Source organism: Numida meleagris, chromosome 1, assembly GCF_002078875.1.
Source record: "Numida meleagris isolate 19003 breed g44 Domestic line chromosome 1, NumMel1.0, whole genome shotgun sequence".
Classification (NCBI taxonomy): Eukaryota; Metazoa; Chordata; class Aves; order Galliformes; family Numididae; genus Numida; species Numida meleagris.
In genome coordinates this window covers 4,877,284-4,949,372 of record NC_034409.1, presented here as the reverse complement: position 1 = coordinate 4,949,372, position 72,089 = coordinate 4,877,284, and the positions used below count along the sequence as shown (strand labels likewise).

The 72,089-nt window shown below is 37.4% G+C and overlaps 1 long non-coding RNA gene across 2 annotated transcripts; it reads left to right on the top strand.

Annotated features, from left to right (window-relative positions):
• Positions 33,031 to 45,094, top strand: LOC110392423. Of its 2 annotated transcripts, XR_002434351.1 has the most exons (4): positions 33,031 to 33,228; positions 35,982 to 36,091; positions 40,558 to 40,806; positions 44,746 to 45,094. It is a non-coding gene; the product is annotated as an uncharacterized LOC110392423 (long non-coding RNA). The 2 variants fall into 2 exon arrangements; XR_002434350.1 differs by lacking the exon at positions 35,982 to 36,091 and having other exon boundaries at positions 33,035 to 33,305.

Below are 72,089 nucleotides of genomic sequence, written 5' to 3'. Positions count from 1 at the left end.
ATGCTGATGCAGCCTTACTGTGTAAGTTAGGAAGGGAAAAGAATAAAATACAGAGAAAAATCCAAGCAGCATAGGAAGCTGTTTTCTTTCTTAAATATTTTCTGCATGATCCAATCCAACCTCAACTTATGGGATGCGATGTAGGCATTATCATGTGCTTTTCTAGGTCCTGTGTTTGCAGAAGATTTGGCTGTATCTCAAATGTCCCCTGTGACCTTACAGCTTATGAATCAATGAGGGGAAGAGTGGTGAGCACTAAAGAAAGAAATGGGTAGCTTGCAAATGTGAGGCTAAGGAGATTCTGCTGTGTGAGAGATTTTTATAGACATACATAATGTGTACGTGTGGGTCTGTACGTGTCAGAGTATATCTAGCTATAAAATAAAAGTTGGTTACAATAGATGTTCTTATCTGACCTACTTAAAATTTTACATGAAAGCACAGTTAATTTCATCTCCTATCTGTCAGATTGATATAAATCTCCTGTTCAGTATTAATTATTGTAAGCATGAATATTCTTCATTTTAGGGGGAGACCTGATGATTAAAGCTACTGCAGACAGAAACCCTGAACTCATTAAAATTCCCTCCCACACCACCTCACTGAATGTGTGTGCAACTTTTCAGACAAGACTCACCACTGTTCAAGCTGTCATGCAGGGTTTTCTCCTTTGGATAAGGAATGTAACATGCTCCCTCTGAGATAGGTTCACAATTTTAAATTCACTGTATGTTCATTTTGTTGGGCAATAAGTAGGAGCAAAGTGGCCTCACTTTTCATCTGAGCCTTGCCTAAATGCTTGCAGCTCATTTGTCTTCTGTTTCTTTCTGCTTTTATATCCCGTAAAGTAGCTTGACCACATTAGTTCATGAAGAGATGTTGAATGTTAGTGACATTTTTCTTTCTCTTTTAATGAAATAAAATGTTCCCATAGGACAAGGGGAAAGGTTTCAAACTAAATGAGGGGAGATTTAGATCGGATAGAAGGAAAAAGTTTTTTACAATAAGAGTGGTGAGGCACTGGAACAGGTTGCCCTGAGAGGTGGTGGATGCCTCATCCCTGGAGACATTCAAGGTCATGCTGGATGGGGCTCTGAGCAACCTGATGTAGCTGTATTTGTCCCTGTTCATTGCAGGGGAGTTGGACCAGATGACCCCTAAGGATTGTTTCCAACTCAAACAGTTCTGATTCCATGAATTCTATCCAAAATGATGACAGTGAGAAGTGTAGAAAGCAAAAACTGAAAACTAAGATCGATTTGTCCACGTACTGTCTGAAAAACAAGTTTGGTACAAAAACTTGCTTTACAGCTGCATCTGTTTATGGGTTTAAACACCGAAGGATGGAGTTTCCTTCTACCTGGAGGTCAGTGCTTTCTATCATGATGGCCTTGATCCTGAAAGTTGGTATTACCAAGCATCTATGGGAGCCTTGTGGACTTCTGTCCCCTACTGAACAATGGTCAGAACAGCTCAGTAGAGCTCTTCTTTGAAGCAGCTCGTCAGTTAATCTCAGTGACTGGCGTAGTTAGAGGAATTAGATTTTGTTTCTTACCAGGAAGCTCCATTATGTACACCAAACATGCAAATGAATTGATTTGACTTTCAAGCAGCACCACTGACACTGAGATCAGGTTACTGAGACTACTGTCCTTTTTTTTGGTGTAACTCTGTGTCAGGAACATGCTTCCCGATGAGGATATTTAGAGAAAGGACTAATGAATTGTGGTTTAAAGGTCAGAAATGCTGAGATTTTAGTTATCTACCTTGTACCCAGTATTTTCATATGAATTATATCAGGGAGAAGAGTTTCAAAGGATCAGAGGAACTCCAGAAGAAAAAGTTTCTAACATAACCCAGAAATGCCTAGCTTTTAGTGAGTTGTTTTCACTAGATGCTTGAAATTGGTGTCATAAAAAAAAGCAAAAAACCAAAACAAACAAACAAAAAAACACTAATCAGACACAATTGCCCCCTAAACGAAGACAGATCCATTCCAGAATAGTCAATAGACTCATAATTACGTGTTCAGCCAAGATTCTTGAAAATCAGGTTCTGCACTCTGCTCTGTCAGAGGTAAATCCAGAACAGTCTCTAATGTGGGAGTGTTATAATTGCTGGACTGCTCTGGTTATGAGAGGTGCTCAGAAAATGGTTAAAGCGCTGATAATTTTTTGATGAAATCACAGCGATTATGGTTTGATAGAACAAAAGAAAACAAAAAAAAATAGAAAGTGTGTTGGGCAGTTCTTCGAATTGTTGGGGCTTGATTTCTTAGTATTGCTTCAAAATTATCTTCCCTCCTTCCTGTAGAACAGATAGGAAGGAGTTTCATTCCTGAGCCCTTAAGAAGATGCTGTCCAAAGGGGTTAATGTCACTTCTAACAAGAAGAACTCATCGTGAGAAGAAGGGCTCCAGAACACCATCAAACAGAAATATTTGCATCTGCAAATTTTGTTTATGGCACACTTAAAAAAAAAAAAAAAAGAGTAGGAAGAATGCATTTGTGCTTTTTGCTGAAAAGGACAAAAAACAAAATTTTGATCAATTTGTTCAGTCATCCCTGAGTGTATCCCTGTTCTCACAGCAAGGTCTTTCTGAGAAACACTTAGTAAATGGACTCTCATGCTGTAGTCAACAACCCTTATGCCACCATTTCCAGTGGGAAAAGTACCTTTGCAGTGCCAGCTCATAATAGTTTGTTTAAAAAGTACTTGCTCAGCACAAAACATCTTTGTGGAACTAGGCATGTCTGTCAGGGTCAGATTTTAAGTTGAGATTTTGAAGCAAAAAACAGAATGGCAGATGAAGGACACCATAACCGGGTTTAATCTAGATATTAATTCCCTAATCTCTCAAACATCTATGGTTTCCTTTAACTCTGCATGAATCTTTGTACAGTCTGTTTAGCTGCATTGTGCACTGTGTTTCCAAAGTTCTTTGGTTTGAGAAGAAAGAAAAGAAAAAAAAAAAAACACACACACAAAAACCCTCATCTCACAGACATTCTACAAGCCATTTATTCATCAGAAATAATTGTGGTCAGACATTTAACTGAGAATGCTGGTATTTGTCCTAATGTTCTGTAAATGTTTATACCAAGCCCAAATGAATGTAAACACCCCATCTCTGAGCTCTGTGGTAAATCGTTTGTTCTGCACAGAGAGTGTTTGGCGGGGAAGTTATGCTCTAGCCCATTCCTACTAAAATCGTTGAGACTGATGGCAACTGGCCATCTAATCCCTGAGCTCTAATGTAAATACTTTGCTCCACAAGCAAAGCTGAAAAACCCTGAGCCACTCTTGTTCCACAGAGAAAATAATCTGTACCAACCCTTTTTCCTGATACAACTTATTTATCTCTGCATGCTGCTGAGCTCTGCAACCTGACACATTAAAGGCCCAGTCTAGGCTCTTCCTCTTCTCCCTACAACTAAGAGCTCCAAGACTTCTTTGAATTCCCATACTTTAACTCATGAGTCAAAGGGATGAGTAGAGAGCAAAAGTTTCAGCTTGCTATGGGTGAAACCTTGAGCGTTTGTTTTCACTGCAGGGAAAACTGCCATTGATTTCAGTGGGAAGCAAGAGTGGAGTCATGTGCTTCCCACTTCTGAAAATCAGAGCTCCCAGATGCCCATTTCAGACTAGCAATAGGCAGGTATCCGTTCTGCTAATTAAGTCTCATTTATCTTAACCATTTCACTTCTTTATCAGATAGCACAATGATAAGATACTATAAAAATATATGACAGATAGTCAAGGTCTAGACTTCTCTAATGTGGCAATTTTTTATATTATGATCTTCTTTTGTATATGCAGATGAACTGCTCTTTTATTAACTTCCCTTTGTAAGCATTTCACTTGCAAAATAATCAGATATGAATGTGAAAAAAAAAGAAAGCTTTCTAAAGTGATGAGAATGAATTAGTCCGTAATTGGACTGATTGGTAAAAGTTCAGTACAAAGCAAAAAAAGTGCACCACTATCAGGATTTGAACTTAACATGTGGATGTTTTTATTGCTGCTCATTCAATATAATACATATATATGTATATTGGTATAGGAACTTACCTGTGTTGAAGTAGGTAAAAAAATCTGTGGAAGAAAAGGTGTCCACATACAGATAGAAGTAGGAAAGACATTTAATTGTTCGTATTTGTTACTTGATTTACACTATTTTTGTTAATCATTCTGAAGTTGGGGATTTGTTTTCTGGGTGTTTTCCATACATCTATACCGTATTTAGTGGACAGAATTTTTACAGAAGAGTGGCCATCTATCCCCACAGAGCATCTCTGCTACGAACAGAAACATTGTACAGCTTCTTCTTTTCAGGAAATCAGATTCTTCACAGTTTTTGTGATTTTCTGATTTTCATATTTCTGAAAATCTATGAATGGAAAAGCATCCTGCAGAGAAGGCTCTTCTGACAAGATACTTGCTCAGGAAGCTTAGTTAAATCTGTGGGCTCCCAAAAACTCCTTGAGATCTCAGTATATGTTAAGCATCTTTCAGGCTTTCACAATACATTCAAGAAACTTTGGTGTTTCTCAATACCCTAATTCCTTCTCAAATTCTTGGAAAGAGATACGTAGTGTGACTTGAAAGTTATCTCAATGGGAATATTTCAGGGAAAAGTGTATTGAAAGGGTACATAGAAAACATTAAGTTGTTCTTATGAATTCTAACAGAACTTCACTTAGCACATTGTTGTATTGCAGGAAAAGAGGCAATATTTCAGGTAAACAAGTAGAACATAAGGGAGTTACCAAGATGAAAATCATTGTCTCTGTCTTAACCTGTAGCTCTCATGGAAAAGGCTGGTAACAAGTTAAGCAAAAACAAAAACAAAAACGTGGGCCTAACCAAAAAAAAGCAAAACAACCCAACCACCAATGGTAATACGATTAGTGGGAGAGAAAATACACAGAATAGCAAAAAATTTAAAGGTCTCTTTCGGTGAACAGGAATTCCCACAAACAGTCGAATGCTGACGAAACTTCCGAGCTACACGATATCCCTATCAGGACCACATCTTTTGTTCAGGGCAAATTGTCACCGCTTCCTTATCTGTGTCTCTGAGACAGCTTTATGGGGCTCCCAGAGGGCAAAATAGAGGGTGCTGAAGCTTTCAAATAGTTTTGCAATAGAAAAGTACATGTGACCTACACAGCCCTTATTCTTCAAGGTCAAGCTTTCTCCATTTATGCAGGACTATCACTGACAGCATGAATAGGTTTTAGTTTGGCATTTTTTTAACTTTTGCTTTTCTACAAAGTAGAGGAAGGGGAGTTGCAAAAAATATGGGATTCAAAGGAGAGACTTACAGTTACTGTTTAGGAATTACTAGGATAGATAACAACAGCCTCAGTACCCTAAACAAAATGCTGTCACGTATAGGAAGAATGAATAGCAGAGTGAAATATCACATCTATTTGCAAAATTAAGTTGTTAGGTAGGACAACTTGAAACTTGTGATCTGATCTTTAAAACAACAATCTAAATGGTTAAATTAATGTTATAATTTGTCCCACAGCGTTTTAATCTTTAATGATTCACTTGGCTTACTTGGTGAGTAAACTATTAAAGTATTAGTGTAATAATTATTATTAATGTTGATCAATTATATAAAAGTTTAAAATTCACTTTCTAATGGCAATCATCTTATAATTTCCTTTTGTGATTTGGAATGCCTGACATGTCTCAGAAACTTTCACTTACTGAAGTCATATAGTTCCATAAGGATTTCAGTTTTTATGATAACAGGGCTCTTATACCTTAGGACTGCAAAAAGAGAAGCATATACTGCAAATACTCAAGTTCAACAAAATACAAAAATACTATTTAAGCACAAGAAAGGACCCTGAAATTTACTATCTTTCATATTTGTTAATCTTTTGATTATATGGATCACCTCAATATTTAGAGAATGAGGTGACTTATGAATATTAAAAGAATCAGTAATTAAAATTTCAACAGCAGAGAAAGACCCTCTTAGATCTTGATGAACTTAGTCATGCTCTTTAGCTGTGCTTTGTAGACTATTTTTATTAAAATTATGATGAATTATGATTAAGTGACCCAAAGAAAAAAAATTAATATACAAAAATCAGAATTTCCCAGATTTTTCCTTCCTCTTCTTTTTTCTTGACATTTATGTCTTTAATTGTAAAGCTAATTTTTTGCTTTTTCTGACAATCTCCAACTTGTATTGGAAACATTTGAATAGGCTGTGCCTGTTTCTTTGAGATTGCATTAAGCTATTGATGACAGTTAAATCAGAACGTATTTTTTAAATGAAATTCAGAGTATGCCAGAACAGAAACTGAACTCTCTTAGGTGTTTGAATAGATTATCAAGATGATATTTTATCAGTATTAAGGATATTTTAAATGTATTTATATTTCAGGAAAATAAATTACAGGGCATTTAACACAAAAGATACGTTATATTGATTTCTACCAATCCCTCAGAAATTCCATTCAATAAAATTTTTTTGTCCTGTAGTGCTAAAACAATATAACTTGTGAGGAGATAAGATAACTTGCCATTTTAATTGTCCTTTCTGAAAGGGAAATTACTGTGCAAAGCCTTTCAGCAAGCTGTTGTCTGAATGCTTCCAAAGCAAAACCTATATAGAAATATTAAAACATCCTGAATTTCTTTTAACTTCATCTTATTAGGGAAGAGCTGGGCAGAAGTGGTGCAGGTACCCCTTTACCACGCCTCATTCTTATGCACTGACTGGATTATATCACCCATTTCAGTCTGACCATAGAGAAACAAAGAATAGAGCTACAGCAAGACACTGCAAGAGCTTTAGCTTGATTATTTTTCTCTCTACCTTGTTCTTCCTTTGTCAACAGTTGCTATCCCAGAAACCAGAACTGGTCTCTGTGTTTCCAAAAGAGCTAGAAGCTGATGGGTCATGGGAGATAGAGTCCATTGGGTACTTTTCCACCACTGTATAACACAGATCCCAAAATCGGTTTGCATTACATTATTCCAGTATCTTTATACCCTCACAGATCTCACTCATCATCTTAGCCATCTGGGTAACACATACTCTCAGGTTATGCTATAAAAATAGCTTTAGTGGACTTCAGCATAGCCCTTGCATAATTTCATAAACTTTAAAAATAAACCATGAAATAATAACAGCACAACAGTATTTCATGATTGCAGGACAGCTCTTGGGAACCATGTCTCTACAGAAGAAAATGTAGCATGACACCATGATAGTCAATAGGAGTAGAGGTAATGGCTTTCAGTTGCACCAGGGGAGGTTCAGGATGGATATTAAGAAACATTTCTTCTCAGGAAGAGTGGTGAAGTATTAGAACGGGCTACCCAGGGAAGTGGTGGAGTCATCGTCCCTGGAGGTTTTCAAGAAACATGTAGATGCTGCATTGGAGAAACATGGTTTAGCGGGCATGGTGGTGATGGGTTGACGGTTAGACTATCTGGTCTTAGTGGTCTTCCCAACCTTAATAATTCTATGATTCTAACCCGTGTGTTATGGATGCTGCCTGTCTTCTTTAGACAGACTATTCCAAGGTTTGTTTATGTGGCACTCTGCACCTCAGGTGAACATATTTTCATGCATTCACTCTTGCCACTCTATCCTTCATACCCTATCTCTGTTATGGCTTTATTCTGGAAAGGAAAAGAGGAGATTCGAAGAAGATTTTGTAACAAGAGTGACCCTGGGTATGCCCTGTATGTTCAGTTCAGCATGACAGGGTCCATGGATGGAGGTAATTACTGCAGTCATTTTACCATAGCAGCAAGCCTCTGCGTAGGCTATTAAAGAATTTCACTCCCTTCTCTTGGAGGACAGCACGCTCATGAGAGCATTGCTATTGCTCAGCCTGAGATCATGGAGTGGGAAGGGAAGAGCCCTCACAAATACTGAGTTTACAAATAACAATGAATTGCTGATTCCAATACTTGTCACCATGAACTCAGAGAATGTTACTTTTTCTCTGTGTATAGCTCAGTTCCTACATCTGGAAATCCCTTAAGGGACAATGCAAGCTCTCCAGACAATGGAAGCTCTCTGGACAACAGCATCCTCTTTATTTAGGTGCTGTTAATCCTTCCCATGTTGCTTGCTTCTTCCTTAATCACCTAACGTTAATCAAATGCCTGATTTTAAACTGTATGAATAGTCTGTCCCCTGTTTCCGTAAATCATGCAAAAGAAAGATGCTGTCAAAGCGAAAGAGTTTATCATTTTTACAAGAAAAAAGATATTCTAAGGAATTTCAGAATAACATTACATCTGTTTTACAGGTGAGTAAACAGAAACCTAGAAAGATTTAAATGAACCAGGCTCAGTAGCAGGCTGACACAGGAAAAGAAACCATTTTTTTCTGATGTTAGCCTGCTGTCTCTCACTGTCACGCCACTCTCGCTATAAAGCTATCAGAGAACCACTCTTCCTTCCTCTCTCTTGCTTTGCGTGTCCTTTGAAATGACAAAGCATCTTCTTGATATAGACATCAGTGAAATAGCTCTGTCTAAACATTTCTGTAGGCATCTTTTTGAAATAAGGTGGACCATTTAGCTCTGCATGTTCTGGTCTTGATGCTTTTTGCACACCTATAAATATTCCAGGCCTTGAAGGGACCAATTAAAAAGGAATTTCCCAAATGTGGGTTTTAACACAAAATTGGATAAGCAGCAGCCAAGCTTCACATTTCCTTTCATTGGTTCTTTGCTATATCTGCAAGTAAAGTTATTTCTTGAGCTGAGAGGAGACGAAGATCATAGTCAAGAACTAATCTGCCCATTTTAAAAGCGTTTGTTAATTAGACTTTGTTACGGCAATAAGGATGATTCTGACCTGAAATTAGGCAAGAAATCCTACACCTTACCCCTATGCTGTGGGAAAAGCACCAGCAGCATCCTTCCAGTACTTGAAGGAAGCTTATAAGCAGGAACGGGAGAGACTTTTTATATGATCTGAAAGTGATAGAACAAGGAGGAATGGCTTTAAACTAAAAGAGGGGAGATTTAGGTTAGTTGCTATCAGAGAGTGGTAAGGCACTGGCACAGGCTGCCTAGAGAAATTGTGCATGTTACATCCCTGGAGGCACTCCAGGCCAGGCTGCATGGGGCCCTGGGCAGCCTGATCTGGTGGAGGACAACCAGCCCACAGCTAGGGGTTGGAGCTCGATGATCTTTGAGGCCCCTTCCAACCGAAGCCACTCTGTGATACTGTGATTCTATGATTCTATGACTCTATGATCATGCTGCTCTGTCAAGGATGCACTGGGACAGCACGCACAAACCTTGTCCAAATTTCACTGAACACTCCCAGGTGTCCTATGGACACACAGGACAGAAGGCCGTCTTCTCTCTTGATGAACTTTGCAAAGTAATTTGTAGGAACCAACAGTGAGTGGTCTTCCTTGCAAGGAACAAGACATAAATATTTTCTCCTTTAGTGACCAAACAGCTGAGTCTTTGGAAGTGCTGGCATTTGTGTAAAGCCTGCGAGCCTTGCAAGATATGCTTGGGTGAACTGACCTCTGGCCTCAGTTTCCTTTTCAATATGGGAGAGAAGAAATGCTGACTTCCTTGTCTGCCACCATAGAGATAGAACAGCTTTACAACAAAAGACTACAGAAACTATTACAAACTATGAAGATGAAGCTGGCCAATGCAGTGCATCAAGTGAAAGGTCCCAGGCTTCACTAAGCTGCTGAGCACCATCTGGACTAAGAATTTGAGCCCCTGGGCTATTGCAGGGCAGCAGACACTGCTGTGTTTTCTAGTTCTTCTCTCCATCCTGCTACAAATGCCGCAGAGAGATAAAGAGCAAAGGAAATAAAGATGAGCTGATGGGCTTCTTCTGTCACAAAACACTAAAGTTAAATTACGAAGGAGGAACTGCCACAGTTTTCATGACATATGCAAAGCTTTAATCCCGTATAATCACCACTGCCAAATTAGTCTATGCAATGGGATAAAATGACTTCTCCATGCCCACTCAGTGGGAAATCAGTTGAACAGAGGCATTTGCAGAACCCAAAAGCTTTTTTTTCATGCTGCTTCCAGGTGATCTTTTATAAAACCCACCAAATCCTAGCTTGCTTCCCATCACGTTGCTAACAGTTTGATCAGTGGCCTCCTAATGAGGTGCATATTATTTCACCTCTCCTAAAGGTATTAGGGTGTCTACTCTATTCTGTAGCGCCATGGAGATTACAGTTGTTTGTGCCAGGAGGAAAAGGAATTTCCAGGGCATAAGTCATCATTAAGAGTTATTAACAAAAGGATTTATTATGTTTCTCTGTTTCAAACGACAGTATACAGTATGTGTAGAGTGTGCCAGAGTACAGCTACCTACCACATAATGTCCTAATGAATCACAATTTGCTGGAGGAGCTGCAGAAAGAACCTCAACATTCAATCACACATTTCTCTCCCCCACACACCAAACTGACAAATAAGACCATAATGGCTTTGCAGATTTATCAGGTAAAACTGATCTCAGGAAGATGAGTACATTGAAACCACGTCAAGAACTTTGTGTGGTGGGGGGAAAATCCACATTTTGAAAAAAAAAGAAAGAAAGAAAAGAAAATGTACTGATGCAGCAAATCAGCTCTAATACAAAGTAATTGCTCATCCCTAATGCTGCAGGCATGAGGGGGTCTGTCTGTGCCCAAGAAGTCAGCCTTCAACCATGTTGGATCCAATGATTCTTATGGGCCCCTTTCAACTCAGGATATTCTATGATTCTATGACTTCAGGGCTTGCAGAGTCAAGTCCTACTGTTTTGTGTGCTTCTCAAGAACCTGTAAAAAGAAACTAACTTTCCAGAATCATGAAGATGAGACTGACTAAAGGCTATTGAATCGTACTTGTCCATGCTTGTTCTCAATTTAATTTACAGTAATCGAAGACCAAAGACTCTCTCCTCCAAAACATACAGTTAGAAAATAATTCCTTATTTACTGAACAAGGGTATGGTGGGGTGTAATTAAGCAATATTTAGAGTACATATCGAGCTCTCCAGATGACAGGAGAGACAAATTATTATTTATATGATTTTACTCATTTTATTTGTATTTTCGGGCTTAGAGGTTAAAATGTTGTGTTATGACTTTCAGTAAAGATGATTCAAATTTTCTTATTAATATATCAATTAGTATTTATTTGTTCATTTGTTCATAGTTAAAATAATCTCTGAAGCACCAAGGTCCTGTTTGGTTATGTTATGGGAAAGGTGAAAAAAATTCTTAACACCTCATTTAGGATTGTGGTTGAAACAAGTCCTGTAGTCAGCTCCCTTGGTAGCTTGCACCATTTCTCCTGCCTCCATTTACTTACCCTTCCAACTGATAAAACTTAGGAATGTGAGCTTTTCCCTGTTTGGTAAATTATTGATTCCATTTTATTTCTTACAGGGCAGAAGGCTGATGGCATTGAAGTCAATGTGTTTTTAGGATCGTCTTGGCATCTAAAGTGAAAGAACTCCTAAGAGCGGAGAGCAGCAATACATGTAACTCACAATGATCTATTTTTAAATGAAGCATGGACCAGATTCTGCTTCCATCGAACTCTGTGGCACAGCTTCCAAAGCTTGAGCTAAGAGGAAGCTTGGACCCAAGGGATGACGAAGCCAGTGATTATAGAGCACATTTTTTTAAAGAAAAATTAAATCAAATGCAGATGCTTTTATATAATTCAAAGACAGAACTCAGTGTTTTCTTAAATTATTTTTGGTTCCTTTTCCCTTCTCCCCTCTCCACATTCTGATCCCTTGCCTACAAAGAAAAGCTTCAAAGAACATAAGCAAATGTAAACGTTTTATTTAAGTTTTGCTTCCCCCCACTTTTCTTCATTAAAAAAGGAAAAAAAATGAGAAAGAAAAAAGCTTCTTCTACTTGACTCTGTAGCAAAGAAATACTGCTTTTTAACTCCTTCTTTGATGCATTTGTGCAATGAAAAATGTGTTAATGTGGACAAGGTTATGGAAAAGAACCACTGTCCATTCCAGTCAGATGAAGCTTACATTAAGTCACGTCTATTTGGTAAGACTTGTTTTCAAACAGGAATCAACATGCTACTGGTTACTAGAGCCCAATGTGGCTATGTGGTAGATGAGAAACTCAAAGTACATTTGATAAAATGGACACTGAAACTCAAAATTCAGATGTTGTTAATGAGTGGGAAAAAGTCATCAAATGAGGAAGAAAAGAGTTTTAATGCAAAGGATGCATTGCTAAGTGCAGATTATCGTATCTCCTCAGACAGGAAAAAATTTCGCTGAAAAAAAATTGTCTTTTTATTGGGTCATTAATGTGATTTCACAGCGAAGGTCATTTTTTTCTTGCTGCTGAGGTGCTGATTCAGAAAATTTCTTAAGCCTGCATGAAACCTGAGCATGTTTGTGGTTCTACTGAGTTCATCTGGGGCACAATAAAAAAGTGAGATACATGAGTCCCTTTCTGAATCAGAGCCCTATGCCAATGACAAAACTTACAATTGCAGTATGAGTTTCTAGTAGAAGCTGACTTTTTTTTTCTTGTTTAATAAAGTAGCATGATATTACTTTGTTCTTGAATAGATTAAATGGATGCTAATTTTAGTAGATTATTCATGTCCAGTGGAAATTACATCGATACTAAAATTCTGCTAACTTTTAAGGTTTTTACACCTCTTTGCTTTACTTTATAATTCTCAAAAAAAGCAATAGCAATCACGTAAGAAAATTCACCCAGATCTGGAAGAAAAATGTCTCTGAATAAATTCTACTATTTTTAATTACATGTGAGATATTTAGAGATGAGATGAGAGAAAACTACCAAGGAGAGAAAGAAAAAAGAGACAGAAAGAATGTGAAACAACTTTTCTGTGGAATTGTTGGGCAAACAGCACGCTATCAGCTTGCGTACATTTATTTTCCACATATAAAATAGTTTGTCCTAGAAGAGACGTTCAGAAAAGCTTCTCAATTCAGTCATTTGACAGATGAGATCTGTTCTTGATGTCACTCACTGAGTTACAGGCTTCTTCCCCTATTCTGCTACTGTGATTCTTATTCTGTTTATCTTTGTGCACAGTGTATCAGTATAAAATTATACACCTGCATGTATATTCTATACATAAAGCCAATCTTTATTATGCAGATGACAGCAGTGTTAAGCTTGCTGCAGAGGGCATCTCTTTCATATTTCAGAGGAATGTTAGGCAAGGAGATCTGTTCTTGAAACCCACAATATTAGAATAAGAATGAAACAATTTTCATAGCAACACAGCAGGGAAAACAGTAAAACTGAGAGAAAAAATATATGCAGAGCCCTTTTTTATGAGATGCAGCAAAACAAAATCTGCCTTTGAAAATATTTAGAGCAACCTGAGTGCTCAGGAATTGCTGGGGCACTTGGGCTGATTCACCAATGCTCCGTGCTCTGCACAGTCAGAGGGCAAAGTGGGTGGAAATCATTACCATCCTCCATCCCAGCATGGGCTTGCTCTACTCTTACCTTGCTTGATGTAAATGAGTATAAAAAAACAACGCAGTGGAAATATATAGCCTTGGTTATGTGCAAAACAGCACGTTGTGCTTTTTCTTACATGTTTCTATGGTTCCTTTTTTTTTTTTTTTTTTTTGAGCTGTTGCTAGTGCTGTGTTTGTTATAGAAGTAAAGCAGACATTCATACTATGAGTTCATGTTTTTGTTTTCTTCTGCTTACATAAATGTCAAACTTATTAAGCAAGTTCTATGTCTTCTGAAACTACTGAAGTCGGTTTTCCAGGGGACTAACTGACGTTCAATCAGACAAGACTTTTAGTGAAGGTTTTCCATAGGTTGTACATTCACTAACACCTATGTCTGCCAAGAATTCCTTGACATCAAGTCAAACTGAGACCTCAGTCCAGACTAATTATTGGCATTCTCATTACTCAGCTGCCTATTTTGAAATAAATTCTCAGGATTCAATATCTTTGGAACTTGTACACACTTGACAAACTTCCATTAAATTGATTACTAACATCGAAGAAAACAAAGGAAGGAGTTGGACAGCAGACAGACAAGCAATCAAAAAGACAGTGTTTCTTTAATGCAAGCCAATTTTTGAACCTTTTATTGTCACCCCAAAGGTGACGATGCATCTCATTTGACTTTATCTGTCTCACAGTTAAGCATGTATTTGGAAGTGTCATGTAGGATGCATAAGAAGTTTGTCCTGAAAATAGATACCTCAAGCAAATAGAAAGTCTTGACACCCTGGAACAGCTCTTTCTCTCTCCATCTCTAACTGAGGAAAATCTTAAATACAGTTTGCAGTAAATGTTTAACACCTAGATCAAGAGTGTCCAACCTTTTGACTTGCTTGAGCAGCAGCACGGAGTGACAAAGCTTCTTTTATTATTTTTTTTTACTTTTTAAATTAAAACATAAAAAAAAAAGAGGGCAAAAAACCCATAAAACTAGAGGGTTGGACACATATGACCCAGATGCTTAAGGCTAGGTATGATTTATCTGGTTGCTAGAGCATACTGTGGGAAACCACTGTGAACTACAGCAAAGATATGCTGTATCTCCTCAAACAGAGATCTGAACAAAGATCACGACTCTTCAGGGCTCATTTTTCATGAATTCAATGGCGCCTTGCTCTGCCTTTGATATGAACAGTGATACTTGTTTCCCACAAGATTAAATCCATGAGGATCTTTGGAATCTTTGCTGTAAAGTTGACTTCTTGATAATTTGTAAGAGGAGTGAACTACTTCTTAAGTGTCATGAGACTTCAACTTAATCCTTAATGCCACAATTCCTACTTATATAAAGCAAAGCGCTTTAAATTAAATTATCAATCACCATCTGCTGGGTACGCTCATTTGGTCTGTAAATACGCATAAACACAGAGTGTTTCATTACTTCTCTAAAATGGCTTGCTCTTACCCTAAGATCTTGCTTTTGAGCTCTGGGTATCCTTGACATTAGAAAAGACAAGACAAGATCGGGACAAGTTTTCATGAAACAGATGAAATAGCAACCACAGTAAAATTTCCTAGACCTATATGTTGAGGAGGTCCAACAAAGTGCTCCTCACAACAGCAATTCATTAATACTGTGAGACAGTCAGGGAGCCTAAGATAACTCACCAATGGCTTTTTTTTTAATTTATTTTTCCTTCTGAAGCAACACATCAGCTACCTAACAAATGTACCTCTAAGAAACTACTGAGGCAAGAGAAGAATCCTGCAATGCCTAGTGCTTTCAGAGGACTGGCTCCTAATTCTACTACAAATGTCAGGCCACACTGAAGCACAGCTGGCTTTGGATTGAACAAACAAATTTCCACAGAAAATACTGCACCAGATTTTCCTTTGGTTTTGCCATAATCCAACAGTGCAAGAATTCCATTTTATAAGTGATACTGTGAAGAAAACAGTTGTTTAGACATGATTTTAAAAGCTCTGTTACTGCAAAATCATTGCAGCATAAGGCCTATTTCTGCATAAATAAAATATTTCCAACTGCATTTTAATTTATGGAATAAGCAAGAGGAATATAAAATGAAGAATATGAGATACTATAAGCAAACTGCTTCTTAACATCTCTATCAAGGCAATACATTTTAACTCAGCATGTTAAAAATGCAGAAAAACCTTTAACTCCTAAGATCAATTGCAAGCATAGACAGACTCTAGGTTTAGAAAGAACATTTTGTCTTGTCAAGCCCACCTTATCATCTTGGAAGAATAAACAGTGTAATTATTCTCACCTTTTTGTTTGTTTTCTAATTGGATCATTTATTACTTTCAGGAAATTCAAATCAACATCAGATTTATAGCACGAGGCTCCTGAAATATTGATTTGGTTACAGAAATGTCAAAGTTGGCAGGTAAGCTGTCTTGTTGCCTCAGGAGTCTTTTGCATTAGCAGAAATTATGGAGAAGGCCTTTAGAACTGAGTAAGTTTAACAATTTGTTTCTGTGTTATGCACAGTTAAGAACTCTGTTCTTTTACCGATATTTTAGCTCCATCTATCAGCCTATGGTTAACAACACCGCTTTGAATCGAATACACAAAGAATGTGTTTGTAGCTGTTCTGTTTTGTAGAATAGATTTTATTTCTTGGTTGGCTGCGACAGTGTTTTGGATGATTATTGATAGTTTTTTTGTTGTTGTTAGTTAACAAAAATCTACTAATGTAAATCACAAACAAGCCAGAAATGGCTTCTCTGCATTCCCTGTAACTTTTCAAGTGCTCAGCATGTGTTTTGTTTACCACTGATGAGGGTTATGCTTTCTGCTGCTCATCAATTTGTGTCTCTGCTATTCTTTTCACTAAAAATGCAAAACAAGCCCCTAAAATATAATTACCTTAAAAATGTACATTAGAAAACTTGGGTTAACTGTCTACCTTCATGATGTGACAATTTGACTTACAAATTCCTAACCTTATTTTGTGAGTGAAATTCATCCTACAAGTCAGCATAAAGTACCTCATACAGCCATGCTCTGACTGCAACTTCTGCACTTTTGGAGTACTAAAGGGACTGATTTTCCATAATGAGCAAAACAAACAAACAAACAAACAAATACAAATAAAAAAGCAAAGCCAAGACAACAGAGAGTTCAGCATTTGATCTAAATCTCACTGAAGTAACTGGAAAAAAACATCTGAAATCATCCACCACCCCAATAACCAATCATGACATAAAGCAAAATCCTGCCACGGCTTATGACATTTCTGCTCATAAGAAACACCCGTCAGTGCAAAGTGTGATGATGCTTGGAAGTGATTTTCCATTCAGTAAACCTTATCTCTACCACAGCCATGAAGAAGGTGTTGTGGGGTGACAGAAAGTGCATGTGTGTTCACAAAACTAGTCACCCTGGATAACTTTCAAAACCAGCCAAAAAGAAATGGGTTCTTTTAGGATTGAGTTCATCTGACTTCATCATTCATACAAAAGGCTCTGCTGTGGAAGAGCTTGTTTATCTTCATAATTTGTACTTGGAGATTAATTTGGAAGTAGGTACATACGGAGAGGATGAGCAGATATTCCTATGATCTCTCAAATATTCTGTAAAACAAAGCAGTGTAACACAGGGCACCCAGAGGAACTGCAGAGATGGGGACTGGAAATAAAAGTAAAAGAAAGAGATATTCTCCTGTTTTTGTTGTTGCTTTGTGAAAAGAGATTTTAGAACTGGTGATTAAACAGGGGCATCAGAGTTTTTACTTTATCTTCCTTTCTTCATAGATACATATGCAATTCTTAAAGACTATGACGTTTTACGAGATAACAAGCAGAGAATCAAAAGAGAAAGTAACAGTTCATGTATATACTTTTCCTTAGAAACTCCATTACAATTTTATGTTATAAAATTGTGAATTGAAATGTAATTGAAATCTTTAAATATAGAGATCAATTCATTCAATTTTGCAATTTCCTTCTTTGACAAATTTTGTCTGAACATTGTCAGTTATTTATTTTCACAAAATCCTTTTAGCAAAATGGTTCAAACAGCATTTCCAACGGGAAGAAGAAAACAAAAAACAAAAAGATTTACAGTTTCATCAAATTTAGAAAAAAAATCTAGTTGTCCCTAATCACTTCTCATCACTTATGAAAACTTTCCAAAATGAGTTTGTAGTCATTACAGAAAATATTTTCTGTGGAGTAACGTGTAAATATTTGTGAGGCAAAATATCTAATCAGTCCTAGCTATACAGGACCATTTATATTCAGGACAGTAAATGGCATTAGAAATTAGGAATGGAAAAGTTATCAATGTGTTCCACTGAAAAAAAAAAAAAACACCACAGAATCACAAAAAGAAGAGTAGTTACATTAGAAACAAGTGAACAAATTACAGATTAGTCATTCTTTTCAGGAGAAATTGAATTTTAAAAAAATGGAGTTTGCTTTACACTGCAGAGATACTAAGTGAAGACAAGGTGTTTGGAGATGTCATGTGCAAAAACATGGGATACCATCCCAAAAGCCGATACTTTCAGGTGGCAAGACAAAATTATGCAACAGTCTGCAAGTATATAGAAGATTTTTAAATACAACATGACAATAGAGCTATCCCAGAGTGCATGGACAATACTGCAAGAAAGGGACAAATTATTTCTAAAGTTGTAAACCTCTGTTGCTGCAAACACAAATAGATACAACAGTAAATGCATATAAAGAAATGTATATGTATATAAACATATTTGAAAAACAAAATGCACGTGTTTAACTGTTTGTTCCATTACTTTGATGGATCAAAGAAAGAGTTTTCAGTTTTGGTCAGAAAAAAATGACAACCATACATCCTGGTGCTGACAAGCTTCAGTAGGCTCTTATGTGACATTTAAATCTATGATAACTCCCCCCTAATTGCAAGAGGAACAGGGACTGACTTTTTGCATTAGCTCTTATTCAGTTACTTGTATAAATGCACAACCAAAAACCCTGAGCACAAGTGGGACCCACTGCAGTTTATTTATTAAAGCCAAAGATAGCAGTTGTATCACCTTGATTTTAATCCTCATTTTTTCCTGATTCACAGTAACGCTTGGTAAAACATGTTCATTTTCTTTTATTCGCCTGTGAAACAACGAAGTGTAATAATTCTGATCTCCCTCTGGCATGCTGGCTTATCATTTTTTTAAGTGCAATAAATACTTTTAAAATGCTTTCAAATTATAACTGAAAGGCACAACAGGACAAGATACTGTCATTATAATGACCTGCAGAGCTTTGTCTCGTAACTGAACAAGTCCTTAATTGCAAAGAAAGCATGCATGTACAGGGTTTGGTGTAAATTGGTGAAGTTCACCAATAGCTACTCTTGAAGCCAGTTTATCCCTAGTGAGCATGTGGCCCAAATCCTTTTATTCTCAGAAATGTGAGCCAGCAGTGAATGTTTAGTAGCCCCAGTGGCTGTCCTGTTTATTTAACAGATGCCTGCAAGTCAGCGTGAAATTCAGCATTGTCAAACTGAGCCGCAAGTGCTTGCCTCTTCAGCATGACCAAAAGAGCCAATATCTCACAAAAATAGGACTTCATTTTCCCAGGTCAGGCTAGGGTATGGACATAGACCTTTATGAACTCACACAGTGATCAATTTATGCTCCAATATGTTAAAAAAAAATAGATACAACACAAAAACAGTGACCAAGTTGTGGCCTGTGTCTGGGAACTGCATTCTTTCCCTATGCAAATCAAACCACGCTCAGTGGCCCTTCTGGTCCACTTTGTTACGGGAAGGAAAAACCCACTTTTACCAGCAATGGTTGGAAAAAAATCAAATATTCAAATTTCATCCAAAAAAGGCAGTTTTTCATGGAACATTTTTTTGTCTTTTTCAACGTATTCCTTTAAATAGATCTTTCCTTTTCTGCACACATTTTCCTATGTAACACTTCTTTCATTTGCTCTCTTTTTCCATACACATTTGTTTTAAGCAGAAAGAAGACATTTATTAAACAAAGTACACATGGCCTTATTTCACTACAGGTCTTGCTCTTTCACCTCATTACAGCATAAGTTAAACAGTATTATTAAAGAAATGTCTTAATGTTTTTTAACTTACCTTCATTTCTCCTTTTTCCTTCCACTAATGGGAAATGCTGTTACTCATTCACAGTCCATCTGCCTAATAGAAACTAGCTTCTGACAATTAAACTGCTAGCATGTAAATTCTTGTAAGACATGCCCCTATCTGAAGATTAATTTGTGCAATTCATGACTGATGAGATGCATTATTATCTACAAACTTATCACCTCTCTTACCCAAGTTCCAGCTCAATCTGATCTTTTTTAAGACTTTCTGAAAACAAATGAAGTTCTAAGAACAATGGAAAAAGGTACAAAATGCAATGTATTTTGTTTAAATCATTTTTAGAGTTACTATCTGTGGGTGTTAGTACAGCTATGAATTGTTTTATAACCTAACTTGTTCTTAGAAAACGAACAGTCTGTCAAAATGTTTCCTGCTTTAGTACCAAAGCAAGGAAAAACTGGATTCAAAGGATTGGAAACCGTAAAATTATAATTAGTGATCTTAAAGGTAAGTGTGTGAACACTGACATTTGGAAAAGTGTTGTTGTTTTCGTTTTAGAGAAAGTTGACCCATTCACTCAATCTGCTTCAGGGATTGTCATGAAACCCCTCACAGAAAACTTCTTGTCCTAAACATAATTTCTACTTAGTATAATTCTGTATTAACAAAAGTGATTCCCTTTGAGATCTTGGGGTTTTGTCCAAATGACTTGCTGTGGCTGTTGGTTTTGGGGAGCACAGCTGCTCATCCAGAGTTGCCAGAGTCTGGTCCTAAGCCATCTTTGTAAAGCAACAGCAGAGTTGTTTTATTTAGTGTAGTGGAGTCACGATCAGCAGTCCTGGTTGTCACAGCCCATTGTCAACGCTGCAGTCCAAGGAATATGTAAACCATGACTTAGCATTTTGTGCTTTTTGTCCCAGCATTGCATTTAGCACTGGAAGCCTCAACTTGCAGCTGAGGAGCATTGCATGAACAATGTGGCAATGTAGAGATTTGCATTCCAGTTCCTCATCTGCTACAGATCTACCTTGCAACGTAGTTATCTCTTCTCTTTCTGCCTGTTTCCCCTCCCATCCTTCAGCTGCCTTGACAATTTGGGCAGTAATCTCTCTGCGTGTTTCTTCAATGTGAGGTTCTGATTTCCAGAGAACTTCTCAGTATTATCACAATAAAACCAAATCACTGCATCCAGGGGACTCCAGGGGCTGAAATCTTCTCTTGTGTGCTGATAAATACCAATGGAGTCATCTGTATTACTGTGGCACATCAAACTAAATTTGAGCTTCTCTTACTAACTACCATAGTAGGGTGGTACTTTCTTCTGTCAAAGAGCAGTTCTGTTTGGGGACAGAGCAAAACCTGAAGTTTCTGTGGTAAAACGTTATCTCAGGACTTGATATAGTTCTTTAACCCAACAGTCTTGACCACAGAGGTTAAAAAGAAAGGCTATAATGAGCAAAAGCATAAAGCAAGAAGGAAAAGGAATCTGTGGACTACACAGGGGGGCCTTGAGGCCAGATTGAGTGTTTGCTGGAAAAAACGAGAGCCTTTACACGGGTTTCAGGGAGCTTTGGAGGAAGCCCTCAAACAACTCTGCTACTTAGTTCTGCTTTAATTCTTGTCTCAATGTGGAGAATTCCTCTGTAGCTTACAAACAGCACTGCCAAGGGCAACGGCTCATGTTTAAATAAATAACAGGGGAGCAAAAGGGCTGGGAGGAGAATAAAAGTCTAAAACTTTTCAAAGACTTTTGCAATGTCTTTTCCTTCCTGTGCTCTGCATTGATCTTTTTTGCTTAGATTAAAACCTCCAGCTTCTGAAAGACGCCCACAACTGACACCTATCCCACTAGCCTGAAAACCATTTGAAAATGATGCTGCACTGTGGTTTTTTACAGTCACATAGTGATCAGAGTGAAATAGATTTAAGACAAGGTTATTTACATGTAAAAAAAAAATTGATTGCTTGTCTAACAGGAAAACATTGTTATATGTCATTAAATGATAAGGACTGAATACAGCACACAGATATCTGTTCATTTCGTAACACTGAACACATTTCTTATCCTTCTGACATTACAGTAATTTAACTTTGCAAAGTTATACTCAGATTTTGTGAGCTTTAAATGCTTTTGTATATGCTTATACAATTCATACTATGGCATCCATTCTCAACATAGCTGTCAAGCACTCCTAATTTAAAGAAGATGCAGTGTATTTCCTTGAAAGGTTGTGTACTGCAGTGCTAGAACAAGACAGTTAACAAAATTTTAAAACAATGATGTGGACTACTATTGCCTTGCATGGAAGAACCACCATCTATCAAAATCTCATGTGGCGAATTGCATTTCAAAAGAAATCCTGCAAAAATCAAAAATTGAGACTTCAGTATGTTTGGGGAAGGTGGAATTTGAAGTTTTTTCTTTTGTTTCTTCATATTTCATGTCTAGAGACATGAGTAATGTCTCTGGATATCAGAAAAATGAGCATCGCATTCAGTCCTGGATCAGCCTGGGCAAGTGAGAAAATGAAACGCTGAAACCTAAAAAGCAGTGTATTGTTCATAATCTACTTAGTAACCCTCGGGCTGTGATTCAGCTCACCTGGCTCTTGGCAGTCACTGAGTCATCTTGATCAGGATCCTGGTTGCTTATGCCTCCCCCTGTAGTCAGTGGGGAAAGATAAGCTCACAGAGAGACCAACTCAGATTGTGGGAGGTCTGTATTACTCTGCAGGGTGACATAAGTCATGGGGAAGAACCTATGTCTAAGAAGCACACCACTGTGAACCAACCTTTGGTTCACAATATAAAATTCAAGGAGCAAAATGAATTTTGGTAGAGAAAAACCTTCTTTCCCCCTCCTTATTTTTAACGGGGAGAGAGGGTTGTTTTCAAAGGGCAACACAGAGAAATACTTGTTGTGTGATGAGCAAAGACTGAGGAAATGAAGTGGATGTACTTCAGAGCACTCTTTCATGGCAGGAAAGGGAAATGGGGCTAAGATCAGACAGCAATATAGTACGCTTGCTCACCTTTCACTTCAAAGGTTCACTCATTGACTCTTCTATTACTTTTTACTTAACAGAGTGAATATGGGCCATTCTATTTGCTTGACTATATTAAAAGTGGCCTTCCTTACACCAAACTGTGCTGGCTTTCACCAACTGTGGTCTGCAACCCTCTTTCTGAACGACTATATGCCAAGATTTCTTGAGATCAATGAGCCCTGAAGATTTCTCTTCACATGTTTCAAACAGCAGCAACTCGTATTTAACCGATTTTAGTGAAGGATTTCTGATTAGGGTGAGGTGAAATGGTAAATGGTATGTATCAGCACACAATTCTAGCATTAGATCATCAGCTGGTCACATCCTTCAACCAATCCACAACCATTCACAAAATGGATCTGTCATGAATATCTACATGAGATTGCAGCTCATTATGGCAACAGGCATATGAAAAGCAAAAGTTTGGGTGCAAACATCACTGGAAACATCTGCTTTTTTCTCAGAATTAGAGCACTCTATAAAACTTTGGGTTAATTTTAGTAAAACTGATACAATATGAAGATCTTACAACATGGGCCAAATATTGCAATTTACCATGTGTAGAAAGCACTTTTCAACTGATGAGAAAAATCATGAGATTACTGAGGAGAAGTCACATGTTTCTTTGAAGTCCATAGACGACACTTGTCAGAAATCTAGGTTAACCTCAGGTTTTTCATCAGCTATTTTTCTACCTAATTATTGTAATGTGTTCTGGTAAATAATAAATAAATAAACTGATAAAATAGGTCTTTTCCATCTCTTTGAATTCTGTATTCTTTAAATCATGACTCAAAGTCACATGGTAATGTTATTTCATTAATGCCATCTTTTCTGCCATAATCACTGCCCTCACCATTGTTGATTGCAAGTGCAGCACTATGTTGAGCAGCCTCGTGTTAAATGCTGATAATCTACAGGGTTACCTTTGCACTTCCAGAATGTATACTCTTCTGTATGAAGAAGGAAAAATCAAAATGGTTAATAGGAAACTATTTTGCAGAGGCCTTAACAAGCAGGGGGTTTACATATTGGTTAGAAATGTTCCAAGGCAGAATAGAACTGAGCACAAGTCACTAGCCATGGTTGAGACGCAACACACTGGGCTCTGCCAGAGAGCAGTGCCAGGGTACTGGAGTGTGCACAGAGAACTGTCAAACATATTTTAGGAAACGTTTTTTAAAAAAAGACTGGATTCTGCCCCATGTACCACCAGGCCAATTAATCAGAGACTGCTTGACAAATCATGAAAAACAGATTTTGTGACATGGAGAAAAAAAAATCTGAATCTGTCATTGTGCCAAATCAATCAGAATTTGTAAGCTGGCTCCTGCAACTCACTTGGCTATATGTTAAAAAAAAAAGAAAGAAAGAAAGAAAAAAAAAGGGCAGAACTTTTCTAATTTTCTTACTGCATCCTAATTCACTGGTTGAAACTGATAAAAATTGGTAAATATTATGAATAAAAGTTGTGGCATTCAAAAATGGGAGTTAAGATTGAAATCTGATACTCTGTAAATCATAAACATTGACATAACTTAAGGTACGCAAGGCTTTCTTTCATATTTATCAAACACCAAAAGAATGCATTGTAATGAGCTGCTGTTATCAGACCTATGCCTTCAGAAAATTGCTGATGTTAAGAATTTTGATCAGCATATCTGCCTCCAGTGCAAAACAGAGTTATTCCTATCTTTCCATTTTTGCAGAAAATCATAGAATGTGGTATTTTCATCTTGATTTACTAGACATAAATAAAGCTGATTTGTAATTCTGTACCTAACCTAAAAACACAACTAAAAAAAAAGTTAAAATATCAAGCAAACCAGGAATTCTAGCATTTCAGGTTGAATTTTCAAAATTAACTTAATCTCAAAATCCAGCTTCCCTTTCTACTCCTTGTTATTGTTTGTCAGTTGATACAGCAACAAGAATAATACAAATGGTAACACCTTTTATAAACTCTAGTTATGCTTTCTATTCAAATTGCTGACACTTTATTGCATCTTGAACTACAAGAAATGCTGAAATGCTTAGGATATAGCTTTTAAGTTCTTTGTAAAATCGGTGCAAATGCTGAGTTTGGGTATGACATTAGAATTAATTGATTTCCTTTAGACTGGATTTCTACTGTAGATCTCTTTGAGACATGAAGAAATTTTTTTCAGCAGTTCCAGTCTTCCAGCTGCTTTAGTTTGACAAGATACAGATTAAAAGAAGATTAAGTTAATAAAAGAATCACTGTAAAAAAAATAATAATTTACTCCCATCTTAATAGAACAATCTAGGAAAAGCACCTACGTTTTTATTAAAGCTTTTTCATAAACATTTTACTTAATGATTCTGTTGCTAAAGAAAAGGCAAAGAATGGTCCCACTTTTTAAAATAGCTGAGCATGTGTACAACTTTCTAAATACAACTGCAGCCATTTGAAGCCCTCAAAAGAAATAGTAGCGCTCCTAAATATTAGTGCACTAATGAATGTTTGCAAATCTATGTTTAAAGTTTTGATCATTAGTAATCTTATGTTTGTCTTAATTACATTTTTAATTGGCACATATATGGAGAATACATTGGGTTAACTCCTGAATAATTCACACAGAATCATTTTAACTAAAAAACAACAACAAAAAACCTGCACACACACACACAAACACACATGCACAGAACAGCAATAAACAACAAGAAGATACATTTACTTTTCAGTTGAATCCAATCCTGGAGAGTTTCAGCCCCTCAAATTTATTTTGAGAAAGTTATGAGCGTCTGAGAAGAAAGGGGGGGAATAGGCTGGAACAGACTTATGAATGCCATATTGTGTAGTTAAATCCTGTTTTCCTCTTTGCTTTTATAGCATGTTGCTCCTTCCCTACAGATTAACAAATAAGAAAAATATATACTAGAAAGATTCCAGTCTTTCAAAACTATGTATTATGCACACTGCTTATGATTGCTTTGATCTTTTCAATTTCAAAATTGTAAGTCTATTAAAGGTTTAGTATACCAAGAATCAGGAGCTAATCTTACATTAAAGTGATTTGACTCACAATAGTGTGAAATGTTGATACAACCATATATGCAGTTTATTTAGATGCCATGCAAAGACCTTGGAAATGGTGGTGTCCCTTTTCAATTACTGGAAGGAACACACTCAATTCTCATAGCTTCCTTCTGTGAAGAAGCCTACAGGATGTTGACCTGAGACACGGGTAGCCTCAGAAAAATGAACTTCACTGAAATGTCCATGTTTATCATTTTCACTTCAGTTAGCTTGGCTTGTTACATAGGCAAAGGTCCACATGAGCAAAAATAAAACAAATGAAGAATCAGACAAAATGAAAAAGAACAAAATAAAAAAATAAAAATAAAAAAAGTTACTAGAGTTATGCTTAAGGTAAAATGAATGCTCATTTAACCCAATCTTGAATCTGGCTTCTGAGTAGTCAAGAGCTATGTTATCATCTGAGAACTGTCAACACTTCAATTCTGTTTCTGCAGTTCCTTGCAAAGGACATATCAAGTCTCTAGTGACACACAAGATGAAAGTATGACAGCCCAGTATCTGTGTGTCAGTGTGTGCCTGAGATGTATTAACACAAGAGCAGAAATCCTTAAACTACAAGGGCTGCTCTGAAAGTAATGCCTCTTATTTATGTTGGCCCACAAAGTCAGAGGCGGATGCTGGTGGTATGGCAGTAGAGGTTGAACCTTCCCACCAATATTCCACTACATTTTGTTGCTGTGTGACAGATAATGGCCAAGCGGCAGTATGAGAAAATGGCATCTGACATGGAAGTGTGTATGAAGGAAAGGTGTGGAACCAAAGTTCTCTGTGTAGAAAAAATGGCACCTGTTGACATCCACTGATGCTTGCTGAATGTTTATAGTTAGCAAACAGTGGATAAGAGGACACTGAGATGATGGGTGGTGCTTTATCGTAGTGGTGACAGAGACAGTGGGTCACCTCCACTGGTGCAGATTTTTACAAGTGCTGCATGCAGGATATTGTTCATCGCTGGTGAAAATGTATAGCTAATGGTGGCGACTATGTTGAAAACTAGTGTTTTATAGCCGAGAATTTGCTCTATCAAATAGTGATATTGTGCTCTCTGTAGCTGTTATAATTTCCATGGAAATAAATAGGAGGCATTAGTTTCAAAGCAACCAAGGTATATCATTTACTGTAGGTGTAATTCTGCTGCTCAAGCCCTGATGTCAGTCACCCATGTTAACTGGGAAGTGAAATGATTCCTAATAGAGACTTTATGTCCTGGTTCCATTTAATGAATAGTTTCTAGTCCCGTGATTTAGGTTTTAATTCCACAAGATGTTAAGCAGTCCAGTTCTGATCCTATATTTACTTAAAGCATACACATAAGTGATTTGCTGGGTCATTGCCAGATTAGTCAGCACCTTCCATAACCAAATCTCCAGTGTCATCTGGAAAAGAAATAAGAAATTTGCTCCTTTCTTCTTGCATATCTTAGGTTCTAAACCTGACTGCTAGTATGCACAGAGTTAATTACACTTGCTCAATTTCCACATCCTTCCTCCAGCAGAGTATATTTATTGGTTTGATAAGAAAAAAAAAAAAGAGAGAGAGAGAGAGGTTTCAGTCTTCCTAAACTATACATTCTTGGGCAACCACAAACATCTGCGTAAGTATAGAAGCCAGAACTATGATAGCAGGCTACTGGTTTTGTTCCTCCCTGCACAGCAGCATCAGTGAGAGAAACCCCAAATTAATTAACAAGCTTATAAACTGTTAATTCCCTTCAGCTTGGTGTCATTGAGTATAAAGGTTAAATAACTTTTCAAAAAGTGTAATCTTTGATAATAAATATCCATCTGATCTCCAGAAGACAATGTACTTCATTTTCTAAGATCTGAAAATTTCATGGTAGAGAAGTAACTACTTTGTCTTTCTCTACCAGAGCACTGGAACAGGCTTCCCAGAGAGGTTGTGGAATCTCCTTCTTTGGAGATATTCAAGACCTGTCTGAATGCCTACTTGCGCAACCCACTGTAGAGATCCTGCTTTAGCAGTCGAGTTGGAGTCGATGATCCCTAGAGGTCCCTTCCAACCCCTACAATTCTGTGATTCTGTGAAATGAAAGCAGAAACAATAGTAGAGGAACTTTTCTTTAGGTTTCTATAAGAATATCAGAATCATTTATATAGTAATATGTCCCTCCTCTTTCTGCTACATACGCAAACTGCAGGTTCTTCCAATGTCTCAACAAGATAAAGGCATGGTAATGTTTTGCAGTACTTTCCATGAGTTAATGTTATTTTATGAAAAAATATTTGGAAAATATAGTTCTGATAACATAAACAATTCATTTTAATGCATTTCGTAGAATCATTAAGGTTAGAAAAGACTGCCAAGATCAATTAGTCCAACCATCAACCCATCACCACCATGCCCAGTAAACCATGTCCCTCAGTGTGACATCTACTCTTTTCTTGATAACCTCCAGGGATGGTGACTTCACCGCCTCCCTGGGCAGCCTGTTCCATTACCTTGTTACTCTCATTACCTTTTTACACTAAAAAAAGAAATAAATTGGAAATATTTGTTTTCTGTTTTCTGCTTGGTTTTACAGATAGTGTTATTTTCATTTCTTTTTTCAACATTTTAAACCATTTAATGAAAGTCTTCTGCATGTCTTTCTCATTACCGAAAGTATAGTTTTTACTTTTTAGTTTTAGTTTAACATAACTTGAGAAGTCACACTCCAAATTGAAAATATGTAAAGGAGAAATTCTAATTTAAAATCTGATCAATTTGTCAAAAAATATATAAAAAGAAGGAAATATCAATGCAAACGTATCAAGGAAAAACTGTTTTTGTACTTGGGGATGTTATACTAGGTTTAAAATGACAATACTTGGATGTAGTTTTGGTAGGTACCTTTGAAGATGTGCGTATGAGTAAAGAAAGCCTCCAATCTCAGGTTTGCTCTCCATTTTTAGCCCACAAAAACAACATTCTTTGCTTCAGGTAGTATGTCTGGTGAGTTACTCAAATTCAGCTTTTGGAAACAAGCATAGCTGGCACTGGAGGTGAGTGTCTGCAGAAAAGCCCAGTATAGGGCTTCAGTTCTTCACAAAAAAAACATTGGTCCCTGGGATGGTGGAGGGTCAGGCTGAATAAAACACCTGTAGAAACTGTTTGTCTTCCAAGTTTAACCTCCAAAGCAGACCTATCTATACTTTCAAATATAAAAACTTTCTGAAATGATAGTTAAAAACAACAAAATCAATGAAATCAACAATCTAGCGACAGCTGTTAACAAGTTTCAGCTGCCAGACTTGCAACTCTACATGAGAGTGAATCTGATCTAGACTTAACGGCAGCAGGTTTCCTTATATAACAACATCATCAACAAAATTTTCCTCAGAGCCCTGGAGAGTTTGTATAGTCACAGGGCCCTGATCCTATGATAGATCTTACTTTTTTTTCTTTTTCTCAAAGTTTTATCTAAAGTTTAGCTTCATGTAAGAACAGATATTATTCCAGAGAAACCACGTTTGTTTGTATAGTAAATTCAGTGAGTATTAAATTAAATATTGAGGGTGCCATTCAACTTAAAAAGGGCTGAAAGCATAAAATAAGTGAAGTGATCAGAAAAAAAAAAAAAACAGAAAACATAGAAATATACCTTTGAAGTCCAATCTTTCCAATCAGATTCATTTGCTAGGCTAAAATGTGGTCTCATCCTAGATGAGGTACTGCTGTGTTACAGTTTTGTTTGTGTACAGAGAAACAAAACTTATGAGAAGAATGCAGTATGACTGGAGACTTGAGGTGGACCTGCACCTGCCTCACCTTTAAGGGAATATTTCCAGCTTCTAAAGGCAGGTTTCATTCTTACACAAATTAGACCATCTGAGAAAATCCAGATCCAATGGGCAACAAAGATAAAGTAGTTCAAGAAACAAACTTTTTCCCTTTTCACTCTACCTGTGTATGTCAAAACCTTTCCTTCCTGTTGATCTCTTTGATAGTACAAGTGGTATCTTCAATGTGGCCACTACTGTTCAGACAAACCATAAACAAACTAGTCAAATAGTTTTACATTTCCTCACAGTGATGAAACTCTATTTACCTGGATGTTCACAGTACATTTTTAATACAGTAATGGCTATATGAAAGAGTTTCACACAGGATGTCGGTGAGAACTTTGTTCTCCAGCCTCCCGCACCGTGCTGACTTGTGGTGTGAAGAATCTCAGTTCAAGTTCTACTGAATTAGAACACGGATCTGAACCACAAATTTTCAGAAAGCCTGCGAAGGCGAAGGTGATTTTTTACCTGCTTGTGATAAAAAGGTTCCATTTTCTCTATCATATTTTAAAAGCCAGAAGAAGGGGGGGGGGAAATGTCCAACTGACCTCAAAAGTGTAGTTTTTAATAAAAATTTGAATAATCTGAGGCTGAAGATCTGAGTCACTTCCATGTTGTGCAACATCTGGGGGAGGCTCATAGGCCACCACTTCATGTGTATTTCTCTGTTCAGATCACAGCTGCTGAACCTGCCCCAGATAGTTTCAAAATCATTCATAATCCCAAATGTTCAAAGCCTCAACAGTGAATGAAAGCTGAACTCATTCAAGCATGCCCATGAGAGGGAAGATTTCATGATAATTTAGCACTTAATATTTTTCCAGTGAAAGGAAGAAACTTTCTTCTCTCCACAACACCTGAGATTAACAGTCTAAAAGAACAAATTCGTTCTCTTTGCATATGTTTCAATAAACCAGGCTCCCTCTTTGGCCAGCCCCTCCCCTCCACTTGAACGCTGGTTTTGAAATGCATAGCTCAATCATCATGTTTTGATGTTACTCATTCTTATTTAAAGCAACTTCTAGCATCTATCATGGATCATATTAATGGCAATATAATCCTATCTTTGCTAACGAGTTCTTGGGCCTGCATTGATCCACAGCAGCCTAAAAGCAGCATAAGCTAGCCATCCATGATCCCTATTGGCAAGAGACAGGCACCTCCAGAGCACAATTCCTCCTAGCCTAAGAAAGCTGTCCAAAATAGATAGGATGACACATCTTTGGAAATGCTTGTGCTTGTGTGACAGCATTCAAATCTCTTTTCCTCGGTTAAGCTATTTTAACTCTGGAATTATTATGCTGTTTTGCTTCTCAAGACTGTCGCTCACATGATTCATGAACTGCTTTGAAGGTGAGAAGTGTTGAGTTATGACTCAGGATGTGTGATTGCGGCCTCTCTAATGACAATGGATACCAGTTTTGGTTGCTGCACTAAATATTAAATAATGACATAAATGATTAAAACAATGTGTTTGTTAGCCCATAAAATACAAAGCTAAACTATTCTCCACATTTTAGACAAGTGAATGTTTCTTGACCTCAGTATAAAAGTATACTTTTATGTGAAAATAATGAACGATTTTAGAAGCAAGTGAATTAATGTGAGATAGCTGCTGAGAGCAATAGATATTAGTTTTAGAATTCAAAAACCAAACTAAAAAAAAAAAAAAATTAACTTTATCAAAAATAGACTAATAATATTGATTTGTATCCTTAAAGACAACTCTTTCCTATCAAGAATTCAAATTCTGCACCCATTACTTTCAATTTCAATTGTTAAAAACTAATTTTAGCTCACATTTAAAATTATATCAAAGAAAAAAAAATTGTTGAAAAAGTGCATTCTATACGGTTGTAATGAAATCAAATGTTTGAAGGATCTATCCATATCTACTAACAAAATACAGGTGGTACATGTATCTCATAGAAACACGGGGATAAAAGGAAATTCATATGAGAGAAATACATAAAAAGGGAGACAATCAGGAAGAAAGAAAGAATAAGGAAGAAGGAAAAATAGAACTAACTAATTAAAAAGTTTTAAAAAGTCTTCAATTTCTTTTTTAAAAAAATCTCATGTTATTTTTCACTTACTGAATGAGTTAGGAACTAAGACAAAGGAGTCAAAAAATCTAAAATCAATAACAATCACAACTAACTTTGGTTTTGATCAAAAATAATGAAAACCTGAAGAGTAAAGGAAATTCAATTTAGTTTTCTTCACAGTTTCTTCACACTTTAGAAAAATTTCATTTTGTCAGTCCCTACCCTTCTTGTACACACACTCCTCCTCAAGTTTGTTTTTCATGTAAAGAAAGGTTAGTGTTATATGTCCAGATTTATTTCTATATAAATGATTCATAATAATCTGTATACACAGCAAATTCAGATTAAGTGGAAACAAAAATGCATGTTTTTACATAAAGAATTGAGAAAATCAATTGTGTTTGGCATCAGCATTTGCAGACAGGAGTACAGTAAGAAAACAGGTGGGCGGCTTTGTGGTAAGAGTAGGGGGAAAAATAAATTCTAAGAAATAAGAAAGAGTTAGTATCTATCTGGAAAAAGATGTCCTATTTTTAGACCTAGGGGACATGCTGTGCTCATATGAATGTTTAAGACTTGAACATTCCTTTGGTATAAAAGGTCAAGTTCTAAAATCCCATTTTTCAAACTGACTCCTTACCTGCATAAAAAGCGGTAATCACATAAATAAAATGACAGTAATTCAGGTGTTTTAGATCAACAATTTAATTTGCTATGGAGGATAGAGTTATATTTTATGATTGTAACACCATTAATCTCATATTCATGGGAAGCACTGGATTCAGTTAAGTGATAAATAATCAGCAGACAGTACAACTAATGTATTCTTTTCCATCCATTGTTGACAGGGATGACTTAGAGGTATCCCTAAAACTGATGTATCTTTTCAAGTTCTCTGCCTTTTTGTTCTCCTGTGCAACAGTTTAAACTGTGCCAACTTTTAATGGTTCAAACTAAAAGTATTGCCTAGACAACCAGCTGCCGCAATGGAAGCCCAGATGCTGTGTTCAAAACATTTAGAAATATATGTAGAGAGAGAGAAAGAATAAGAATTTTGAGGGTTTTTTTTGAAGAAAAGGCTCAGTAGATCCGAGTTATAAGCTCTCTCCTCTTTCAGAACAAATAACTGGTCCGAGTAGAAGAGACACTGGACATATTGGAGAGTCGAGTGGAGGGCCACCAAGATGATCAAGAGACTGAAGCACCTCTGCTATGAGCACAGGCTGAGAGAGCTGGGAATCTCATCAACATCTAGAAATATCTGAAGGGAAGGTGCAAAGACAAGACAGGCTCTTTTCAGTAGAGCCCACTGACAGAAGAAGAGGCCATGAGTACAAAACAAAACACAGGAGGTTCCACCTGAACATCGGGAAGCACTTTACCATGTGACAGGGCGTTTGTACAGATCGCCCAGAGAGGTTGTGGAGTGTTCTCACTGGAGATCTTCAAACCTATCTGGACATGGCCCTGACCAGCCTATTCTGCGTGTCCCTGCTTGAGCAGGGATTGGACCAGATGGACTCAAAGGTCCCTTCCAACTTCAGCCATTCTGTGATTCTGTGACTTCATAAAGAGTCCGTGGCAGGAGGGCAGTTGGTTCATTTCCATTACTGAGTACTATTCAACAAAATCTGAAGGACAGCTGCTAAATCTTATTTATTTCCATGGACACATTACGACTGCAACTTTAGGAATATATCAGGGAACTAAGGAACATCAGTTCTGCAAACAAATCCCACACAGACAGGTACAGTTTAGGCTAATGAGCCAACTCCAGACACATACCTGTTGTAAAAGCATCTATAATCAATGTCTCAGTTGCAGGTAGGTTGCTGTATCCTCAGAGGGTAATAACATTAAGATGTTGCCAGTTGTCTACTTCTACTGATGACTGCAAGCTCTGCACAAAATGCCACACATATCTGTATGTATCTTTCTAACTGTAGGACTCAGGCTGCACTTGCCCGTCTACTGACATGGAGGCATCTAGTTCTCTGCAGGAACAGGAAAGTAAAAGTCTTTGGCAACAACTCATTGAGTCGTTGTCAATCTCAGCACGAGCCAAATGACAGTGTTTCTCTCACCTCTCCAAGCTGTTACCACAATATTGCTGTGTTTCTGTTTAACATGTGGGCACTCATGAACAATTTTTTCCTACAAAACGGTATTGAGAGAAACGTGGGTGATCCAGTTGACTAAGAAAAGCTGAGATCTTCCATTCTAAGTTATCATATTTGATGCTGAGGTCAAGTGGAGAAGTATTTAAGCCCTTCCTAAAATATATGAAACCCGTGTTTGAGGTGCCTTTTCCTTTCCATTAAATTGATAGCCTATATGATCCACTTACAGTAGAGATCAATTTTTTGGATATGAAAAGGAAATGAAATTTTTCCCAACTAGACTGAAAAAGAGCCAACAAAACAATACAACCATGAAAAAAGTAATTACAAATTTAAGTGTGTCAAGACAATTGTTTCTCAATTGGTCTCTATTGTTTATCTAATTGGTTTCTCAGTTGTTTCTCTATTGGTCGATGCTCGGCTGAGCATGAGCCAGCAGTGTACCCAGGTGACCAAGAAGGCCAATGGCATCCTGGCTTGTATCAGGAACAGTGTTGCCAGTAGGAGTAGGGAAGTCATTGTCCCTCTGTACTCAGCCCTGGTGAGGCCCCACTTCGAGTACTGTGTCCAGTTTTGGGCTCCTCACTGCAAGAAAGACATTGAGGCCCTGGAGCGTGTCCAGAGGGCGACGAAGCTGGTGAGGGGTCTGGAGCACAGGCCTTATGAGGAGCGGCTGGGGGGGTTGGGATTATTCAGTCTGGAGAAGAGGAGGCTCAGGGGAGACCCCATCGCTCTCTATGACCTGAAGGGAGGTTGTAGTGAGCTGGGGGTCGGCCTCTTCTCTCTTGTAACTAGTGACAGGACGAGGGGGAATGGCCTCAAGTTGCGCCAGGGGAGATTTAGGCTGGACATTAGGAAACAATACTTTTCTGAAAGAGTGGTCAGGCGCTGGAATGGGCTGCCCAGGGAGGTGGTTGAGTCACCGTCCCTGGAGGTGTTCAAAAACATTTAGATATAGCGTTGAGAGACATGGTTTAGTGGGGTTATTGGTGGTAGGTGGATGGTTGGACTGGATGGTCTTGTAGGTCTTTTCCAACCTACCTAATTCTATGATTCTATGATTCTATGAGATACAAGGAAGATCCAGTAGCACTTAAAGCACACCTAAGTCTTTGTCTGGAGCAATATGAATAAGGCTGCTTATGTGTTTTCAAGAAAGTTTAAATTAAATAGAAAAGGAAAGCTGGAAGTGGTCATGAGTCTAGGAGTAGTACAATGATCTGTAAATATATTTGAGAGTTGAATGCAAAAGAGAGACAATCTAAACGAAAATGTTTTCATGAGTAAGGATGAAATAAATTGTCCATTAGTATATTGAGGCTGGAAATGAGGATATGATCATATGTTGTAGCAAGAGGCTGACCTATATAAAGAAGGATTCACCATCCAATTCCATGTGCCTATGATACCAGGCTGTGCAATCTCCTTAGCTATTCATGTCTCATTATACATGACACATCCTTCTTGATTCACATTAGCCACAGAATGCTGGTTTTTGCTGACTCTGTCTTTCTCTTAAAAGACATTAAAAGGGGTGAGGGAAGTGAGAAGAATACCCTTAACTGTGAAAGCAGAAAAAGAAAAAAAGAAGCTTAGTGCAATGTGTGCATGTGTATGTTCATTTGCAGATGTCCCTAACACTAAACGCAGTGTAAAACGTTTAGTCAGAAATGGATTAAGACATCAGGCTGGAACTGAAATTCAATTTTTTATCTGTCTCACAGTTCTTAATGGATTTGAGATTTCGTAGCTTATAAAGTATCTCATAAAATGCATTGAACACTAAGAAAAAACACAGTCAACAACCTTGTCCTGTAACAACCTTTTCTAAGACCACTGTAAAAAGAACATATCCTAGAAGTCATTTTCCCATTGTTTAATCGTAGAACAGGGAGATACTGGGTAAAGTCTCAGAAAGAGATCCTTCTTAGATTCAATAGCTCAAGTCTGGACAAGGTATTGAATTTCCAGGCCACAATGACTGGGTGGGCACTTAGTCTTTGACCTAGTGACTAATCCAGTTACTCCCTGGAAGAACATCCCACCCAGAGGCATATCTTGAAAGGCAGAGTCCATGCTAATCAGTGCAATAGCATGACCTACATCCTACCACAAAAATCCATGTATGTGAAATATCCCTGTGAGGCCCGGGGCACTCCAGAGGTTAAAATAAGAAACATATTTACTTAATAGTTAGCTAAAGCCCTAAGAAAAGCTCTTATAATTATAAAAGCTCCCAAACTCCCTTCCCCCCCTCATACGTCTTCCTTCCTCTGAAACTACAAAGAGAACATACACCAAATACTTTTTCAGGGTGCAGAACAACATCCAGTTAGATCTTTTGGGGTTAGTTGATGGGATGCAATTTATTGTTTCAAAGGTCAGCAAATATGACAAATGAATCAAGAAACCAAGAAAAAAAAAAACAGCACCAGTTTCTGCAGCAGAGAACAGCGGACTAAACACTTCTGCAGATGTGACTAAGGCAAGGTAATTATATCTTTACAGAGCAGGACAGGGATCCAAAACCTGTTCATTATATGTTGGTAACAGGGCCAATGTGTTTGCCAGAGTAAGGTCAACAAATATAAGAAAAATAGATATTTCTTATAGACATATACCACAAAGGATGCTTCTGTCTACAGATACAACCAGCTCTGATTCTCCCATAGACTGCTTTTGAATTGCATTATTTTTCTCGGGAGAAGACAAGTTTTAGCTGCTGAACCTACTTCTGAAAGAAGAGCATGGAGGATCTTTTCATCACAGAGACAATGCAATTTTAAAATTATACACTTAAACAAAAGCAAACAAAAAATTACTTCTCAAAAATCTTAGCAGTAGAGGAAGATTTTGTTTTTGCCCCTACACAGAAGATAGAAGTAGTTGAACAAGGTAGATCCCCAAGAATTAGTCTACACACTAGCACACACTTCTAATAAAATTCCTAATAATTCGAGAAAAAAAAAAAATAAGAAACAGCTTTCACCCTGAATGTACCCATAGAGAGATTTCCATGGATTTCTATTATGTGTGATGTAAGATAGAATCATAGAATCACTGAGGTTGGAAAAGACCTCCAAGATCATCCAATCCAACCATTCACCTACCACCAATATTTCCCCACTAAACTATGTCCCTCAGTACAACATCTAAACGTTTCATGAACACCTCCAGGGACGGTGACCCAATCACCTCCCTAAGCAGCCCATTCCAGCACCTGACCACTCTTTCAGAGAAGAAATCCAACCTGAATGTCCCCTGGAACAACTTGAGGCCATTCCCTCTAGTCCTATCACTAGTTATGCAGGAGAAGAGACTGACCCCCATGTCATCACAACCTCCTTTCAGGGAGCTGTAGAGAGTGATATGGTCTCCCCTGAGCCTCCTCTTCTTCAGTCTAAACAATCCCAGTTCCCTCAGTTGCTCCTTATAAGACTTGTACTCCAGACCCCTCACCAGCTCATTGCCCTCCTGTCGACATGCTCCAGGGCCTACGTGTCTTTCTTGTAGTGAGGGGCCCAAAACTGAACACAGCACTCAAGGTGCGACCTCACCAGGGCTGAGCACACGGGGACAATGACTTCCCTGCTCCTGCTGGCAATGCTATTTCTGATACAAGCCAGGGTGCCATTAGCCTTCTTGGCCACCTGGGCACACTGCTGGCTCATGTTCAGCCAACCACTGGTCAACACCCCCAGATCTATTTCTCCCACACAGCCTTCCAGCTACTCTGCTCCAAGCCTGTAGTGTTGCCTTGGGCTGTTGTGGGCAAAGACATAGCTTCCCTTTCCTCCAGATCTGAGCACAACCTCAACTTAATTCTTTTAACATCCCTGAAAGACAGTGTTGTTATGATAAAATTGAAGGCAGAAACAGTATATGGAGAAATTGCATAAAAATATTTACAGCAAAGTAGAGAAATGAATTCCGGAAGTCATACAGCCTGAATGATCTTGCTTATTCATTTTGTAGACTTTGGTTTATTTCAATCTCAGTAATACAACCTAGTCCTCAAATATAGAAGCTGCAAACTACTGCTGTGTATTTTGTGTCAGAAATATCCACATATATAAATGGATTTTATGATTAACAAAATCATACAGCATTTATGTATGTACTCACTGGACCAACATTTCAAGAGTAGAAGCAAATAAGCAGAGAAACAAGATATCTATTGAAAAAGAAAGAAGTTGCTGAGGAAGATCATAGAATCATAGAACCATGGAATGATCTGGGTTGGAAGGGACCTGTAAGATTATATAGTTCCAACCTCCTGCTATAGACAAGGACACCTCCCTCTAGACCAGGTTGCTCACAGCCCCTTCCAGCTTGACCTTGAATGCTTCCAGGAAGGGGGCATCCACAACCTCTCTGGGTAACCTGTTCCAGTATCTCACCACCCTCACAGTAAACAATTTCTCCTTAATTTCTAGTCTAAATCTACCCTCTTCCAGTTTAAAGCCATTTCCACTCATCCTGTCGCTATATGCCATTACAAAAAATCCCTCCTCAGCTTTCCTGTAGCTCCCCACCACCAGGTACTGGAAGGCCGCTCTAAGATCCTCCTGGAGCCTTCTCTTCTCCAGGCTGAAAAGCCCCAGCTCTCTTGGCCCATTCCCATATGGAAGATGTTCCAGCTCTCTGATCACTTTCGTGGCCCTGCTCTGGACCCACTCCAATAGGTCGATGTCCTTCTTGTGTTGGTGACCCCAGAATCAGATGCAGTACTCCAGATGGGGTCTCATGAGAGTAGAGTAGAGGGGCAGAATCACCTCCCTTGCTCTGCTGGTTACGCTTCCTTGATGCAACCCAGGATGTGGTTGGCCTTCTGGGCTGCAAGCACACATTGCCAGCTCATGTTGAGTCTTTCATCAACAAATATCCCCAAATCCTTATCCTGATGGCTGCTCTCAAGCCATTTTCTGCCCAGCCTGTATTTGTGCTTGGGATTGCCCCAACCCAGGTTCAGGACCTTGCTCTTGGCCTTGTTGAACTTCATGAGGTTTGCACAGGCCCACCTCTCAAGCCTGTCCAGGTCCCTCTGGATGGCATCCCATCCCTCTAGATTGTCAATTGCACCACTCAGCTTGGTGTCATCTCCAAACTTGCTGAGGGTGCACTTGATCCCCTTGTCCATATTACTTACAAAGTTGTTAAATAGCATCACTGCCAGCACCCATCCCTGAGGAACGTCATTCATCACCAACACATTTGGATATTTTGGATATTTTCAGTTCATCATGGGGTAAAGAAAACAAACAAACAAGCAAAAAAACTAGCAAGCATGAACATAAAAAAGTAAAATGCTTTATCATTCATTTCTGTCACCCTTGTCTTGGACCATCTGCATGTCTTTTTTTTTCCCTCTCATTCACAAAGTACTCTACAACCTTATTCATTTTGCTATGAAAACCATATTTTCCTGAGGACATTAAAATTTAAAAGTACCAATCAGCTTTGCTGATTGCACTATATAATTTAAACAACTCCAATTTTTGCCTCTCCAAAGACCACAAAGAATTAGAAGCAAAGCATAGGAAAGAAAAAAAGAAGAAAAGATAAAAGGTGTAAAGTAATGAGTAGGCAGATGATAACCCAGCAAAACCCTCCTATACAGCAGTAGAACTGCTTACTTGCTAAGCACTCTGCTGAACTAAGGTCTAAAAGAAGTCAGAGTAAGATGAAAAACTCACTGAAGTTAGTAAGAAGTCTTCCCCTGATTTCAGTTGATGTTGACAAGCTCTGAATCTACAGAATGAGAATAGAGAGACATATGTTCCAATAAATATTTGCAGACTTGAATAGCATCCTATAGTTTACACATAGTGACTTTAAGCATTCTTCATCTACACTGATTTTTTTGCATGCCACAGAGTGAGAGTTCTGAACCTCTCCTTCTGCACCCTGAGAATGAGCTCAGTAGTCTGTGATGCCAATACATCTTTTGTCATTTGACATTATTTCAAGAGACTTCTCTGTTATTCAGTCATGCAAGATAGTCTGGAAGATAAATGCATTTGGGGATAGCAAAGAACTGTACAGCAGTATTTTAATGTCTTCTAGGCTTCTCTCTCACACAGGTTTTTTTGTGTTTTTTTTTTTTTTTTAATTTTGCCCTTTAAAGTTTACTTGACAACTGCATTTATTTCATGTTGCAATTGGTGCAGGTTAACAATATTGTTTTATCGGGAAACATTTATCTTCAGAAGGAAAGTTATCCTAATACAGGAGATAACTTATCCAAGGACAAATAGAAAGAGGAACATTTCCAGAGGGTAATGTTAATGTCCCTAATGCTATAAAAATAAATGAAATCTGATTAACACCACTAGAAAGAAGTAAGTCATAGCCTGTGTATAATATATAGTTGTCTTGATTGGAAGCATCACTATTTTTTGGCAGCTTAAGGTAGCGCATTAAAAAATGTGATGACATTGAAACTATGAAAAATACCTTAGTGCTTTGTCATTATAAATAGGGTTTGAAATCTGGGAACCTGGTGAGCTTTTAGAGCTCATTACTTTATGGAGTAGACACCCAAAGGTGAGTGCTTAGACCTGCCAGCATGCCCTTAGATCAGGATGATCTTCTAACCAGAGACAACATCTTAGATGTGCAGCCAGCCAGGGACAGCCAGCTTGTCAAGAGAGGTGCCACCTTGGAAGCAGAGCCCGAAGGCTTTTATCACTCTATTGATCAGCGAATGATGGGACAAAGGCAGGTGAAAGTCATAGAAGAAATAGTGATGCTCGTATACAAGTAGCCATTTTTCAAGTGCTTGAGATAAACAGGGTTGCATGAGGAGCTTGGTGAGGCAGTGTGTGGGGAGCAAAAGCCTTTTCTGTCTGAGCACAGAATGACCTTCCCTATGAGCCTTAAGGCTGTGACATGCAATAGAAAAAGGTGCTTTTTTCAGCCTCTGCTTCATTTATTCACTCTTCTGTTCTGGTAAGCACACAGATAGTTGCTCATGCCTTGCATGTAAATTCTGGAAAAGTTACACTGCAGAAGATAAGCTCAAGGAGTATTTAAGAATCTTCTCAAGACACCTAAGGAATCTGAGGGGAAAATAGTGAAGACAAGAAGAAAGCATTCATGCCTGGAGTCCAGCACTTCCAAGGAGAACTTGATAAGAAATCTACGTCCCATGGAAACTTCAGAGAGGGGATTCCACAGAAGTAACAACCACAGGTCACCTGCAGGTGAGTCTTTCACACTTTTATCGTCTGGGATGAAATTTCAGAATGGAAAAAAGTATGCATCCAAAACACTGAATAATAGTTATCATCAAGCAGGAACACAAACATTAAGTCTTCTGTGGGGCCCAGATGTCACCTGTGTCTTTCTTTGAGGATTTTGCCCTTCTTTGCTCCTCATTAACTTTATTCTCTTGCTCTTCCATTGTATGTCAAATTCAGATGTATGTGGAAACTAAGTCACCACTAGGTGACAGAGAATCAATAACTTCAAAGGGATTTCTCTTGACACAAGACTGAAGTCCTTATGTCAGATCCAAACATAGTTTACAGCTTAAGACAAAAGAAGATGAACACTTCTTGAAACAGTCCACTTCTGAGCTGGAAGAATAAATGCAAATTTCTCCTTCTGTTGTTTCCTGCTGTTAACAGATAATCATACTAATTCATAATTAGCATGGTGGAAGCAAATAGGTGGAAGCAAATAGGAATAGATATGACATTCTAGTCATTTCCTGTTATAACAATTTCTAGCTACAGCATTTTTAGAGGATTCAGGAGGACTTTCATCACAATTCATTATGTAAATGGTAAATGGAACACAAAGCCCCCTTTTTTCCTCCTTCATCAAATAATTAAATTACTGAAGCAGATTCAGCTCTGGTTTTCAGTTTTCACAGACATCCCTGTGGGTCCTGATGTGGAATTAGAAATAGACTTAATCAAGTCTACAGATTTTGCATTAGCTGTTACTCTAATACCAAAAAACTATTGTAAAGAGAAGGTGGGCATGATTATGGGGTATCAGTATGTAAGACACCTACCTTGGACATAAGTTGTAGACATTAAGTAAAGGAGGCTTTCTTAAAAGCCTAAACATCCTATAAAGAAAGAAGTAGGCAGATTTGAAAACCTTCAGTCTTCCTGTCTTCAAAGGCAGGTCCCTTGAGGAGTTTAGATATGTAACTCAGATGAGATCTTCTGGAGAGCTTCAGAGTTTTGTACCTCTACATAGTGCACACAGGAACAGTGTAGAAGGTGCCAAGTGTTGATAAGATACAGTCCCTGCACTGCACAGGCATCTTCAGAACAGAAGTGGAGATTTGCCTTTTAAAATCAGAATTACAGCTCCAGGAGACTCCCATTTTCTGCAATATTGAAATTATCTGAAATTCATGTCATCATTAGAACTGGAAAAGATGGATTTTCACTGAGAAGTGTCACTTAATGGAAACTAAATATTTCCATGGAAATGTATGCCTGACCTTAGAAAAGGATTTAATTTAAAATATTTTCCTTCTGCACTAACTTGGCATACAGGAAATGTTCACAGTAAGAGAAAATTAAGGTTCAACTCCTTACTTTGTGTATCTAGACCAGAATGTAAATATGTAGATCATTGAAAATTCTTCATATCTGAATTATTCGTTGTTGTTTTTCAGCTCAAAGGAAAATAAGTGATTATTTATTTTTCTGTTTATTTATTATTCTGTTGACACAAGCCACTAGATCCAATCTGAAAACAAAGGAATCAAAAAGTTAAAGTCTTCCTTCTGTTTTGTCTATAGTTATTTTTCTTCTGTATTATTATGTTTCAATTACATATATGAAAGAATTCTTCATAAACACACGTTTAAGGGCAAATTAAAGACTTATACCAAAGACTCTGCACCATAGATAGAAATGCTATTAATTCCTATAAAGAAACAGAATAATTATAGCACTATAATTGACTTTCATACTGTATTTATATGGCAGCCCTTTCCTTTATGGAGTGACAGACTAACTGATGCAGTCACTTCAATGTGAGTGTGTCAACAGTTTACGGGCGTTTGGCCCATACAGGGAACGAACCCGCGACCTTGGCGTTATCAGCACCACTACTGAGAGACAGTTTGTTCCTCTGCAAAAAGAGGGAAACTTTCCTACTCTCTAAAGTAAAATATATTGCTTAATCTTTATTTCCTGTCTAAGTGCATTCATATGCACTTAAACACATCTTGAAGATGCAGAACTAATCTGAATTAAACTTACAAGACTATGGGGTCAGTGTTTAATTTCTTGGCTCAGGCTGGATTTTCACAGTGCTGTGATGCTGTGACAGACACAGCCTTAATCTTAACTAGGGATGTCCACCACTTAAAGGCTGAAGATGGGCTAGTTACATCGAAGTATAACCTACACAGAGGAGATTCCTGCTGCTAGAAAAAGGCAAATGTCTCCCCAGTAAATCCACATCTGCATTCAGCTATGGAGAGGAAAAGGAGAGATATGAATAGTCTAAAAAAGAAATTTTCAAAATACAACCTAAATGCTAAGGTGTTGGAACAGCTTGAGGATGGAAGGTTGGCTCTTGTTTTGAATTAATTCCTGCTATCACAATACATAACCAAAACTGTTTCCAGAAACAGAAGAGATACAGGCCTATATCATTTGCAACCATTCCATTCATTTACATTGTTAAGAATTAAAATCCTCACGTTTCCATTATTTAAAATTTCCAAGTTAACAAAGCCTGTAAGCTTTTTCTATTAAGCTTGTCTATACTTCAACATTTACATTTGCATCTCTTTTTCTCGTACATTATTCATTAGCTTATTTATCTATCTTTTTAATTTCTATGCTCATCTATTTAATTATCTTCTTAGAGAGATTATCAATGCTTTCCATTTTCTTTGATGTCAGTTTGAAAAGGGACAATGAGTTTACAGACAACTATCATTTCAGCCATTTTGATGACATGCCTTGCCCTTTGACCAGCTTGGCAATCATCTGACCCTCCTTCCTGACCTTTGCATAATTACCTATCCAATTTCCTTATCACCATTCTCCCTTTGTGTTTTACTCTTTACTTTCAGCTCCTAAAAGCAGTATAGCTGTGGTCACTGTCAAAGTCACAGTGAACTTGTTAGGACTCTTTCTACAGCCCTAGAGATAACCAATTAATGACTTATTCCTTTATCTCAGTGTCAAATAATTTCTAAAACTCTTGTTATGTCGTATTTTTTTTCCCTTTGACTCTTCATTAGCTTAGCCAACTTTTCCTCTTTTGTATTCACACATTATTTAAACATAATAAAGTGCATTTGAATAGTTTTATTCCTATATTTCCTCCAAGCATTTTCCTGTTCTACTTAACTAAACACAAAATCTAAAGAAATTCTTTGGTAACATTTTAAAAACGGCCACCTTGGCATGCGAATTTCTTCTACAAACCATTCTCAAGTAGGTCTCTAAACACCCTGTTGTTTTTCTACACGTAATATATGAAAGGTTTCAGGTTCATCTTCAAATAGTTTACCAGATTAATCTGTAGAATATTTTCCTGCTTTCCCTGCTGTTCTCTAAGTCCTTCAAAAATTCTAGGAGAAGTAAATTTAGCACTCCTAGAGACTAGCAGAGAAAAACATAACTGGAAAAAAATGACTTTGCTTACAGATTTCCTCATTTCTTTTTCTACTTCTGAGAGCTTGTAGAGACCAATAACTGTGTGCTATAATTGTCAGAGCAAGTTTTTTTCACATATAAATTGTTCTAACTTAAAATTATCAAACTATTTTTAATTGATTTCAACAACCCAGTGTAATTCCCACCACCAATATTGGAATATTGACTGAAATTTGGCTTAAGTTGACTTCATATATGACTGTAATTCACCAAATATATATGCATAACAAGACAAAACATTTCCTATGACAATAAAAATTTCTTCATTAAAATTACAGCATTAGTCATTTTGGTGTAGATTGCTTCTAACTTAACTATAGGACACATCTCGTATACATCCAAAAATGCAACTAGAAAAAATTCTGTTTGTTGGTAAAAGTAAGGGGAGGGTAAATGATCTGGTATGGATGAGAGATTAAAGTCAAAGTCTGTGTCTAATATGTTATGTGAGGAAAGTCAATGTGTTGTAGGTCTACAAGAAATTGTGTTTGATTTTAGGTGTTAAAACTTGCAGAGGAGTTGAGAAACCAAAGAGAAGCTCCGTTACTGTGTTGAGAAGTTCCCGTTGCTTTGGCTGGGGAATGACATGGGGCTAGTCATGGTCAGAAGAAGTCCAGATTGTTCTACTTTAAAAACAACAAAAATAAAATGCCAACTGTTTTTGAGTACTTTCACAGCTAGGTTTTGTAAGGGAGGGAGAGTATATACAGCAATATTCTTTCTAAATGTTGTCCCAACATATATTCCAGGAGCTGGGAGTCAATCTTTTATTTCTCTCAAATTTACAGTGCAATCAACTGTCGTGGGCTTTATACACAAATACAATGTTTACCCCTACAGAGTGTAAATAAAGAGTGTAAATGAATAAAAATTGATTTATGTTTGTTTCTTTAAAAAATTTTCTTTTTTCAAGGGACCACCCTGTGAGAGTGCTGAGATAAGCATGCATGATAATTTGTTAAGCATAATGCCAAGGCAAAATGGATGCAGGAAACAAATAATGCAAATGTAGGGACCATCATATCCATGTAAATGCAATTGAATGGCTTATGGAGAGCTCTATGCCAAGACAATCCAAGTATTTGCTGTGTAGCATCTGAGTTAATAAACTTTACCTGCACACACAACTGGACCGCATAAAAGTAGATCAGCTGCCCCTGTCCTGTATCTCCTCTCTGGTATGATTCCAGGGGTAATTTCTGAGGAGCCAGTTCAGGTGTTTGCAGCCACAGGATAAGCATGCCTCAGGAGAAGTTGAATCAAGGCTGAGAGTACAGGATCTGACATGTTGTCTGGGGATATCAGGCAAGCTCATGTTCAGAGAAAAGACAGCCATGGAAGGGAGTATCTTCCAGAGGATGTCAGGTGAGACATGTATTCTATAGGCCTTTCATCTAGGTCCCAGACAGGCCATTACAATGAAAAACTGAAGTGAAACTTTTTGACAGACGTATACATTTTATGGTCAAAAAGGACTGTTCTGATTATCTACTTTGACCTATGACTTCTACCTCTCCTTCTTAGACTATTGCCTTCCATGAACATCTGCCTTGAAAGAGGCAAAGTCTCATTAAAAAAAAAAATAATTCTTTGCAGTGTGTCTTCTTAAGTTTGCCATGAATCCCTCCGAAGCTGCACATAAACAAAGTCAACAGATGTTAAATGAATGATCAATAGGCAAAGGCTGTAACTGAACAGTATTCATCTCTCCTTCAAAACTGACATATTCGTGGAGAGAATCAGTGCCAAAACAAATACAAGCAAAGCAATAGCCTGGAAATACTTTAAACATATTATTTGAATTCTCAGAAGTAACATTTTTAACTTAAAGTAAACATTGGCATGCAAACCTAACAGTCTGCATAATCCAGTCTTGAAGTGTAACTTTATTTGTTATGGGGATTTGCTCAAGGAAAAGGGGAGGAGGGAGAGGTGGAAAAATAAAATAAAAACACCCTTCCTTCCAAAAAACCTCCTCTTCTTCTACTACAAAGAGGAACTGGTTGTTTCTACAACACTGCAGAGATTTTATAAGATCATGGAAGTGGCTGTCTCAAGTTGCTTAGCTATTTGTGGGGGAAGGATGGATCAAATTATTATGTACATGGAAATTCACTTGGCATCCTCAGATAGGTAGACTTTTTCACTGTTTTAATAAAAATCAGAGGCCAGGATATGCCAGCCAGATCTCCATCCTCACAAATGCAGGTAGCGGGAGCTGTGTAATTACTCTTACGAGGCCATACTCTACCTTTTTGGGAATCTCTTGTGGGATGACATGGTACACCAGATTTGTCTGAAATATTGCCAACTTCTGTGAGTCTCCTAATAAAGTTTTCAATTAACAGAGAAATATGTACTAATAAACAGGTGTTGTGAGCATCTTTTCCAGCTGTAAGATAAATAATGAAAAAATATTTTGTTAATATTTTTTAAAGAGTCTGTTGGCAACACAGTCTTTCCTTGCTGGGTATCAATTTCATGCACTGGGGAAAAAACATAAATCTCACTTAGAGGAGGAAATTATTTGATGGATGAACCACTGGATAAGGAAGTGCCTGGATGGTCACCTTCAGAGAGTTGCAGTCAATGGCTCAATGTCCAAATGGAGACCAGTAACAAGTGGCATTCCTCAGGGATCAGTGCTGGGACCAGTGCTATTTGACGACTTTGTAGGTGATATGGACAGTAGGATCGAGTGCACCCTCACCAAGTTTGCAGATGACACCAAGCTGAGTGGTGCAGTTGACAAGCTAGAGGGAAGGGATGCCATCCAGAGGCACCTGGACAGGCTTGAGAATTAGGCCCATGCAAACCTTGTGAAATTCATTCAACAAGGCCAAGTGCAAGGTCCTGAACCGGGGTTGGGGCAATCCCAAGCACAAATACCGGCTGGGCAGAAAATAGATTGGAAGCAGCCCTCAGGACAAGGATTTGGGAGTGTCAGTTGATGAAAGACGCTACATAAACTGGCAATTTGCACTTGCAGCCCAGGAGGCCAACCATATAACCCTATGTCCTTACTAAAGAGCCTGTATCATGTGCTAATACATCACTGATGGAAAGGATCTACTAATTTTCACAACATATCATGTCTGAAATTCTATCTTTAGGGTGTGCATATAATGCATATGAAAAAAAAAAAGATGTATGTGAAACCACTCTCTGTTCAGAAAGTTGAGGGCATTTAATGCTCAAGATTACAATGGAATAGTTAGCAGCATTGTCACTTACCATTGAGAAAGCGACCACAAGTAACAGTTCATATGCCAGATTACATGGACAGTCTATGATAGATTTCTGCCTTCATAGAGTACTTCATATAGAAAATGGAGGGGAATTTGTCTGCACTTTATATTAAACAATTAAATATTCATTAGAATAAGTAGACAACCTGGTTAAGTAATTAATGCTTTTGTATGGATTGTATGGAAGATCATATTTTAAGTCTCTTTCTTAATGACTATTAAATAATTTAGATAAAGTGGAAACATTTCAATAGGAAGTTCTGAGAGACACCTACTTCCACACTGCCGCTGTCACCTGAACACAAATGATTCACCAGGTTTGGGGTTCTTATCTGGACAGTGAAAGTATGAGGATGAAATCTCACTTAATAGGGGAAGGACTCAAAGGTGGATATTGCTGCAGAAATGAGAAACGAGTTTCAGCAGCCATTGTATATGTCAATATGAACATCTATGTTTTTTTCCTCCAAAATTCAAAACATCATCGGTTTGCCCCAGCTGTGATGAAAACGTAGCGATAGCACACCAACGTTTTAGTTGTTGCTGAGCAGTGTTTACGCAGAACCAAGCACTTTTTGGCTTCTCGTCCTGCCCTTCCATTGAAGAGCAGGGGATGCAAAAGGACCTAGGAGGGAGCAGAACCAGGACAGCTGACCCAAGCTGACCAAAGAGATATTCTATACCATATGGCATTGTGTTCAGCAACAAAAGCTGGAGAAAAGGAGGGAAGGGACATTCAGAGTGATGGCATTTGTCTTCCCAAGAAACTCATTATGAGTGATGGTCCTGGACGTGACTGAACATCTACTTATTGATTGAAAGAACTGAATTAATTTCTTGTTTTGCTTTGCTTGTGCACACAACTTTTGCTTTACTTAGTAACTGTCTCTATTTCAACCCATGAGTTCTCACCACTTTACATTTCCAATTCTTCCCCCTCATCCCACCTGGGGATAGGGAGTGAGTGGCTGCGTGGTGCTAAGCTGCCTGCCAGGGTTAAACAAAATAAAAAACAAAGTAAAAAATAAAAATAAAAGCATCAAAGTCAGAGTTGAAAGCTATAGGCAGTGTTTTCACGTTTGGGGTGTTCTTGGTTTTCTTGGTTTCAACTGAAAGAGCCACTAACGATTTTAACCTAAGGTTCCCAGCACTACTTTTAAACAGCAACATAATTAAACAGTGACAACATGACCTCACAAACTGCTGCATAATCAGACCCATGTGTGTCTCTTATTATTAAAAATAAAATGACAGACATATTTATTTAAAGAAAATAAAAGATTTTAATCCCAACCTTTCCTTTCTTCCACACTCTCCTAAATTAAAAAAAAAAAAAAAAAAAGAGTAATAAACAAAAACTCAGTGTAACTGAAAGCCAACTCACCTCAGGAAAATAATTTGGCACCAGCCTTTATCAACAGCTGCACTTCAGCACCTGTGTGTATCATTTCAAGTGATGAATGATTGGTGAGGCTGCTTTGTATTAACGAAACACGTTGTGGCAAAGCAATGTGTTCATATTTACAGGACAAATTTGAGTTGAACCTGTCCTATGAGACTTGGAGCTCAGCAGTAAAGGTGGGGTGTATTGGCTGTGCCTATATCATTGAATTTGAGTGCCTCCAAATTCTGAATCCTAAGTAGATATTTTGGCCATGTCCCAACTTGGTGTTAAGGTAAGACCATCTCCTCTTCATCTCAAAGTCATGGCTTACGTGCAAAAGTAACGTAATTTCATTAGACAGAAGCAATGCTGATTAGTAGCTGCTCTGTGACTGTGATGATCATTTAGCTAAAATTCCATGGCACCCAAACAAGGAGCTCACAAGATTAAATTAGCTTCATTTGTGTCAGAGAAAGCAGAAAAATAACCTGTATACCTGAACTTAAAGACATTTAAAACACAAGGCTAGCCTAAATACCTCAGGTGGCCTTAAAGAAACAAACTGAATTTATTAAAATATCAAATGGAAAAAAGCATGCAAATACTAGCATCACTGAGTAACAGACTTCTGCAGCAATCACAAATATTCACCGTGTTTGATCCAAATTTAGAAACAATTTCAACCAGAATAAAGGTGGAAAGAGAGTACTAAAAAGAAAAAAATAGTCAAAGTAAGTACCATTGTATTTCAAAATGCCATTTCACAAATAAATTAACTTGCATTAAGAAAAGATATTAAAATGAGGGTAAGTAATTAACAAGCCAAACAGAATTGTTTCACACACACATGCACAAAAACAAAACAAATATATATATATATATTTTAGACTAATCCAGATTAAAGGTACTTTTTCTGTTGATTTGTGGTTTCCTCCTTAAACTGAAAGCTCTTTTCTTTGCATTGCTTTAAGATATTTATTTCCTGAAGCTTGCTTCAAATCTGTTAGGTAACATTAGTGAGTGTTCATTTAAAGCCCACTGAGAGGAAATTTTCCTTTGTATTTTCATTTATTTATTTATTTACTAACAGAGCATTTCAGGGATAATAATATTTGTTAAGTACTTAAATATTTTACAAAAAGACAAAACAAACCAAAGCTTTCTTCTCTTCTCTCAGTGGTGCTTATTTTTGAATGTATTTGTCATATCATTGTCATGATATTAGAATGATAGATTCTTGGCTGTTGGAAATTGCAGCATCCCCATTGATGGATCAGAGTCAGTTTATACCTCGTAATAGCCTGTCCCGTCACTTCTTACACATCAGCCAGTCATAACACAGAGAACAGGCTGAAACAGCAGGGAGTAATGTTTATACTTCATCTCCTGTGTACTGATTCCAGTATACAGGAAGACATTTGCTACACATCAGTTTTGTTACCCCAACTGTTTGTCTAAACATCAATGTTTAGATAAGGCAAGATTTACAGTGGAAGGATGTGATAATCATTTAAGAGTCACTGGCTTTGACTCTTCTGCCTTTTACTGTGGTTTAAATTGTAAAAGTTTATATTTGTTTATTTGGTGATTTTTTGGTTTTCCTAATGATGACGGTCTGATAGAAAGAGTACTGTCCACAATATTTTGTTTTTCAATAGCTACCGTATTTTGCTGAACTCCTTATTACTGTTAAAGATACTGAGATTTTGAAGACCAAGTAATCCTTAAAAAAACCTTAAAATCTAATGTCCAGAAGGCAATGTATTCTTTCACATGCACTGAGCTGGATCAAACACATCTTGACCTCCACTTGTCATCCAGTTTACTCAGTTGAGCTGTTCAAATGTACAACTTGTCTGTTCTTAGAGTTTTTCCATGCGCTCTTTGGGAATTGAAAGCTGAAAAATTCTATCAAAACACTTTTAACCTCAATGAAAACAGCTTTAGGTCCCTTCTGTCTTTCTACAAAGAACCTTTAAACATGAAGTAATTTGAGTGTTTGATGACAATGAAGATCTGAGATTCCTGAGGAAACAATGCTCTGAGTCCACGAGGGAAGCTTTAGAGTTGAATATCTCCCAGGGTGGAGTGCAATCCTACCTGTGATAACTTTTAAGTAAAGCTGACATATAAGAATCAGTATAGCTGCAAAAAAAGAGTAAACCTATCTGACCTAGTAGAACGAAATTCACAGTTAGTATCTTATTTGTACAAGGACATATTTTCCTATCACTAGGAATGTTTCTGCATCTTTCTCTTTACATCCCTCAAGCATGCATACACTCACACACACATACAAATAGATATTTCAACTTGAAATGGTAAAGAGTGATGAAGATTTTGAAATAGAGAAGAAATGTTTTGGTTTTTTTTCTGAATTGGAATGAAAAGCACTCTAGGAGAAGTATATTTTAAGCTGATCAAACTGGGATTTTCACACCTTATATTATATTGCATACTTATGGTACGAACAATGACATGAAATTCATAATGAAAATCCATTTCCTAAGAGGAAAAAAAGAATTGTTTATTCAGGAATGATTTATATTGTTGGAAATAAATATTTTTTATATAAAAACCAAAGTTCTGGTGAACTTTGTTCCAGTCAATGAATCAATTTTCATTTCAAAGTGTTGCTCACATGGAGTTACTGTTGTAAAATGCATTTGTATCTGCTGACCTAACGCTTATCTCTTCCTGAATAATGTAGTCTAATAACATTTTCTCATTGCATTTTAAGCTCACATTTTAAAATTAAAATATAATATATCTACACTAATTATAGCAGCTATACTATTATTTTTACAAATGACATTTAGTCAATTTTCAAGGTAATTCCATGTGTTACCCAAATAGTTCCTTTGGAGAATGAGATGCATTTGCCTAATTACACAGGTATGCTATTTCTAAATGAAATGATTGCTTTAAAATAAGCCTGATGCATGTCACTGGTGTCAAGAGGATTATCTATTTGCCTAGATCTAATTATGCTGAAGGGAATCTCAAATGCAATTAGTTGCTTCTCCCTTTCTCATAAGGCAAGAGAAAATTAGCTGCTTAATTAATAATGAAAGCATTTTGGTTTTACCAACAGATGTATGTTGATATTTTAAATGATGATGATATTTGAAGTTTGGGTGAAGTTTATTTGATTATAGAATGCTACAGATGTTTTTTTATTGAAAACCTACATACAGCATTTAAATTGGAGATCAATTTGCCTAACCATTAAGAGCTTCATCCAAGCTACTCATCACTGTCTACTGGAGTAAAGGAATAGAGGATACTATGTTTATAGGCCACATATGAAGTGAGAGTTGAATTACCTGTGAATTAAATAGGTTTTGGAAGGTTTTGGATATATTGTCTTCACAGGTTTGAACTGCAGTAGCTATTTAGGGTAGCTCTGCACAGTCAAACCTGAAGGACCAATGTGTTCCCTAAACAATGCAGCATCTGAGCACCTTCTGGACAGTAATCAGCCTCCTGGAAAGGTATAGATTTGCTGTGATTTCTGATTTACTGTGGGTAAGCAGGAAAACAGAGATTTATATCACTTCTGAAATCTCTGAAAAAGGTAGCAAAACATGATAATGTTCATCCACACCAAGGTCTGAAACACAGCACCTGCTGCATGATGGAGAGAAGGCCTGGAAGGATGATTCTTACTGCTAACTACGTAGTGGTTTCCAACACCTTCTTCCATTTATGGGAGATTGAGCACAACAGCAATGATGCTAGTGTGATTTTGTCCAAAGAACAACCTATTCTGAACAGCAGTTTTACAGGATTTTACTGCTGTTTTTCCTTGAATCTGTCATTTGTCCACTGCTGACCATATCTGTCCATCATCTAATGATTTTTTTCTTTCCTGTTCAGTAAACATGCATTCTTCATGTTATTCTCTTTGAAAAACACATTTGGAAATTATGCTTTATTAACTTTAACATTTTGTATTATTAACTTTTTTAATACTACTTCAGAAATTCCCCTTCTTTTTGAGCTTTGATGCTGAAGAAAACAAACCTCATATCACTTTTTAAAATAAAAACTTTTAAATCTCTCTCCTGAATCTCATACAAGCAGAACTTTCTCTGGACTGCTCTTGATGAAGTGGTAAAAAGGAATTAATATTTTCATTACTGGCTTTCAGATGAGTTTATCTTCTTTTCATTTACTTTCTTAAGTACTTCGGTTATTTTGAAGGCTTCAGTGAAGTAGTAGAAGTCACAGAACTTCAGCTGAGACTGTGTCTTGTTCTCTTGTTATAGGCTTTAAGACAGCACTAGAAATTTTCAAGGACCCAGTGTATCAAGGACACAGTTCACAGCTTTTTTTGGAAAGATTCCACATTCTTTCTATAAGATATATCCATATCTTGAACAGAACCCCTAGTTTCTCTCCTGTTCTGTTTATACCAATTAACTCTGAGATGACTTTGATGCATATATTTTAAGGAAAGTAATTAGAGAAGAAGTAACTACGTATTGTGATATGGTGTACATTTTACCAATGAGGAGTACACAGGATGAGAAATCATTGTTATGAACTCAGGCTCTGCATTATTCCTAGTCTTTCTCGACTGGAGTGTTCATGTTTGCATGGTATGGAACTCACAGAGGCAACACAAAAGGCGTGCTTTGAATCTCAAACTAAGCTTCACAGCACTGGAATTTAACCAACCTCCCCAAAAAGATTATAACATGTCCAAGATTTACCAAGTTCATACAAATTTAGCATATTTTTCTCCAAATTAAATGATGTCTCTGTCACTGCAGTCAGGAGCAAATTATTTAAAACAAGCACATACCAAAATGAAAGGCAATTACTAGATCTTGTAATGAAACCAATTTTATGTAAAAGCAATAAAAGAACCAGATGCAAAACGTCATACTGATAAGTATTTCTGGTATATATTATGTGCATGTTACTTTGCTAATTTTTTTTCTTGTTTTTCTCTGCTTCATCCTCACTCCATTTTGAATAAATTTTCAGTTTGTTTTACTCTCTGTTCCCTTAGTAGTCTTTCTCTGTGTCATCTTACTTATTCCTATCTTAATAGCCTACTTACATTCAACTTCTAGATGTATATTCAGTACTTCTATGGTTCATCCAATTTGGAAGAAGATAAAATTGTTTACTGCTACTAAAATGCCTTTTTTTTACTGCTTAATTTAAGGACATTTACTATACTATATAAAATATTAATTTATAAGTATTTTGCTTCACAATCTAACCTGTCAAGGCTTTTCTTATGCAAGAAGATAGGGAAGCTGCAAATAGGTACAAGTCAAGATGGATATATTAGGCAACATTCTTTAGGACACTGTAGTTGGTTAAAGAAAACTTTTAAAAAATCCTCTGTACCCTAGAGGTAGAATTTGTCAAAATGCTCACGTAATTGAAATTTTCTATGGCTGTTAAGAACCAGGAGAATAGTAGTTCTTTCCTTCAAATGAAATCTCACTGCCAGATTTGTATGACATTTCATGATCCAAGCTTAATTTGTTATACATTGTTCCCAGAAGGTGAGATGAGATTACATGGAGCCATACATTAGTTAGAAGATTTATTTTACACTTACCCACTCAAAGTTCCTTTCTAGTTATTCAAACAGAATAGAGCAATCTTGATTAGTTAATCTCTCTACATCAGCGTTTTTTCCACAGAGCACTTCACAGAAATGTTTTAAAATTTCACCACAATTAAAAAAGCAATTAAAAAGGATTATCAAAATCAAAGTTGATCTTTAATTACTGCCTATATCTAGATCTTTATTCCATGATATACCAGATAAAATACTCTTAAAAATGCTTTGTTAATAGCTTTTTATTACTGAGAACATAAGAAATTTCAGTCTTTTGAGGCACATCCCATTTTGGATCAACTTCATTTCAGGTTGTCATCTAAAACTTTATTTCCATCAATCTTTCCTTATCATAGCTGAGTAAGCCATTCCTTTATCTGCTACCTACCATAAGAATAGGCCACCTTGCAATGACTTGAGGAGCATGTTCAAAGCACAACTATAATTTCTGCTATGAAAAATTACTCTGTATCTCCATTTTAGTGAGAAAATAACTTCTGGCATCTGTTCAGTTATGTCTGCCTATGTGAATATCTGCAATCAATTTTTGGTCATTTGGACTTCTAGAAACATTGCAAGGCCATCACTATTTTTTTCTAAGACCGCATACCACTGGCACAATTGCAAAATAGCTGTTATTGAGCAGAATTAGTAGCAGAATAGCAGAAGCATCTCCAAGGATGATTTTAGCCTGATACCCTGACCAGTTCTATTGTTGGGGTGAGCTGTATGGAAGAGGCAGAAATAAGCTTCAATCTGTTCTGTGTTTGAACATATTCACACTTAAGATTGTATTGACAATGAAAAATTCTTCAGGTTCTCACTGCCTCTCTTCTGTTAAGGGTGGTGGTGTAGGATTTATAAGGGATGTAACTTTTAATCTGTGTTGTCTGCTCCACAGAGGACACTGTGGTAAGAAATATCCAGTATCAACAATACAGATCCTTTCTTCAAGCTTGACCATGGAATCGCATTATCACATTTTGTAAATGAAGCACAAATATCTTCCTGAATTTGGGTGGCATCAATGTCTTATCCTTTGAGATATTTGATATTAGTCTGTCCTAGACAAACCTTCAAAAAGCCTTACTAAAGACTCATGTCAACTATAAGAAAAAACGTCCATGTCTTTCTTTCTAAAATTCCTATTTCTGGTTTTTCAAGACTTCAAAGAAATGAGTATTTTCATTGAAGTAGATTCTTCATGTAGACAAATGCACTGTACCTTATATTTCATCGAACCATAGAATTGTACAATGGCTTCAAAGATCATTAAGTTACAACTCCCCTGCCACATGCAGGGTTGCCAGACTCTAGATCATGTACTGGACCAGGCTGCCCAGGGCCCCATCCAACCTGGCATTAAACACATCCAGGGGCAAGGCATCCACAGTCTCTCTGGGCAACCTGTTCCAGCATCTCACGACCCTCTCAGTGAAAAACTTCCCCCTGACATCTAATCTAAATCTCCCCACCTTTAGCTTTAAGCCATTCCCCCTCTGTCCTATCACTATCTACCCATGTAAAAAAGTTTATTTCCCGCCTGCTTATAATCTCTCTTTAAATATTGGAAGTCTATAATGAAGTGTCCCCAGAGCCTTCTCTTCTTCAGACTGAACAAGCCCAGCTCCCTCATCCTGTCTTCACAGGAGAGATGCTCCAGCCCTCTGATAATCTTCATGGCCCTCCTCTGGACCCTTTCCAAAAGTTTCATATGTTTCCTGTGTTAGAGCCTCAGACCTGGATGCAGTACTCCAGTGTGGGCCTCATGAGGGCACAACAGAGGGGTGCAGTCACCTCCCATGCCCTGATGGTCCTCTCTTCTGTTGCAGACCAGGACACTGTTGGAATAGTTTATATTTACAGTTTCATATTACATAGTTTATATTTTGTTCATGAGCACTGACAGGGAAGACCAGCTTCTAAAATGAAAAACAACATTGATTTTGCAGTTTTCATGTATTTTTACTGAGCTTGCAGGAAATATTCAGGCATATGAAAAACAGTGAACATATTTTGCTTGTTAGGTTTTTATCTGAGTCTTTTTTTGAAAAGGAAGAATTTTCATCACATTTACTGTACCTCCCCAGATAAGCTGAAGTCTGATTAGAAAAATCTCAATCTTACTGTTCTGACAACAGTTTAATGACCGCTATCATTATCAGATTCGTGATACTTAAGAATGGGATAGAAAAGTGAAGAAGAAAACTGATTACTTTATTATTCATACCGCAGTAGAATCATAGAATTAGCTAGGTTGGAAAAGACCTACAAGACCATTCAGTCCAACCATCCACATACCACCAATAACCCCACTAAACCATGCCTCTCAACGCTATATCTAAATGTTTTTGAATACCTCCAGGGACGGTGACTCAGCCACCTCCCTGGGTAGCCCATTCCAGCGCCTGACCACTCTTTCAGAAAAGTAGTGTTTCCTAATGTCCAGCCTAAATCTCCCCTGGCGCAACTTGAGGCCATTCCCCCTCGTCCTGTCACTAGTTACAAGAGAGAAGAGACCGACCCCCAGCTCACTACAATCTCCTTTCAGGTAGTTACAGAGAGCGATGGGGTCTCCCCTGAGCCTCCTCTTCTCCAGACTGAACAACCCCAGCTCCCTCAGCTGCTCCTCATAAGGCCTGTGCTCCAGACCCCTCACCAGCTTCCTGCCCTCCTCTGGACACGCTCCAGGGCCTCAATGTCTTTCTTGCAGTGAGGGGCCCAAAACTGGACACAGTACTCAAGGTGTGGCCTCACCAGGGATGAGTACAGAGGGACAATGACTTCCCAACTCCTACTGGCAACACTATTTCTGATACAAACCAGGATGCCATTGGCCTTCTTGGCAGAAGAGGCTAGAAGTCCCCTGTAATGTACAGTATATAATCCTGAGCACAAAGGAAAAACCATTTTGTCCTGGACTTCACTGAACTCAGATATGTGGTCACCAAGTGTTTCACTCTGCCCAAGAAAGTATCCCCTCTGCTTAATTTTTTATTTATATTTGCCTAGGCCTTTTTCAAAACTAGCACTGATGGCAACTGCCACTGTGACTCCCCAGCACTCTATTTATCCTTCCATGCAGGAAATTCCTCCTCCGCAATAACTAGACTAAACCTTCCATAATTTCTGAAAGATAAATCCTCAGTTCTGGAGTTTGTACCAAGCAATTTCAGAAGCAGCCTAAATACTTGAACTTAATCAGGCAATTTGAAAAGGTTCAAGTACTGTCTAACCTTACTTGTTCTCAGCTGTTGTACACTCTTTGTTGGTGGTATCAATTACATTAGCTCCTTCATTTTTACTGGTCATTTTATTTAAAACTGAGGCCAAAAGACATAAAAAATACCCTGCTGTTCTCAGCATCATCTGTCTATTGTTTTTATTCTCTGCAGAACAGCAGTTCAACTCTTTCTTTATTCTATTTTTTCTGTTAATGTTTTATAGAAGGATGATTTCTGCTTAATCTTTGCATCCCCAATAGCAGTACCTCTGTTACTTATCTTTTCTAATTTTACCCCTACATAGTCTATTCATTTATTCCTGTATATTACTTTGTCCTTTAATATAGTTTCCTTGAGGTGCTATCAACCTTCCTTGTGATCTTTCATTTTCCATGAGATCTTATCTCCCAGTTCTTTTGCTTTATTGAATCTACTTCTTTGTATTAGTTATATTTTTCCTCCTTTCCCCTCTTATGCACTGTGAAGTCTTCTATTCCATATACATTCTTGTTCACTCTGCCATTGTGTGTTGTCTTCTCTCCTACTTCCTTCTTCACCAGTAATGATTCCTTTCAGCTGATTTCTCAAAATTACTTGTCAAAAACTGTCACCTGCCCATCCCATGAGATGCCTGGACAATGTACTTCCTATTTTATTTTCTACTCCAGAAATTTGAATCTAGATGTGAAACAATGGATAAAAGGCAAAAAGTGAAACAGATACAGAGGTACTAAACCATAGTTTTTCAGGTTGTGGAATAGTTAGTGGAGGTGATTTACTGTGATATCCCCCTCTTAAGAGAAGGTACAGTGTTGAGGAAACTTCCAAGGTGGAATACACTGAATATGCAAATTATTTATTCCATGATAGTTTCCTACTAGCAACATAACCTGCAATCTTAGGTGTTCAAAATACCAGGGGAGCTTGGTATGCTGAATCTAGGAGAAACAGATGGAGGGTGGAGCAGAGCAAAAAGATTGTGGCCAGGCTCTGTGATAACATCACAGGGATGGGCACTTAGTGGTACTATGGAGCTGATAAATTGCATAGTTGTTACCCTGAGCCGTTTCTAAGCAACATGTTTCCGTTTTCTGTCAAAAACACGTCCCTGAGTGAACTTTTCTCATTGTAATCTTGTTATAACACCAAAATACACCTCCATCCCAAAGGTTCTCCACCTCCAAGATGCGACCACTCCTCCTTGACCATATGCTCTGAATTTTTTAGCCTATATCTTTAAAAGCAAAGTGAGATTTTACATGAATCACACCAAAATTACGTATGACTAGAGTCACTCAAGCTCCACTTGAAAGTAAGAAAATAGTATAAAAATGGCTTAAGAGAAGAGGAATTTTAGTGAAGATATCTAGGCTTAATTCAGTTTTCATGTATTGATGTATAGTGCTACTTGAGATTTCTTAGGTCATCCCAGCAGGTGTGCTGCTATTGCTCTAGAAAGATGTCAGTCAACCACAACTCCTATATTGTATCTTCCAGCTCCAAAGCAATATCTTGAATATACTGTGGCATCTGAAATGATACTACATAGTCTTTTTATAAAGGACTGAATCAAGTCTTATGTCTGAGCTTGTAGCTAGGCTCTTGCTATAGCAATAATACTAACAAATTCTTTTTCTTGCTATTTATTCACTAATACATACTTCTACAGAAGTTTGTACTTACAAATACTTAAGGCAGCTAAATATTTTGAGTCTTCTTTCTCTGAGTCAATCTTAATTGAAACTAGCTGGTGGCTTCAAAGTCTTTTGGAGGGGATAGACAGACATATGCATACAGTATTGATTTCCCAAGAAAATAAGACTTCAAGGCCAGTAAATTTTTTTTATCCTGATTTCTAATGTAATGGTACACAAGCTCTTATAAATAGTAAGTTTGCTAGAGCCTAATTTGCACTGTATAACCAAAGAAGTTTTAACATATGAGTGAAGCTAGATAGATCTGGTGCCAGCCTCATGAGAACATAGACAACCATCTCCGTGGAATCAACACAGCCCCTCTCAGTTTGGTAGCAATTGTGGACTCAACAGCTCTTCTGGATTCCCTCATAAATCTGCACCAGTTTCACTGAGGACAGTTTTTACATGTACATTTTGAAATGTATTCGCTCATCAAAATTACTTTGTATTCAACCAATACAATAGGAGGGACACCTCAATTGCTCCTGATGAGAGTATGAGAAACAGCAAGTAATTCAAACTACTACAGTGTCAAATAGATTTTATTCTGTCTTAGAGATAAAACTTCATGCAGTCTGTACTGTGACGGGATGGTAAGAAACAAGCTGAAGCTTTCAAATGTGGAAAATTACTTGTGGCTCCTGGTCTGGGAGGAGTTATGTTTGACATTCAGAATGAGTTAAATATATGTTTATTTAATAAAAAAATGCAGTTTCCTCTCCACAAAATTACAGCACTTATTCCTCAAATGTAAAGAAAACTTTTGGACTTCGTGAATTTTAAATCAAGCCCTAGCATTTATCTAAATCTACCCCATTAGGGTATTTTTTCAGTCATAAAATAAAACACTCTACAAATATCACATGCTGTTCAAATTCAGTGGGATCTCATATACAAACAACAGTAAAGGTTTATTTTTATTATTTTACTTTTGCATTTATTTTTCCACTCTAAAAGCTTGTTTTTCAGCAGAGGATGATGATTTCTTTCTATTCCAAATAATTTCTTTGACAGCTTCATGTCCCCACAGCTCTCAGTGGAACTGATGCTTCAAGATTTTCCCACAGTGCATCTTCCGACTGTCTGGCAGGACAGCTGGCCTCTGTCATCTCAGCAAACCTGAACTCCACTCCTTTTAGGAATAAAAACAAGACAACTACTTTCAAAGGATCTGGGCTATAGACTTAAACAAGTATCTAACATATAACAAAACTACATGGCGAAGTTAATGGAGTCTGACTCAATGACTTCATTGTTGTGGTTCAACATAAAACCACCGTTTTGGATTTCTATTTTTGTAATATGTTTCTATTCTGAATGTATACCTTCAAGATATTTTATCCTAATATTATTTAAGCAATTTAAAAACCTTATTTACACATTTGCAAGCTGTTTTGTATATAACACTACTACAGTATGTAAACAGCAAAAAAAAATGCATGTACATTTGCATGTTTAATAACGTGTCAACATATAAAATACTTTAAGAACACATAAACATACTACTCAATAGTTTATTTTCTTCTGAATAGTAGAAGATATATTTTGTGTATAACTGGGAAAAAAAAACACAAGAACATAAAAATAGATACAGATATCACTAGAGTGAAATTACTATTTTGTTTAATTAAAGATTATTATTGTCCCCAAACTCTTCATACACACTTCCATGTCAAGATGCCGTTTTTCCCCTCTGCTGCCATCTGTCACACAGCAACAAAATGTAATGGAATATTTGTGGAAAGGTTCAACCTCTACTGCCATACCACCAACATCTGCCTCTGATGTCATGGCATAACATAATAAATCAGGAGGCATTACTTTTGGAGGAGACCTCATGCATCCTAACACTTACAAGATCATAAGCTCAACTTCTGCCCTGCAGCATGTGGAGTTTGTGGGCCTCTAAACTCAACTTGTTTGGACTAGTGCAAATTGATAACATCCAAATCAATAAATCCCTTGTTGGCCTCTTTAACTCAGCCTGAACTCGTTCAGATCTCAGTCACACTGAACCCCTACCACGACGGTGCAAGCATTAGGCAAGTAACAAATCCCTGGGCCAGGTGAGGTTTTTTTGAAGTGACAGCCAAGTGAAGATCTTGACGTTGAGCTTTATTAAAGTCATTCTCCTCTCCAGCAAAAGTGTTGGGCCATCAGTGTTTTCAGATTTGCTCTCAGCCAGGAATTCGATGCTGGAGCAAAACATGAAATTCTAATGTTCTCAGAATCTTTCCTTTTTAATATCTGGATTCTTTCCTAATTATTTTCAGATTAATTTCCAGCTAGTACATAAGGATGAAATTTGGCTTGTGACCTATAACCCTAAGCATGTTGTAATTCTGTTACCAATCTCCTGATTTCATGAGGGGCTTAACAAGCACCATGTGTGAAGCACTGTGTTCCTCCATGTTAATAGAGCTTAATAATCCAGGGAATCTTCCTGCTACTATCCTGCTTTGTGACACCATCAGAAGCTCAACAATGGCAATACCGAGGTCTGCTGAAATGTCTTTTCCATGTCTATGGTCTCAGGGTTGTAAAGACACTAATGTACCATAAACCCATACATCAACTAGTCCAGAGAATGCTCAAGCTGACATGTGTTGAGCAGCATGATGGAAGGAGCAAGAGAGGGCTTTAATTTTATGACTTAATGTCCTGCTGACTGCACGCTTTCAACCAAGGCTTTGGTCTCGCAAGCCTTCCATGTCCAGACTCAGTGTCTTCCCTCTTCTCCCACATATCCTCTTTTTCTTCCTTGCTTCATCTTCCCACCTCTGGGATGTTGTATGGCCATGTAGTGAAGATGATTGCTTTTAAAACTCATCAAGTTTAGTTTGGAAAACTGAAGTTCTGTCATTTTATCTAAGCTGGATGCATTTCAAGGCCCAATTCACAGTGTGGCTGCGCTGAAAGTTATGTCCCCACAGGGTATGGCCCATTAGCTCTTTTTTGAGGCCTCTTCCCGGGTGATGCACAGGTGGATGTTGCTTTCCCCTAACCCTTGCTATTGCTGTTGAGCTCAAATACAATTAACTGATGGTGTAAGGACTTCCAAATTGCTCAGAATTAGTTAAAATACCTCACGCTGGAGAGGACTAGGTGGTTCTGGTGACATTTTGGAGCAGAGAGCTTCTCAGCTCTGATGAGGTCAGCATGCTGTATCATTTTAAATGGGAAAATACACTTGGCCAAACACCTCTATCAACAAAGGTGCTTGACCTCCAAGAAAATGACACTTATGGGAGTATGTCTACTAATTTTAGTGGGCTTTGGTAATCATGCTTGATAGGCATATCATGTTTCCTGCTGCTGGAAGACAGTTTAGACTAATTTGATAGAAAAGGTTTTTAAATCACAGGCAGTTCCCCCACTGAATATTATAGATTTTCCCAGTAAACTCTGCTCTCTCCTGGACCTGTTCCCTCCTTTAGGAAGGACTCAATTCTTCATGCTTGCCTCAGAGAAGGACTTTTCCTCCCTCTCCTACCACCAGACTTGCTAGGTCTTGTCCTTCAAAAATTACCTGTCCCAACACCACAGAATTTTACCACCTTGACTACATCCTCAGTGGTTTTTAAACTCAGCTGTCACAATATTCCGTGGATCTAAAATATTGTCTGAAAATGAGCTTCAATTCTAAAGGTCTGCAGGCCTGTGGGGGAGACAAAACATTATATTTGATGGATCTTTGCACATGTGGGAGATTACAGATAGAAAACTCCTCCTTAACATCACTGAAATTCTCTGTGATCAGCTGTATTCACAGTTTCAACTTATAGACTGAAAGTCTGAAAAGGCTTCACTAATGATTTCTTCATTGGTCCAAATGATATCCCTGATAATAATGTAATCCCAGGAACCCTCGCTCATTTCCAGTTGTCACCGTTGGGGCTACAGGTTTGCAAGGATCAGCCAACACACTCCTTCAGACCTGCACTTACGTTTCAACAATAAAAGCCCAAATGCAGAAGGTTTTTTCTCCCTCTCCTCCCTCCCAAATGCTACTGATCGTCCTATTACCATGGCAACCAACTCCTGCTGGCATGATCAAGAAAAAACCTGATTTGGGATTTTAATTAATTGCTTGGAAATGGAAATGTAACAGTGACTGGCAGTTCAACTAAGCACGTTTGCAAAGTGAATAAAAATAGAGTTTCTGAAATACTTGAAATTGTTTTACTGGATATAACCCACATTTTTTACTAGACACCTTAATTTATTCAGCTTCATAAAATAAATCTGCCAAATGTACTAAGCCATTTTGTCAACACAAATCATTTTGGCAAATACTTTAATCCCTCTTCTTAACAAAATGTATTGTATTAAAAAAAAAATCTAACCCATCAGTATAAACCCATAGGTTTCATCTGAACATATGCCTTTTTCACCAGCAGGTCATGTTTATAAAAGGCTTTCATCTTGTCTTCACAAAAGAGGATGTGCTTCTTTCGATGCACGTGATCTCTCATTAACATCTGCGGCAGTTACACCCCCATGTTCAGCAGAGAATGGAATAAAAATGTCTTTCAGTGGATTTTTTTTTAATTCCGGTTTCCCTATCCTCAAAGTCAAGTAGTCATTGTTTGCACATACCACCGCCCTCTTCTGGCTGCTGTCATCACTGCTGAGGTGGGTGGCAGAGGTCCTATGTTGCCAAGTCCAGAAACAGCTCCCTTTCCTGATTTTTCAAAACAAGAGGACCAGGAAGATGTCCTTGCTGTTTCTATTCAGTTCTGAATGCCCATAGGTTTTCAGCATCGTGCCATATTTTTTAAGTCACATATTTTGTGCCATATTTTTTTGAGGTTACACTCTTTCATTATATGTATATACATATATAAATATGCATACATCCAAAACTTTCCTGTTTAAGCAAGAAAGAGAGATTTTGAAGGATTTAGAAGTGCTGCATCACAACTAAAACTGGATGCAAACTTCACCAGTGACACTGAGTTCTTCAGATAGTTCCCCACCTTCAAATGCTGGCCTAGCAGAAAGGATTAATAGAATAATTATCATTGAAAACATGTCATGGACACTTCCCAGAGACAACACAATCATGCTGCACATGGAGACCAATGCTCCCATGACATTGTCCAAGGACCTTGTTATTCACAAGCAAAGGTCAGGTCAATTGGTGGAATCAGAAGCCTTGCACCACTAACAGCTGCTTTGCTGTCCTCCTTAGGATTAGTTTTACACCTCCTTTTATGTCATACAGGCTAATGATGTCTGACAACCAAAGGTAAGTGTGAGCAATGCTCCCTTAATTTGCTTATTTTCACCTATTTACTAATTTTCCTCCAGTCAGTTTTTGTCAGGCTTCCTGGAGCTCCTGTTGCCAGCTCAACAATTCACATTGCAAGATCATATCACTGACCCAGATGATACTAAACTTCCTTATTCACTGGCTTAATTATGTTTGAGAAGTGACTGTTCTTGCCAGTTTTCACACATTTGCAGTGTTGCTCATTAGCGAACATTATTCACTCCACTTCTGAACTGTACTCCTCATAGCAGATAAGCTCAGTGAGCACAGAGCCGTGTTGGATGACCTGAACTGAGGTTAATGGACTATCTTTAAAGATTACACCACAGGGCTGGAAGGTGTTCTGGAAAGGTCATCTCATTTTCACTCCTGGGCAGTATTTATTCACCATTCCCTCTTCTTTTCCTTTCTCCTGTGACATCTTTAAAATGGGAATAATAATTTCCGTTACCTGAACATATTTTAGGAGCTGAATATCATAAAGGCAGTAGAAATTGTGACGTAAAATGAAAAGACAAGAAATCTGGTGGCTATTTATCTCTTCAACTCTGTCATCTATTGGTATTTCTAAGGCAACTATCTCTGTGTTATCTAAGCACTGTAATATAATACAATCACTCACAAGTTGTATCTAAGTACAGTAGGTTTTACTTATTAATAACACAGCACTTATCTTCAAAGTGCTTCACAAACTAATTAATTCTCACAGCACCTTCTCCCTGTCAGGCAGGTGAGACAACTATTATTCACATTATACATATCATTATGATTATTACTTGAGGAAACAAGGCTAAGTTACTTATACTATCTCCCAAAAGAGATAGGGAGCATTAGAAAGAGCAACCGAGCTCAGATATTAGGAAACAAGGGTTTCTGACCTGTTTTGAGACCACTTCAGCATAGCTCATGTCTGGGCAACATCACTGGTAACATCATAATTATGTGCTTCATTAAACATTAGTGTGGTAAAATCAGATGAGATTTCTTTTTTGTCTGGGATCAACTATGATTTTTATATATATATATATATATATACATATATAAATAAAAGGACCTTAACCAACAAGGCTGCTCGATTATGTGATATGACTCATCATCCAGATTCACTGGGGTTGTGAAATAACTTACTCACTCGGCTGCTTCAATTTCACGTGCTTCATTATGTTGATATTACTCCTCAGCCAAGCAATTGTTGCAATAAAACACTCCCAATTTCTGCATCTTCAAGGCAAGGAAGACCATCATGAAAAAAAAATAAAAAATTGCGACGATAAAGCCTGCAATACTGAATCATTCATGACAGTGCAAAAACATCTTGTCTTCAGACTATTTCAGTTCTCTCTCTTAGACTAATCTGAAAGTATTGACATCTGATGCCATGTAAACATGCATTTAAGAACTAATTCCACTCCTCCCAAAGTCAATGGCCAACTTGGATTTAGGAATATGCCCAGGTTGCATAACTATTAGTAATATCTAATGACATTCATAATATAAGGTAGTTAGAGGAGATAAACAAAGATAAAGGTGTAACAGTTGCCCAAGTGAAGGTCTTATACTAATTAGCCTCATACTACAAAGTAATTTTACCAAGTTGTAGGATGGGCTACAAGTTACCTAAGTTCCCACTTGTGTAATGATGCTACAGTGGGCAGAAATGCACCAGCTGCGTTCTGGAGGGAGAGTACCTCCCCTGGAGTACTTGCCAACAAAAACATTATGAAGTGGGCTTAAAATGAATTTTAATTATTTGCTGAAGGTCAACCTGACACTGTAGCCATTAAGTATATACATGCACACGCACACATAACTTTATTGCTATAGAATTAAAAACATGAGACATTGAATATTGACACACCTGTATTCTATAAGGATGGGGAGCAAACTTCAAAAGGTTGGTTTGAGTTTCAGGAAAACACTCCAAGTCCTTGAGGTAAAATCCATCTGTCCTAACTTGGATGTCTTAAAACTAAACAGCTAAGTCTGAGCTTGTCACCCCACCTACCCTTTGTGGAGATGAATGGGCACCTCCATCTTATCCCACTGCGGTTGTTTCGTATGGATTAGATGATTCACTCCCTGGAGGTGCCCATTTCTCCCTGTTGATTAAGAAGTGGACCTAGATCAGACTTCGACATTTAATTTTCTGACACAAAACATTAGGTCAGATGAATCCCACCCTTGTACCTTCAGGTTTTCTCCAAGCTGTTTCAGAGTTGATAGGTGCTGACAGGGAAAAAGTAGAAAAGAGCTGAAGGGTGGGGTTTTTTTGGTATTTTTTTCATTACTTTTCTCTTTAGGTAGGACAGAATTTCAGAAATAAAGTACTACAAGAAAAGGAAGGAAGAAATAACTTATTTCTTGAAAGATTCAAGCAGTGTGCGTGACATTCTGCAATTTAATAAAGGAGGGGCTTGCTGGCAGGATATTCTTCATTTGATATTTCTTTACTGAGCCACAATATACACAACTCTATTTTAGCAGGTGAGTAATGTCTTTGAATTCAGGAAGATCACACGGCCAGTGAAAGCTGAGAACATACATAAATGTTTTCAGGATCAGGCACATATAAATTAATTAGAATTACGTATTTAAATACCTCTGTGGATCTTGGCCTTTGTTCATAATCTTCTTCAACTGAGGCTTCAGTCTGTAACCTTCAGAGAACATGATACCAGACTTATATTTTTTGTCTGGAAGGGTGAAGCTGAGGATGGAAGGGAGAGGAAAGCAAAGGAGGTTTACAGTTTTGGCTGGTCTGTATGATCATGATGTTATTGGCGAGATTTTGAGATTGCTCCTGAGATATTCCTATTTATGTAAAATTGCTGGAGACTATTTATTTCAGAAAAAAACAGTGGTGAGCATTTGCCAGGAGAGGTCTGAGCTTTGAAAGGGGATGCAGGTACTCTTCAGGTTTCTATGCATTTATTTGAAAAATACGCAGAAATTGGAGGGGGAGGGGCAACAAAAATACCTTTTTTCTGCACAACTGCTGAAAGTGCTTCAACTGTAAAGAATTTTAACTGTGTAGAATCAACTTGGCAAAGACTTTTCATGTAAGAACTGTCTTTCTGTTCTGCACAGTTTTCAGAACAACAGCAACAAAAATAGTAAAAATAAGAAAATACACACACACACCAAAAAATTGTGCCTAGATCAACGGAAAGAAGAGGATCCGAAATCATTCACTCAACTTCATTACATAACAAACACTTTTTTTCCTCATATTTTTCTTCCCATTTCAGATGAATCAGGGCCCCCACTCCACCCCAGCACATATATGCACACACACCCCACACTTTCTTTTATCTCAGTTTTCAAATGAGAGCTGCAAGCTTGATGGAAAACAATAACGTAAAAGCAACGAATTCTTGTTAATGTAGCCTGGGTGGGCTATCTCTCAGGTGAGAAAAGGCACGCTGCAAAGCAAATACCTGAAGTGACTTTTGCTTGTTTGAGTCTATCACCCTTAGGGCTGTGTTCTTTTGGCTAGAGATATCTGTTGATCTTCCCTCTTAACAGTAATTATGCCAGACAGATTTTTGGCTTTCAGTGCTGCTCCATAGGTAACATAAATCATACAAATTATTACCACAATACTAAACTGTAATTACCCACAGACCCTGACATGCCAAAAGGTGTATTAATTTGATAATATAATAAATACTTTACTGCATAAAACTATAATTATTACTTCAAAATTGACACTTATATCCATTTCATTTTTTTTTTCCAGCAGGCAACTCAGTAGTATATTAACCAATACCAGAAATTCTATTTAAATTCAGTGAGATATATTAAAATATAATTTGGTAGATTGTGAAAGGACTTTCTTAAAGCTATAAGTCACTAGAATTAGTTTGCTTTTTGGATATTATAATTCTTAAAGCAATAAGTTATTCAGTAGTTCAAGAGGAAAAAAATATCCAACACGAAGCCTGAGAAATGGGAAAAATGGGAACAATATAATATATATATCTCATCAATGAGGAAAATAGTTTACAAATTAATGATAAAAAAAGCTTATTTATCTTGCTTTAGATAATACTGAAAAAAATACTGACCCTATAGTATAAGATTCTATTTATTTTTTTTTTTGTATGAAAGGGTTGACAAAACAGCTCTGTGGGAAGGACTGAGGTTGTAATTCTGCAGTCACATGGGTGTGGATGAACCCTGGCATGGTTCCCAAATTTGCTTTATTCTGTGACTGGCTAATGCAAAATACATAAACAAGACAGGGAAGAGAGGTCATAATCCAGACCTGCTCCTTCTCAGCTGGGCAGCTGAACTGCTACCACTACGCTCTTCTTTAGTTTGGTTTTACTACCAGTATTTAAAAAATTAAAGCTACTGATGGGAATTTAAAGTATTTGTTTCCAGTTTTCCTCTAATGAGCTGACAGCCAGTGACTTTTCATGTTTTTCACTTTTTTTTTTTTTTCCATTTGTACTTCATGGTACAAAATTAAAAAAAAAAAAAAGAGAGAGAGAAAAATAAGGAGTATCAAAGGAAAAAGGAATATCAAATCTATTTCAAGTTTTCATTCTTGGGTGGTATTGCTATCATTTTACATCACGTATTTACACTTAGATGTTTGAGTATTAATCTATTGCCACAGACATCTTGTGTTTTCAAAGGACAGCTACAGGCATCCTTGGAAGAGGATTTTCTTTCTAAAAGTGCTCCTGATTTAAAAAAGGTTTAATAAAAAGTTTATAGAGTGAGAGATACTTTGATATCTAAAACATTTGGTAGGGAAGCAGATGACTACATCTCAATACTCTTGACTGATACTGACTTCTTTTGAGAAAGGATTTATTCTCCATCTACCTACATGCAAGATAAATATGTGGTCATATGTAAGGACTGTTGGAAAGATACATACTTTGAAGATTCCACACTGTGAGAAATGAAACCATGTAAAATAATGAAAATCTGCTGATTCTGTTCTATGTAAATAGTTATTCAGCCTTACTGTAAATTGCCCCAGTTAGGTGAGTTCCAGGGTTTCCCTTCAGAGTCAGCGAGTGTGGCTGCTGTATGACTTTCTCATTAGCTTCAGTAGCTACTCTGCCAATGCTCGTCTACCAATCAAAATGAATGAAGCAAGTAAGTCAATGAAATTGCTTGGAAACCACTCTTAATCTGACCTATGATGTGTACTATGTAAGTCTGTATTAACATGGTTCTCCTCGTTCACATATCGAGAGGACATTAAGGGTTTTGACAAGGCTTCTTGTGACATTCACCCTGGTGAGACAAAGAGTGAATCGTTTCTCCTTTATGAGAAGAAAAAGAAGTTTTCTGCAAAGGCATTATTATTTTCACTGAATCATGACCTGAAAAAATTATTTTATCAATGCTTACATCTGGGCAGAGTTACTGGACAAAACTGAAGGAAAAAAAAAAAATCAAAATGAGAATTTGGTGAACCAGTTGCGAAGCAGGCTGTTCCAATCCCTTTCTAAGGTGGGAAAAAAATTAGGACCTAAATCTTAGATATGAAACCTAAGTTAATTAGCTTCTTAGGAAACAGCTAGTACACAGTCTAACAGGAACCTAGATGTGAAGTTCTTTCCAATAATTTTCCAAATTCCAGGCTGCATGAATGTGTCTTTCAAACTGATTTTTTCTTCCTTCTGCTCAGAGATATTTTTTTAATTGCTTGTCTACGTGTGCAAATTGCACACATAGACAATGAATGTAAGTTACTAAAAGTCTTAATCTATTTGCCTGTTTGTCTCGGTTTCTTTTTCCTAAGTAAGTTATTACAGACAACATTTTGATGTGTCGTGTTGTTTCATGGAAATAAGAGCTGATATGCGCAGTTGGAATTTCTTTTTCTTCTTACGGTACTTTGCAGGAAAGAGAGAAGGAAATAAAAAGGTAGTTATGATTGCCTAAATCTTTCCTTTGAATAATGTGGTAGACAATCAGTGATGACGATGTGATTCATTACTTGCCTAAAATGTTAAATACACATTATTAGCTGTTTCACAGTATGATAGCTGGCAATTGGTGATATGATTCATAAAGAGCTATTGTTAAGCAAATCTGCAAATCTGTTTGATTTAGGTTAAAAGAAAGGGCGATAGGTCATAAGAAGTAAAAAAAAAAATGAGAGAGAGAGAATAAAGAAAAGACATCAACTTAATTTGCGGTTCTGTTTTTATATGAACAACAAGGCTTACAGTGAAAAGCTGTTGTATACAGTTTCGGTGAGCAAGGATTTTGCAGAGAGATTAGATCAGTTACAAATTGCTAAATCTGATGACTTAGATAAAAATTTAACCAGAGGCTTTGAAAGAGGTAGAACATGTTTCTGTGGAGAAGTGATCACCCCGCACTTCCGAGACAGAGCTAATCACAGATGGCCACACTGACTGTACCCCCAATAAAAATAGGACTCGGAAGAAATAATTCATTTGAAAGAGAATATCACTTTTTAATGGAACAGACTGAAAACTCCATCTCAGTCTGCAAATGCATCCTATCAGCTAAGGAATCCCCAGAAACCAGTCCCTCAAATGTACTTTAACGTGCTTTCTTCCATCATAACTCTGTCAGATCTATGTTAACACCTGAAGAAATTGAATAAAACAATTATTTCCTCCTCCACAGACTTTTTCCCATTCCAGAAAAAGCCAACAACATTAAACAGATACTTAAAAAAAAAAAGAAAGATGACAGATTTTGCCCAGAGATAGCAAATACTCTCAAGTTTAAACATTCATTCTAAACTGGTTCATATCTGCACTTTATCTGAGCTGGGAAAAGGAATTTAACCTCCATCTTCATTGGTCTAGCAAGCCCTGACGCGTTCAGAGTGGACCTCATTTTTTTCACTCTTGTAAGTAAAAAATGAAATACAGATCTGAAATTCTGTTTCACAAAAAGGGTACTGCCCATACAGGCTCATTTCACAACTGGATTTCAGTTTTCAGGAGTAAGTACTACCTGACTAGAACTTCTTGCTTAGAAAACAAACAGAACAAACAAAAACAAACAACAACAACAGAGCTAACAGAAATTAAAGTAGTAAAACAATTCAAACATCACTTTCATTTATTCATTTTAATGTCCCTTTTAGTAGAGAATACTCCAAGGGAAAGGAGGGAACACTAAAGTTGTATCAACTTGTGGAATAACATAAATGCCATTTACTACATAATTCTCTCATCTGTCTCTGTGTATCTTTAATGCAGAGAAAAACACTCCAATTCATTTGAAGGAGGAAAAAGAAAGGTATCTTCAGAACTTTAATTGCATTGAAGTATACATCCTAGAAATACGTTGTGGAAATTTTTAAGAACATTTGTTGCTGTGCCTTTTTTTCAGTAGGAAATGATTTTGTGTGGCAAAATTAGGCCTGCAAGGTAGGAATACCTGAGCATTGTCTGCAGTACTGGCTTGATTGTCTA